Below are 60,948 nucleotides of genomic sequence, written 5' to 3'. Positions count from 1 at the left end.
CTAAATGTAGCCCGCACCTTCATGTTGCATACTCATATGCCCACCTACCTTTGGGGTGATGTTGTTCTTACTGCATGCTATCTCACTAACAGATTGCCCTCGTCTACCACCCAAGAATGCATTTCCATTCAAATATTATATCTAGATCGACCATTATTTTATATACCTCCTAAAGTATTTAGATGCACTTACTTTGCACACATCTTAGGGTCAAACAAAAACAAATTTGTTGCCCAAGCTATCAAATGTGTATTTATTAGATATTCTACCAATCAAAAAGGCTATTAGTGCTTTGATCCTCATAACAAGAAAGAGATTGTTAGTGCAGATGTTACATTCTTTGAGTCCCGTCCTTATTTTTCTACTCTGTGTCCTACTATATCTGAGCTTTCAGTTTCTATTCATCTTCTTATTCCCCCAGTATCACTTGAATCTATTCCTTCTTCTCCACCGTTGTCATGTGACCATTTCCTTGATCCTTCATTAGTCTATACTTGTCATCAAGGTCCCTCTCTAAACCGCCTACTAGAGTCTTCTCATGAGGTAAGTTCCACTAACAAGACTGACTCATGTATAAATGATGACTACTCTACAGATGATCTACCTATCGTCATCTGCAAGGGCCAGCGACAGTGCACGATGCATCTGATCTCTAACTTTGTTTCTATGAATTGTTTGAGTACAAGTTTGATGCAGTTTGATCGAGCTATGTCTCGTCACACTATCTCGTCATGTTACTAAAGGCTATACACAGACTTATGGGGATAACTTCTTTGAGACTTATTCGCTTGTGCCATGGTTAGACACTATTTGCCTGATTATATCTCTCGCTATTAATAAGATTGACCAAAAAATGCATTTTTATATGACAATCTCTCTGAAACTATCTATATGCAATAACCACATGGTTTTGAACGATAGGGAGAGTGTTTCAATGTATGCAAACTAAAAAAAGCTATCCATGGACTTAAACAGAGTCCTCGTACATGATTCCATAAGCTAAGTGAGGTTGTCTCTAAGTGTGGATTAAGATCCCAGCTTGATCACTGGTTATTCATCAAGCGAGGCACATCTGATATAGTGATATTGATTGTATATATTGATGATATTGTTCTCACATGGGAATATGATCAAGAGATAGCTCAGACTAAATAATTCATACAAAAGCACTTTGTCATAAAGGACCTTGGTCAACTCCGCTATTTCCTTAGTATTGAAGTGACTCGTAGTAGTAAATGGGTTGTAACGTCTCAAAGAAAATATGCTCTTGATCTTTTACAGGAAACATGGTTATTGGGGCCAAACCTGCCACACTTCCTATGAATCCTCAAATTCATATTCATGATGATGAATCAGAAACTTTTGACTCTCGATCTTATAGAGATCTCTGATAAGAAAACTTTCACATTTAACCATCACTCGACCTTATATTAGCTTTGTTGTAAATAAGCTAAGTCAATTCATAGAAAAACTTCAAAAAGTTTATTGGGGGGCTGCTTTAATGGTGGTAAATACTTGAAATCAGCCCCGGAAAGGGGTTATGGTTCATAAGAGAAAATGTGTGGACATAAAAGCATATAGTGATGCTGATTATGCAAGATCAGTAGATGACATGATGTCTACTACTGGTTTTTGCGTCTTTGTTAGTGAGAATTTTATTTCTTGGAGGAGCAAGAAACAGAATGTGGTTGCTAGATTTAGGACTGAGTCTGAATATAGAGTTATGACTCAAACTGCATATAAAATGTCTGACTCAAACTGCATACAAAATGTCATTGGTCAGTGTTTCTAGAATTGAGAATTTCTGTGAATCTTCCAATGAATATGTATTGTGATAACACAGCAGCAACCTACATTGCAAATAACCATGTTTTTCATGAGAGAACAAAACACATTGAAGGATTTGGTACAAGAAGGAGTCATTAGCACTATTCATGTCTGTTCTGAAGATCAAACAGCTGATATATTTACTAAGGCTCTTCCCATAAGCAATTTCTTGAGAGGATGTAACAAGCTGAGCATATTGCTATCTATGCTCCAGTTTGAGGGGAAGTGTTAAATACTTTTAGGAGTCAGTTAAAGTCTTTATGAAATATTAAAAAGTTGAAATTTGTTTATTTTATTGTTATCTTATTTTCATTGGACTGAATCTATAATTGGTTACCACCACCCTAATCTCCTTTTAATCTGAGATTAAGGTTATGTGAATAACAATTAGAAAGTTCTCACACACACACACACATATATATATATATATATATATATAGAGAGAGAGAGAGAGAGTGTGTGTCCTTAGTAAGGATCTGCCATGAGTGCCATCTGCATTTAAAACTATTTTATTTTGTCTTTCATAAATAAATCTCTATGAATGGATTAAAAAAACATAAAAGTTTTGATGCACCGGTCAAATCTTCTACGGCTTTGAAAACAAATGGCTTTAACTTTATCCATGCTTTATCCGTGCCAATTGAGAGATTGAACTTTCACAACTAGCTTTTATTTCCACATTTTCAAACATGTTGGATCCATCTGTGTTGTTAGACTTGTGAGAAAAGTACTTTAAATACTCCACAACTGATATTGGTAGCAGAACCTAAACTCTCTCTTTCTCCCTCAACCTAATTAAACTCTCTGTTTCTTCCTCCAAATTTCTTATTCCATGTAGCATCCACCACTAGATAGTTTCCTATGGTTTTATTTTACCTATTTTGCTTCTTAGGTTAATTAAAATTCAAAGTGAGGCCTTCACGAGATAGTTATCATTATGACATTTTTTAGGAAAATTGCAAAAAGTTGCTTTTAGAGAGAGAGAGAGAGAGTGTATATATATATATATATATATATATAGAGAGAGAGAGAGAGAGAGGTACTTGTAAGTGCTAGATACTTAAATGTTAGATGGATAAAAAACAATCTTAGTTCTTAATCATTTGCTTAGTGATTGAGAAAAAAAAAAAAAGAAGAAAATGCATGAACTAATATCAAATGACGAAAATACTCCATCACCTTTTTTTTTTTTTCTATCAACGGCCTATTTGAAAAGGGTTAAGGCCCCAGATTGTTCCTTTTAACATATAAACATATGACACCTAGAAAAGGAAACTAAGCCTATAAGTTTCTCTTATATGAACTCAATTTCTGTCGGACACATTTTTCTCTTATTGTAAGTAGTAGTAAATTCATATATATTAGCTGAGGTGAGTTTCCATCATAAGGCACTTCTTGTTTCTTGTTCACGCAGGAGCGTCTCTGATTCCGATAATCAGAATCTATTCTTACACTCCAAATTTTACTGTTCGGACCTCCCCAACTTCCTCTGGCTAGCAACTACCAAGGGAAATTGAGGCCTTCGTTTAGTTCAGGTTAAATCCCTACATGAATAGGAAAAGTTGATCCTCGTTCACGAACGCCTTATGAGTCCATTGTGATCAGCCTGATAATATTGAGTTCATCGAGATTATGATATATTGAGTTCATTGTGATCGAATGACTATTTGGCTATTTCAACTGCTTTAGATTACTTTTGGAAAGTCCAACAATGTCAATGGACGTACGGCCAAGATTTTAATAAAAAAATCATAAAAAAGGTGATGTTTATAGACAAATTTTACGACTCAAAATTCAGTATGAATGGTAATAAAATTTGATTTGGAAATAATATATATAGAAGCTAGTAGGTGTATGATCCTTATGTGGTGTATGGCCAACAATGAATCATCTTGGTCATCACACTTTTAGAGACTGAGAATAAATCAAGGGAAAAAAGAGGTGATGTTATCTTCATCTACATTAATTAGCAAATTTTTCTTCATGACTGAACCTTGGATAAAGAGGTGATATTATCTTCATCTACATTAATTAGCAAATTTTTCTTCATGACTGAACCTTGGATATTGAAAAGAACAATGGTCACAAAAAGAAAAATAAACACACACACATATATATATATATATATATATATATAGTATGATATGCCGGTTAATATGTCCAGATGATTTTTTTGTTAATTTTTTATTTTTATAAACCATCTTAAAAGTACAAAATAAAAAAATAATCATTCGATTATAAAAAAAACCATTTTTTTATAACACTATGGCCTTCCCACAATGAAGGGTAGAATTCAAAAATTTTGGTAAAAAGGCATCAATAATAAATTTTAAAGAGCATGTAAATGAAAAAAATTGTTTTAAGGTGTCAATGCAGTTGTGGCTTGAATTGGCAATTGCCCACACTCGCGCTCACATGGAAGATTTGGTTTACACTCAAACACCACAATCACGTTGTTAGTTAGATTTGTCGCATAACGTGAGGGAAGGATTTTTCTTTTATATTTTTTTTTGAGTACGAGCGTGTCAGGTTTATGCTGATCTTTTCAAAAAATGTGGTGGCAGTCTCGATAATTTTTGGAAAAGGAGGGCTGGCTGTTAGGCGTAAAGTCGGCGACCTTCACTGTCCTCTGCGGACGACGCCGACTATAAATAGCTGTGTGCTGCTTACTCCGACGACTGAGAATTCTGTTTCTCCGCTGCTCGCTGAGCTCCCTTCCTCCCGTCTCTCTCGCAGATTCTCATTTCCGGTATCCCCCTCGTTGTAGAAACCCTAAAACCAATTCAACTGAAAGATAATAGGTTAAGACAAAAAAAGAAGAGGAACGAATGGCGCTGGTGAGCGCCGATCCTACCCTAACCCTAACCTCGGATTCCCCGTCGGAAGGAGGAGAAACAGAACATCTGCCGCCGTCGCCTTCCGTCCCCGACTCTTCACCCGGATCATTGTCCCCTGATTGCAGCCATGCTGCAGATCGCGTGGCCGATGATGATCCTTCATTGCCCGAGAGGACATCAGAGGAGCCTGCGTCGCTCTCGCGGAACTCGTCGAGCTCGTCGCTTAAGAAGCTCAACGCTGAGGCGCCTGAGTTTGTGCCCCGGGCATCGTCGGGATCACCGTTGTCGTCGAACTGTGGCACCTTCGTCCCGCAGCAGCAGCCGATCCCCCGGATGATCAGAGTGATCCCGCAGGTGCACCCTGTGCAGATCTATCCGATGCAGAATTCCCCGGTGCACCATCCGGGGCATGGTCATCCACAATTTTTTGGATATCCTGCCGCAGGAGCGCATGAAATGGCAGCTCCAGTTGTTGCGGAGTCCAATTCAAGGGATGGATTGACGGAAGAACTCGCTCACAGAATCGTAAAACAGGTTACTTGTAGTGATACTTGCTCTTACCACCCTCCCCCTTTTATTTATTCTTTTTCCCCATTAACGTCGGATATTTTTCTACTTGCCGACTGAAGTTGTTTTTGTTTTTTTAGATTAAGTTGGCGTTATGTTGAAAAATTGTTTCGTTTGGAGAGAGAAAAAAAATGATGACAAAACTTAGAAATGAAAAATTAGAAAAGAGGGCATGAGATGTTACAGCCTCACAAGTGTGTAAGCAAGTTCCTCGTCATGAGTGGTATTCAAATCCTGAAGGCTACTTGTACATGTTATATATATGCAGCAATATGTTCTCTTCAGCGTAAGCACATGATGAATGTACAGTCGGACGAAGGCTTAGGCTCAACAAGAATAAGAAGCTGTTATATGCATTTGTTGTATACTTTGATGCACTCGTTGTGCGTATGTTATTGAGCTTGCGTGCTCACGAATAGGTCACATTACCAGTACTAATGGGGTTACCAACGTGTTGTCGAAACCTTGGCCTGGACAAGCAGTTAGTGTTGTCGAAACCTTGGCCTGGACAAGCTGTTCTACTTGTTTGATTTTCTTTTTTTCTTGTGTATGGATTGTCTGACAGTTTTCTTTCACTTTCTTGCAAATCAAGTTGATTTTGCAAGTTTTGGGCTGTCTTTTCTATTCTCATTTTTGCGAGGATCCTTAGGCAAAATTTTAATCTGATTTTGCAATTTTTTGAGCAATTTTTTTATACACTTGCATTTTGCATCATGACAAGGATGATTAGTCTCACCTGTGTTACACAAACAATTCTAAAGTTACATGCTTGAGTTGCAAAAATGATAAATCACACTCTACCTCCGTATCTTTGATCTCACTAGAGGAGGGAGAGAAGCTATTATCTCAGCCCTTGCGCCTAACTTCTGTAGAAGAATGGTAAAGTAGTTATTTACACTTGAAGGGAAAGCAGTCTAGCTCTGTTTTACATCTGACTTTTTTTTTTTCACAAAACTAATTGCATGGATGTGAAGCTTTTGTCTGAAAGTCTAAGAATCAAGTCGCTTATCATGTTTTTCTAATGTGCAAACCAGACTTTATAAGAATTTGGAAAAGAAAATCAGTTGTGTGAGCCCTTTTTTCTTAACACGACTACCACATCTGCATGGTTAGTTTTGTTCAAACTTCAAAGCATGTGAAATACAATTTATTACTTTTGTCAATAAACTTTTCCATGGATATTATCAATGCCTTAGATGAGTTGAGTTCACAATTTGCACCAACTTTCATGTATATGCTTTAGATTTTAGACAGTTAAGGAAGTTGATGAACTTATGGTAGCAGAGTAAAAAATTGGAGCCACATGTCTCAATAGACCCATTAGTCTCATGATCTCATCACCCTGAGGAGTCTGGCATAGTGGACAGGCCACAAACATGAGATGAGCAATCATAGGTTTGAACACAATGGGTGTCGTAGACTCTGTACCCTCTGTAAGCCAGAGCAGGTCGTTCCTTGTGAAGCAAAAGAGTGCATCTGGTTCATGTGCATTTGGGGAAACAACAATATCTATGTGTAAAACTTAAAAACAGAAGAATGAATCCTTTAATCTGTAGAGGATCTTCCATAGGCTATAGCCTGTCCCCTCTAAGAGTGGAGGATTTATTGCATTTGAGTGTTTGAAATGGCTTCATGTATTTGGGTGCTTGATTTTTCAAGGAGAAAAGTTTGTGGTCTCTTTGAAATTGATGTTTGATTTTCTTCATGTAGTTCTTGCTTGTCTAGGCAGGACCTCTGGACTGTAGAGAGGGAATAATTTTGCTATTTTCATTGCCCAAGGAAAGAAACTGTTTTTTATTTGGTCTCGTTGAGGCTTATGTTCCTCTTCCATGTTCACTGTTACATGTATCTATATGTGCTTTTTACTAGCGTTTTTACATTTTTAATCTGGCCATGCAGTTTTAACTTTTAGGACATGCTTCATTGTTTAGCAATAGGATTTTTTTGCTTTACCAAGCATAATTGTGGTTCAAATATTACAGGTGGAGTATTACTTCAGTGATGCAAATATAGCTACTAATGATCATTTGCTTAGATTCATCAGCAAGGACCCTGAAGGTTATGGTATGGCTTCGACATCTGTAATCATATTCTTCTTCATCTTTTAAGTACTAGCTACTAAGGAATTTATGGAGCTCATTTAACAGGTTACTTTTTCTTGCATATGCTAGGCTTATTGGTACCTTTCTTTTTTTCCACTTTCTGGTCTTTCTTTCATTTTAGACACTATAGTTTGGACCTTGGTGTCATGTTATTCATGTTTCTTACAATTATGCGATTTCTTAGGAATCATGCATCAGAAGATGATGTGATAAGCCTGATTTAGTGTGACGTTCCTATATATGGTAATTCTAGTTGTAATTGCATGATAAAGGGCTTTGTTGAGTGGATCTCCCTGGAAAATCTTGTTAAGAAGTTAAAACTTCCTCCCGTGTTTTGAGTGTTAAAATCGCCAGGAATTTTTTGATGTCTTAATTGGACGATTACAATCAGTTGAACTTCTAGTTGTTCATGCTAGTTAACCTTGCATGGGTAACTAATTGTGGGCTGCTTGCTTATAGAAGCAATGTTATAAAAGGCGTAGCGTATCGCGTATCGGTCGGATCGACCTATACGCCGTATCGTAACGTAGCGTAACGCATCGTAAAATTAATTTTTTAATTTTAAAAAATATTTAAAAATAAGAAAAAATAGACAAAAATTCTCAAAAATCTGAAAAAAATGAACAAAAAATCAGAAATCAAGAAAAAAAAAATGTATTCAAATATAAAAAAGATCATCATACATAAGGAACATTCATGTGTATACTATCAACAACACATTCAAAAATAAGAAATCAAATATTCAAATTAACATAATAAGCATCTATCACAATTTTAAACTTGAAAATTTTATAAAATTTTAGGACTTAGAGTCTTGGAGTTTTAGGACTTAGATTACATCAAAATTTTTTAAGTTCAAACATACAGTTATCATCTTTCATGATTCAACGATGATATCTCCCAAATCGATGAATCATCGGTTAATTTTTATGAAAATACGCAAAATTTCTCCCTCCTATGTCTATTGGAGTCTTTAAATACAAGAAAAGAGAGAGGAAGGAGTGTTTAAACTTTTAAAAAATAAAGAATTTTATGTTTTCTCCCGTATCGTACGATACGGGGGTGTATCGCTCGTATCGTACGATGCAGGTCATATCGTACGATACGGGTACGATACGCACGCGTATCATGTATTGAGCACGTATCGTATAGGTTTCTTCGACCTATACGATATGTATCGTACGATACGTGCGTATCATACGATACAGATAACATTGTATAGAAGTCCTCATTTATTGAGGGTTTTTTTTGCCATAAAAACTTGTATTATACTTGGAAGTTGGAACTATTTATAAGTATTTTTGGTGGATTTGATTGGAGATAGGCTTTCAAAATCTCAATTTGATTTTTTGTTTTTTTGCTGGAGAAGTATAACCCTATGAATGGAAGAGGTCTTTGTTTCCTCCTATGAACTTGTTGAGTTTCATTTGGGTGTAAATTAGAAGTAAATTATTCCACGAATGCTAAGATACTTCTTTGTTGGAGGCAGTATCGGCTTGTGTACTATGCTATCAAAACTATGTTGTCAAGTCCCCCAGGCACTACCTAGGCGCCAAGCAGCACCTAGCGCCTAGGCGGGCCTAGGCAAAAAAGCGACCATTTTTTTTAGTTATGTTAATATGTCAAGTTATTTTTATTAACTATTACTCATATTTGAAATATGGAGAGTAGTAATATAACAAGCATAATCAACTTAAACAATCAAAATTTAATTGTTTACTTCATTGAATATGAAAAATCAATAGAAGAAGTTTGACATTATTCATTAAATGTAATCTAATGCAAAAAACCAAAGAAAAAAAAAAAGACTAGATCTTGTCTCTAGAAGAAGCAATGTAAATCCGCAAGAAGGCTTTAATCCATTTTGTGCTAAATAAAGACATGATCATACTAATGTATAACAAGCTAAGTGACTAACAATATATACATATAACAATACACATATAAGTCAACATAACAATAAGTAAAAATACTTAATCAATACGACATAAAGTACATAATAATATATACTTAATTAAGAAACTTTAATTGAAAGGGAATGTGACTTTTCACTTTCCCATGGACTAGGCGAGCTTAGGCACCAACACATATCCCGTCACCCAAGTGTTGGACATAGGTGACGAGTGTGGACTCACACTTAGTCCATGCCTAAGCGAGGCTTTAACAACATAGTATCAAAGTCAGATCCTTGTGTATGGAGTAAGATAGTGAGGAGTTCTAAAATTTGAGATGAAATAACTCATATGAATTTTGTGGCTGGTTTGAGTCAATAGTTATTAATCTTATGACCATGGTTTGAAATAATTGTCACAAAATTTCAATAAGGCCATGATAATATCACCAAAAAAGGTTGAATGAGCAGACACAAATTTTTGGCAATATTTGAAAACGTCACAAATTAACAATGTTTTCTCAAGATTAAGTAAAGAGCATTTCCTATGATTTTAAAATGATTTTTGGTTTCTTATTGTAGTATTTATTTTGATTTTTTTTGTCAATGTTCTTTAATCATTTTAGTGAAATCATAATTTTGTAATGTTTTATATTACTCTTTTATATAATTCTGAAACAATTACAAAATGCTGCTCAAGGTTAAAGGGATTCACGAATCCCTGCTCAAATTTTCATTTTCAACAAATAATTGTTGAACTTTCACTAAATTCTCCAAGAGCTGCCTCTCACACATTTATAAATAAGTGAATTTACCAAGCTATCCTCTCTCTCTCTCTCTCTCTCTGATGTCTCCACCCAATGGCTTGTTCTTGTGTAAAAGAATCTTATGAAAGGAAAAAGTGGCGAACCCTATAGAAAAACACGACAAAACTTGTTGAAACAGAAAAAGTGGAAAACGTTCATGGGCAGAGGAGAAATGGCCAATGCCTATGTCCAATTTTCTGGCATTCCCTAACAGTTGAAGCACCTAAATGATCCGTGGAATTATCTAAGACAGATTTGATGAAAAAACACATCCAAATTAAGAAGGAAAATGAACTTTACTATGCCTGAACCACCAGAAACGGCGGTTGAATGGGACATGACAAAAAACAAATAACTCTTGTTTTTTAGCAAAAGTGTGGCTAAGCTTTCTCTTATTATCACATAACTTGATTCTCACAAAATGATCTTGATACAATGCTGCAAAGAAAGGAAAAAAATTAGTGAAATCACTGAAAATAGCAAGTATGGGAATCCCCTAAACCTATTCCTGGAGTGATTTAGTGTGTGAAAAAGCAAAAAAACTCGATTTATGGCACTCAAATGGTGGAAAATGCTAAAAAACCTGCTGCGGCTGGTTGCTTGATAGTTTGAGGCGAAGTTTGACTATATTTTCCTATGTGGTGACTGCTACCGTTTGGGTTCAACTTTCATTGTGTTGTGAGGGTTGACGCCTTGACCTGTCCGACTATGGTCACCCTGGACCCTTGCCGGCGACTGTGTATACGTGGAGAGAGAAAATGCGATTTTCAATCTTTTGAAAATATTGAATGTTTTTTAGTGAAAAAGTGGCTCTTTGAGAATGTGGTGAAAAATGAAGTGGTGATTTGTTGAAAGTGGAACATTGAGTGATGATTTGTCAAACACCCAAGAGTGCTCTTTTCTATTTTTCTATAATATTTAAAATTTTCTCCTCTTGATATCATCTTGAAGAAAATAAACTTTCCCGTTAATACTCAACAAAAATATCACCAATAAAATGTTTTAGTACATATTTGTGACAACACAGAAAGATAGATAATAAACATTTGACTATCATATGATTTGAATGTTCAAAAGTTGGTCAGGTCTTATGATTTTTTTTATTAAAAACAAGCCTAGGCCTGTGTCTAGGCTCACCTAGGCCTGTGTCTAGGCTCACCTAGGTCCCTAGGCTTGGCTGCTAAGTCACATGGGTATGGGTACGATATGGATACGAGTATGAGGATAGGGGTATGAACATGGTAACTTTAGAAAATATTGGTATATATATGCAAAATAACACAAAAAATCAAAATGAAAGCAACATTTAAATTATGTTACATCGGTGCTTCTAAATAGCTGCTGCACTCATGTCAACACTGCTGCTACTGGTGCTTCTCCGACACTGCATATCTGGTTCAGTCAATTGAACTGGGCCAAAACTGACCATTTCAAATGTGCTCATAACTAAACTATCTCTAGGACAAATTTTTTTTATCTAAATATAAACAAATAAGGCCACCAAACAGTTAAATAAGTATGTAACCAATTATTTATATACATATATATACATCTCTGCTGCATCCGTACCTAAATGTTTTGACAAATTGTTGCACCAGCACTCACATCTATATGACATAGCATTTAAATAAACAAGTGATATAAATAAAAACATTATATGTTGGTGAACAATATCTCTAAAAAAAGAATGAAAACTGAGTTAGAAAAATTAAATCAAGTCAAATTAAGTGGTTTGGATCAGCTTCGAGCTAAAAAGTACCCAAGCGTGTTCCGGTGCCCACTTTAGCTATAAGTATGGTGACACATGTAAGTGGACCTTACTGAAGTGCCCATGTGACTTAGCTTGGCTGGCTCTTCCTCGGTGACCTCTTATTCCCTCTCCCCCACTTTTGTTCTTTCTTTTCTTGTTCTCTCTTTTCTTCTTCTGTTTTGCCCTTTTTCTTCTGTTGTTTAAGAATTTCCTTCTTAGTTTTTCAGTTTTTCTTCTTCTTCCATTGCAATTTAAAGGCTTTTTACTCCTTTTTTCCGTTTTTTATGCCGTTTTTTATTTCTTTTTTTTATGTTGATTTTTGTATTAGAAGTGTATCTACATATATAGATCTTCATAATACCTTTTTTTTGTTTGTTTATGAGAGAGATAACTGAAGACAGTTTTTTAAAAAGCAACGTTAACATGGAGGCTGTGATTGTGTTGATTAAGAATATTGAGTGATTTAGGTTTCTTGGTTTTAGGAATTAGAATTACTGAATTAGGGATTTAGTAGTTGGTATGTAGGAAGTTAGATGTCTTCATATCTTCTATAACGGTGCAAAATAGTGAGCTTAAGTTTTATACTTGTGCTTTTTATGCTATGTAACTCTTAAGTATTCAACTTTACTAAGATTACTCTGCAATTGTTTAATGATGTATAATGTTATGGAATGTCCATTTTGTTAGTGTTAATTAGTGCTTTCTGGACCACCTCAAACACCTAATCTGCCTAATCTCTCCTAGCTTTTAGGGTAGAACTCATTTCTTGGGTTGCAGCTAATGTTTTAAAAAATGTAGCTTATTATAATAACATTCCACTACATTCATATACTGTTTTGCTAATTTTATGCAATTTTTTAAGTTTTCATAATTGGGAAACAGGGATAACAGAAGTTGAAAGTTGAAACTTTGATAATCTGATGGCTCAAAATGTCAATAGTGGAAATTGGTTCATTCTTGCCTAGATAATTGGATCTGTCTCATTTCAAGTCTGATGCGTTGCTTGAAATAGCTCCTTCCTCCCAACCCTGTTCAATAAGCAGCTCAGTTAGCAATGTAATTCTTCAGAAAGTTTTTACGATGTCTTCTTTAGAAAAAACAGAAAGAAAACCATTGGAAAAAATATCGACTGTGTTATGCTGAACCTGGTCTTTCTATGCTAATAATGCTACCAATTCTTTTTTGCTTGCACGATCTTTCTCGGCCTAATCAAAATGTTCTTCCTTTCACTACTCTTAAAGCATTTTTACTAACAGTCACATGCGTTGTCACGTTTCTCTTATGAAGATAACTAATTGGTGTTGAAGAGGTAACCTTTTCATTCTCCTTTATTTTTCTTGGTGGAGTTACTTTTTTGGTCTTCCAGCCTCCTGTGGCATCATGCTCAGGGAGAAGGATGAACAGATCGAAATTGTTAGAGGAAGTTGGCAATCATTATTATGGAATTGGAATTAATAATGTGACTGTATTGGCATGTTTAGAAGTGAAGAAACATCTGCTGGAAAAAGGGGAAAAATTTGTCAACAACAGTTTTGAAGAGGAAATATTGTTTGAAAAGTAAAATGAAAAATAAAAGAAAAATTCGGGAGAGCTGAATTAGATGGTACAGAGCAAAACATTCCCTCTGTCTGAACGGGAAGGAATATTCTATATAAGTAAAATGAAAAATAAAGGAAAAAATTTGGGAGAGCTGAATTAGATGGTATAGAGTAAAACATTCTCTCTATCTCGGAAGAATATTCTATAAAAAGTGGCTGGTTTTAGAATTGTTTTATGTTTTCTACCTTTTATCCATCGTTTTTATGTGTAATAACATTGTAAAAAACCCTGTTCAATTAATGCTTGTGCCACTGCTAATGGTTCTTCATGTATCGCGATATATAGTGCTGGATAGTTCTTCTATTCCTGCATGTGTTGACTGTTTACATACTTATAGTACTTCGTCTTAATTTGCAGTGCCTATGTCAGTCGTTGCATCTTTTAAGAAAATAAGGGCTCTTATCAGTAGCCAGCCCATACTTGCTGATGCTCTGAGAACATCTTCGATGCTTGTAAGTCTTCCTAGTTAACTTCAACGCCTGCCCCAAATTATATTGAGGAGCTAATATATAAACCAAGGTCTTGTTTACGAGTTGTAGGTGGTGAGTGAGGATGGCAAGAAGGTTAGACGCGTAAATCCGCTATCAGATGCTGATATTGAAGATTTGCAGGTTGCTACTGTTAACATTTTTACCACAGTTTTCCATATAAAACCTGTGTTCTAGAGTTTTCATGTTCATGTCCCAATAAGTTCACATTTTTTGGTTTTTGTTTTTGGTGCAGTCACGTACTGTTGTTGTTGAAAACTTGCCTGAAGATCATTCTCACCCAAATCTGGAGAAGATTTTTTCTATTGCTGGAAGGTAGTAACGAATACATCTCTTTGTTTCCTTTATTTCTTACACAATCCCTTATATAATATTTACAGATTGCGTACAGTTTTCTCGGGAAATAGATAATATTTCTTGTACATCTATATCTGGTTGCTCCTTTGCCGTTTTGGTGACCTTTTAAAATAATGGAGTCCATGGTAGATGCTGGACAAGGCATAACCAGAAGTTCATGATCATGATAGTTCATCATGTTGGTTGGTGTTCTCGACTACAAATTAATTTGAATTTCATTCTAGCTAAAGGAATGAGGAGAAGGAAGGAATCAAACTTATGAAATCATTTAAGCCAGCTATATCCCCTCATACTTTATTTCATCTGGCAGTGTAAAGAGTGTTCGCATTTGTCATCCTCAGCATTCCAACGGTGCATCTGCTTCTGCTCAATCTAGATCCCCTAAAATGGGCACTCTTGTTAGCAATAAGGTTCTCTCTCTCTCTCCCCCACCCCCTCTTTTGTCTTTCCCCTCTCTTTTTTTTTTTTTTTCTCTCTCTGACATAATTTTTTCTAATTGAAGCTGCATGCATTTGTGGAGTTTGAGACAGTTGAGCAAGCAGAGAAAGCAGTACGTTATGCTTATCAGATACTAGTGTTGTTACTTTCTGCCTGGTTATTGTGCATTCATGCTGTGTTTAACCCATGCTGCATATTTTGTGAAGGTTTCCGAGCTAAATGATGAAAGAAATTGGAGAAGTGGCCTCAGGGTCCGGATGCTTCTCAGGCGCACGGTAACATTCCAATTCACATCAAGGATGCCATTCTTTTTCCCCCTAATCAATTGTGTGCTAATTTTTCTTTATTTTTGAGAGTATAGTCAAAAGGGGAAGGATCTAGTCAAATACTGCTGATGTGCATAGTTATATGATAATTCCTGTTCTAAGTCACATGGGTACTTCAGTAAGGTCCACGTACCCATGTCGCCGTACCCGTACCCAAAATGGGTACTTTGACACTTGGGTGCCTATAGATCCAAACTGCTTAATTTTACTTTGATTTAATTTTTTTTACTTTTTTTTATTTTATTCTTTGGATGTGAAAATTCGATTGATGTTCATATTTGACTAGGGGGCTGCTTGGTTGTCCATATGTTTAAAGTTTTTCGTAGGTTTCTTAAACACACTGTTGCAAGAGCCGTTGATATATATTTTCTATGTTATTTATTTTTTTATGTTGATGTATATTCTTTATTTTGATATATATTTTCTAAGTATTTCTTATTGTTTATATATATATATACGGTCGTACCCCCGCACCCAAGTTTTTTGAAAATGGTCAGTACCCGCACCAGTACCCGCACCGGCACCCGTACCTATGTGACATAGTTCCTGTCTCATATGCATCACAAAATGTTGGTTTCAAATGTCCATCTTCCCTTTTTTGCTGTGTGTCATGGGACCACACTATATCCAAGAAAAGTGGCAATACAATTTGCCCATTGGTTTGTATTTCCTCTTCTTCTTCCTTTCGATGGTGGGTTTTTGTTTTTTGCATTTTCTAGAAGGGTCAGGGGAGGTTTGCAGATGCAGATTAATTGAGATATTCTGTTGATTTTAAGATCAGATGAAGTCGTGCACGGTTACCAGGTTTAGAATCTACAGTCACTTGTAATGAGTGTTGTGGCTTATTTACATCCCAGTGATGGTCACCTTTATCTTGTGACTTGTTATTGGCTAGTGCATATACAATAAGGAGTCCATTTGGTCTTTTATGAAGAATAGGTCATATTCATGTCCCATTTTTTACTTTCTTCTTGTGTTCAATATGCTTATGCCATGAGTCAATGGCTCAAGTTGGCAAACCCGTGACTCGGACTCGGTGTCAGCTCACTGACTTGGTCGAGTTTTAAAATAACATGAATCGGGCGAGTCACGACTGAGTCGGGGCCGAATTGGGCTGATTCAGGGCCGAGTAGGGTCGAGTTAGGGCTGAGTCAGGGGCGAGCTGGGCTAATCTTGATTCATGGCCAGGTTTTCTAGCAATCCGAGCTGACTCGGGCGATTCCTGAGCCAACTCGGCAAGTCAGCCAACTATAGACTCAGTCCTCATTCAAATTTGTGTCAGATGTTTTGTTTTCCTTTCCTTCCCTGTGTAGCTTTTTTTTTAAATTCCTTTCCCATTGTCTTTTGCATTTGTTTGATGATACAAGTAGGTTCTTGTCTGTCACCCCTCAAATGCAGGTGAAACCATTGGCTCCCACTCGTGCAAGAAAGGCAGCTCATGATGGTGAATATAACAATACAGAGGAAGATCTCTTAACAGCTGAGCATGATTATGATGATAAGCATCTGGAAGATCAATCCAATTTGCTTGACCACCAAATAGATCAAATGGTAACTCCCATCCTTTGCTTTATGGTTGAAGGCAGTGCTCTGAAAAATAAGTTAATTTTGCAGTGTAGAGGTTGTATTTAATCTGTTTAGTGAATGCATTTAAAGATGAAAAGCAACGTTTAGAGAGAGGAAGCTGTTGTGAGAAGTTTGAAGTTATATGTATGCATGTATGCATGTGTGCAGTCCAATATTCTCTGGCATGAGATAATCAGGTGAAACAAGTCGATGCTGTCCGTGGGTTGGGTCGTTGTTGAACCTTGTTGGAGTTCAGTATGATGATTGAAGTTCTTGGAATTTATTTAACGTTTGAGACAGGTCATTGTTGAGTCCTACTTGAGTTCAATCTAGTGATTGAAGTTCTTGGGAAAACTAAAACATTATATACATTACACTGGACATTTGAAAATTTCTTAATGTAGGTTTTCTGTAGAAGCTAGATGAACTTCTTCCATTTGACACTTAAGTTGCATCATGTTCTGGGAAAAAAAGCCTTTTTTTGGTCCAAATACCGAAAGTAGACCAGATTCTTTTTCAGTAGGTTACTGCACCAAGATCACCATCAGCTCAGCATCCAGGTTTCATGCTGCTAAAACACACCAAATTCAATCCTGTGCATATGACGCTGATATTGTCAAATGAGTTATAAACTTGATGGTCATTAGCTTATTCTTGTAGGCAAGCTGGAATCCTCGAAACGCAAAATGCTTGATAGTATGGGCTAAACATAACCTACTCATTAGTGTTGCATAATCTCGTTTTGCCTATTTGTTCTACATGTTGAAACTTCAATGTACTTATAATATCTAAGGTTATATATTGGGTGCCTCTTAAGAGCTATTTTTTCATGAATTATATGGTCTTGTAATTTTGTTAGCCATTCATTTTAGTCATTAAATGCAGTCTTCTTTTTTCCTTTTCTTTACTTCTGTCCTGTCTAATTTATGATGACGGTTTCTTTTTCTTTTCTAATATTTATTGGCATCAACATGGCCAGAGAGTCGGGTAATAGAATTTATATGCATTTTTGCCTGCACTGTGAGCATCTTTTCATTGTAAGAGCAAAATCCCAATGTCCGAGATTGTTATGGGATTATACTTCCTACCTTCTCTAAGTTTGTGTTTGAGAACCAGTGGAGCATCTGGATGTGTATCTTTGTCAAGAGATGTAGTCTGTTAATAGTTCCCAAAGCATCATCGTGTAGCATGAATTATTTTTTATCACTGTTTCCTTGAAATTGTAAGTAGGTGCTAATTTGAAGGCGTTCCATTTCTGATTTCTTATACAGCTGGCTATGATGTCAGGGTATAAATTAAATAACAAATCTTTTGGTGACTGACACCCAACACTATGCCTACATGGTTGTTGCCTATTCTAACCAATCTCTTGGTTCTCTAAATTTCCTGGAGAAGCTTATGGTTCTGATGAGAACTTGCATTTTATCTTCCCATTTATTTTCGTGTGCGGAATAGGGGGATGAAGTTCATATTGACAAGGAAGGTGGTGGGAAAAGAGGAAAGGGTCGTGGTCGTGGCAAAGGCCGAGGTCGAGGTAATGCTCAGTATCACAACCGTGTGAGTCACCCTGTTGGAACGCCACCTTCAAATGCCAGCCATTTCCAGAATGAGCACCCTGCATCAGCCAAACATCCACCTGGGCCGAGGATGCCAGATGGGACACGAGGTTTTACGATGGGACGAGGAAAGCCAGTGACCGCTGCTACTGAATGATGACACATTCATGCATTTGGTTGCATAAATTTGATCAGTGGACACAAGGCAGGCAGTGCCATTGTGTGTGCCGCGCATATGCATGCATGCATTTTCTTTATTTTCTTTTCTAATAGCCTGGTTTTAGAAGGCTATCTACACACACTAGTCTTGCTTTATTGCGAGTCGGATGCTGTTTATCCTTTTTGAGGTTTGCGCGTTTTGTGAGATTACGAGGGATTTGGTGGGATTCCTTAGGAGGCAGGCAGGAAGAGGATGCACTTCTTATACTTGATGTACAAATTAGACGAAAGTGCATTTTTTTTTTCTTTTCTTTTTCTTAATCATATGTATATCTATGCGAGGAAACTTCAGATTAGCCAAAGGAAAAAGCAGATTGATTGTAGTGGGACAAAGGAGAATCGGCTTGGTTACTTTGCTTCATCGGACTTTTTTTTCCGTAAGAGAAGGTGCTCTTGTTGCGGGATGGCCTTGAGCGGAAAACTTGCTAGTACGTTTTCCTGTGGTGGCGCCTCGGGTGTAATCTTGTCTTCCATATGGGGATTAAATTTCTCCTTTTTTCTAAGCCGGGTCCTTTGTCTTGCTCTATTTGAGGTTTCCTAAATCCTGGCTCATTATTGCAGCAAATTAAGCGGCATTGAGCCATAAAGAAAATTATGTGAATGATCTGCCTCAGCTCGTTGCATGAAACATACTTTCATGCCTAAAATTTGTGGGGGCGTTGAACTCTTTAAAAGTATGTTGAACAAATGCTAAGGTGAGAACATTGCCTTTCCTGGCAGGTAGATTTTCGTGGTTGTTTATAAAACAATCACATGTTTTAGTCTAAACTAATATATATATATATATATATATGTCATATATATATATATATATATGTGATCCCGCACAAGTTGAGCCAATCGTTTGACTTTGCACCGGTGGAGTTTTATCTGCGGTTTATGCAGTGGCCATGGCAATGTTATGCAGTGGCAAGGTTGTTTTATCGAGTTTTTTCAGGTGTCTCGCTGAATTGTACCCTTCGCCCCGTTCATGTATGTGACAAATTTAGTGCCTTAATCAAGTTGTTATTTGGTGAGTTGGAATGCTTTTATTTGGGTGAACAGGAGTAGCACTTTATCCTACAGTTAAGAAGAGAGTCGATGCTTTTATTCAACCCATTGCCTTCTTATGGGATATGACACTTTTGGGATTTTGGGATACTTGAACTTGTATGTTAATGTTGGTCGTTCTTTGTTTGCACTGGAAGGTATTGATGCCCTGGAGATTCAAAATGGGAACTGACTGCCTACTAGTTCTTATCCCGATTATTATGCTAACAGAATCATGCTGCTATCTTATATTGGGTCCATAGAACAAACTATAGAAGTTTTAATAAATTGGGCATTTTCTTAGATCTGTAGTGTAGAAGTTTTGATAAACTGGGCTTTTTTCCCCCTTTAATGGTCATCGGCATGAAAAGACTTCTTTTTGTTATGCTTCTCATTTATAAAGTGTGAATTTCAAGCAAGTAATGGGGATGGTTGTACAAGAGGCAGGAACAAATTCAAACTAATGAAAAACTCAATCACCAAGCAAATAAACTTACGAATTGCTGGTACCAAGTGAGGTATTTCTACGAGACTTCATTAAATGCATATCTGAATTTGAAATGCCATTGCGGAGCTATATTATGTGTAGGTTCAAGCAAGATTTGGTGATGAATGGCAAGATTTGGTGATGAGGGCGAAAACGTTTTTACGCATAAAAAACTACATTTTAAAGGCATGTAACTTGCAACTCGTTATTTGAAGCTTCTGACAAGCTATCCAGTAATTTTTTGTTGGCGGGAACGAAGAGGGCTTCGAAATTCTTTTGCAGCGTTTCACCACCTTATTAGGAGTGCATTTTTTTTTTATTTAGATAATTATGACAAAGTCCAAATAATGCATTTGCATCAGATGGTGGATTGATCCATGCAGATCGACCTTGCGTTTGCATCGAATATTTACATTAGGATGTCCATTTCAATGTTTCAGTTATATCTAGTTCTGATCCAGGTTAATATCTGATGGAAATGGAAACTTGGTACAGAACATTTACGATTTTTTCGGTGGATTTCTTTGGGACTCAGATTGGACACAATATCGTCAGATCTTGTTCAGGTGCAGATTCGGTATTAATAGTATTCGTTGCATATCCCTTCTGCTTATACCCATAGTACTTATGCAGGTGCGCGACGAGTTGCGTATTTCTCTTATAGGTTACAATAACTTTTAAGCACAAGGTATGGCCTATTAGCTCAGTTGGTTAGAGCGTCGTGCTAATAACGCGAAGGTCGCAGGTTCGAGACCTGCATGGGCCACGTTAGTCCTTTCTACTTTTTCCTGTTCTTTTACTTCTCATTTTGTCAAAGGACAGTTGCATTATATTTTCAATCTTTACTTTTTTTCTCCTCTTCTACATTTCATGCTGTCGATTCCTATTCCCTCACATGATGTCGTAAATTCCGAGCTGCCTTATTGGATACGACTGCGAAAGACATCACTATTTTGAAGTCTGAATCCATGTCCTTGTGTAGATATACCCTGGTTTTTTCGTAACACTCTTCTAGATAAACCCTCAGGTCGACAGCCGTTCAAGCCTCTTCAAAAGGTGTTACTTGGTTATTAAGGGTAGGTATCGGGTCGGCCCAGCCCGGTAAGGTCCAGCTTGATCGGGTTCGTCAGCTCCGCTTGGGCTGGCCCGGCCCGTTTAAAAATAAAAAATAAATTTTTAATTATCAAACATTTTTTAATTATAAAATAATTTTTTTAAATATAAAATATATTTGTTAATAATAAATATATATTATTAAAAAAAATTTTAAAAATATTTTTTTAATCCTAAACGAGCCGAATCGGACCGACCCGGTGGTCGTGTCAACAACTTTAGCCTAACATGGAAAGCCCTTTAAAAAAGTCAACAAAATGGTTAGTTTTTTTTTTTTTTTTTTTTTTTTTGGGAACCCCATTAAAACATAGATACACAAGATTAGCCACATGGATGTGATCACACCAACACAGAAAACCATGTTATATTAACTGCATACTGAAGACTTGAGAAGAGCTTCACGGATAAGAGTTTACGCGATTGCTGTTCACGTCGGTTTTGAAAGCTTAAGTATTGGAATTTATCAGTTGCATGCACACTCTCCATTTATAAGCTTGCCCTTAACTGTTCTTATTTATCATTGCATCCTGAGTTACTCCTTCCTCGATATATCGCTTAATTTTCGTTGAATCTTTATGCGTGCTCGCGTGCGAATTAAACCCGATCTTTGGCAATGGCATTGATGTCGTTAGAGTTAGGATATAAATAAAAATTATTTAATATAATAAAGATCAAACGTGTAAAGTTCAAACTAAAATTTTCTGTAAAAGAAGGAACATAATGCTTTAAAAAAGTTAAATTTTGTACAGAAAAGGATGCCATGGTTAATGGTTGTGGAAGTATATATATATATATAGATAGATAGATAGAGAGAGAGAGAGAGAGAGAGAGAGAGAGAGAGAGTCTGAAGGTGAGCAAAGCGAAAGAAAAAATAAATTTTGTTGGAAAGAAGGATGTTGAAGCAACAAAAAGACGAGGCGAAAGTAGGTAGGTTCATTTGCATTGAATTATCCGATTCTTAGGGAGGCAACCGCGAAGAGTGATTCCACATGGCTCTTTTGTGCAAAATTGCTCAAAAAACATGAGATGGACCAACACGATTGATAAGGAAATGAAAGTTGTGGTTCACTTGGCTACGATCAAGTTCAGCTGAGTCAAGCCAACCAAGACGGCATCAACTGATCAAATGCAGAGTCTCAACGTCCTAGACAGTAAAGACAAACTTATTCTTGATCTTTATCTTCGTACTGATCAAGATTTGTGCGTTGAAAACTTTGAGATAACCAGACTGTCTTTATAGAGAACTACAAAGTAAGTCCTTCATGCAGACCAAATCATTTCTATTTTGTATCCTTATGCTTCAGCATCCTTGAGCATTTGATAATTTGAAAGCCTTTTTGGACACTCTCCAATATAGATAGCTCTTTAAAGCTCTCTTAACATTCTGACTAGGAGCATACAACGTAAAAATTAGGAAAGCAATAAATCCCAAAGTTTCTAGATGAAAAAATAGGGTCAAGAGAAACATAAAATAGGACAAAAACAAATATAGAGGTTTTATTTACCTTTGTCTTTACCACAAGCCCAATAGCTCAACACCAATAACCTAAATTTACAATCCTGCTTTTTTCACAAAACGAAAACAAAACACTCTCAAAGAAGGAAAACGACAATCCCGCCCACATTTTTTGTAGGCTCTCCCAACTCAATAACTCCCTTAAAATTCAACCCTTCTTCAGAAACCAAAGTGAAATGGTTGAGATCAACTCAATGGTGCCCCATATGTCGCCTCATTGCAGAGACACAGCATAAAGACGGAGAGGCATAATGATGTATAAAGCATGAAAAAACATATAATTTAGCACTCACCTTTCGATTTCTTCTGCCCTTAACCAGCTCTTTGGCCAGTCGACTTCAACCGTCATCTTGCTAGCTTTTCAACTCAAGGACTTGTCTTTCGGCTCCTGGTTATGCTCTGAAATACCAAATGGTGGAGGGGGGCTCCTTTTGAAGATGAGGGCTAACAAAAAAAGAGAAGGGATACAGCATTTTTGGATGGCGAATCGTGGAACCAGGAATTCAAAGATATTTTGGGAAGCTTGTCAAAAGAAGCTTTTGTATTATAGTATAGTTGAATAAAGAGGAAATACTTTTTGATATGGGACCACTTGGGCAGCCCATGACTACGATTCCCCATTGGATGGGGAGACTACACGTCCATGCCCTATCCAACCATCAGTAACTGCAAAATTTCCTCCCAACCGGAACCATCATTTCTAGTAAAAACAATGAACATGAGAATAACATCTCCAGAAGAAATATTTGTTGGTAAAAGAACATGTTAAATTGACAGAGGAGTGTTTCTTTATTAATGAAGTAAAACTAGGTAAGCTTAACAACAGAAGCAACATCACAAAGCTTACCAACAGAATTGACATGAGATACTTTTGATTATTTCAGTATGTGCTTCTAGAAAGTTTGCTATGAAGCATGCATGCCATATGGTGTGCATGTGTCAGAAAGAGAGACAAAAAAGAGGATGTCAACAAAACAAAACTTTGTTATAATACAGACTTACATTTTTTGTGCATAACCTATACAACTTGGGCCTCCTGACATATTGAAACTACATTATGACTCATCGTTGAGCCCCCATAATAATCTTTTCAATTTTCTCTTCTTCTGCTGACGTCCTAGAGCTGCCTTTTCATAACTCCATGACCTGAAAATCTTTCTCGAATTCAGCCAGCTCTTGTAGTCCTTCCCATGCTTGCAGACAATAAAATCTGCAAGTTCTTCATAATCACTAGGCCTCTTTCCCTTTTCCTCCATGCCCAAAATGGACTCAATGAAGGCTTCCCCATTGCACGCCTTATCACCATCTTCATCTTCCCTGTACTCAGTCATGTGAATATCATTAGTTGCTCTCCATTTAAACCAAGAGACCCGCTGTCCATCTACACTAATAATCTCCGATCTATGTAGTCTCTTTGTGTTTTTTTGTAAAATATATATTTACATGGTGTGTGTTGCGCATGGGAGAGAGAGAGGGGTTCTTGCACACAACTGCACAATCAAGATCCTTTTTGAAGGTGCCCAATATGTAAACATAGAACAGATTGTTATCCCCATATACTTTATAGTTTATACCAACAAGGCAACGACCACTCCAAAGAATGCCTTCAATGGCAAGGAAATTTTGAAATGTCACAAAAACAACAATACCATTAGTTCCTGAAAGACCAAAGTTGATTGCACTTGCTACTGGAGAAGGGAAAGGCGACAAATTTAGCATTGGAGCATGCAAATATAGTCCATGTGAAAGTTTTCTGCCTTTGTGAAAGGAAATCCCTCTTTAACAACCTGACATTGACAGAGTTTATGCGACTATCACATGCTTAGAACAACAACCAAATAATAAAGTGAATACCTCTCAATGAGATCTGTGGTTTCTGGTTCCCCTCTAAATTGCAACTTAGTCTTTCTCACGTTTGATAGAACTAGTTGACTTGACTTCCTTGATGCCCTATCCTGCAAGACAGTTGCACATTCAAATATTCATAAAAAAATATCATAAGTTTAATTTCAAGTTTGAATAGACTTGTCTAACCTACCATTCTCGTGTCATCAGTGCAATTATTATATTTTTGATTCTATCATAAATAATTGCACATATAATTTCAGAAAAAAAAAAATTACTGTCACAAATATCAATCCCTGGTATTTGTTGGCCAGGTTCTTCTCAGAAGTTCTTAAGTTTTTGTTTTTCTTGGACAAATCTAGGAAGTTCAAAAATTAAAAAATCTATAAATAATAACAAAAGAATTTATGAAATTACGATTTTTTCACTTGAATAATGAATTCCTTCTTTACAAAAAATTCATTATTTTTCAACGTATAAAAATTTAGAAGAAACTAAAAATGGAAAGCATACAATTAACTATTAACATACATATAATAAGTTTTTTTCTTAAAGAGAAAATACTGCAACATTTTTGTGGCAAGGCAGTGTCTTGAATATCGTGATGTTTTCCACAAAAGAAACATTTTCTTCTTTTCTGGCAATAATATCAGATATGACCAAAATATCACCAATATTTAGGACCATGATTTAATGAAATCTTCAAGATGCAATCGTTAACCACACCTTAGTCCTCCTGTTTGATACACGTAACTGTCTGCGTCGTCCGAATGTCTCATCCTAGTAGAAAACATACGTAAGTAAGTTACACGTCCTTGAATAAATTCTCTAAGCCTAAAGAAGCTCCCAAATGCATGAGTCCCACACCTCAATTTTTGTCCTCTTTAATGCATGTACTACGCTTGATTTCTGCAATGCCAGATTCTGCCAAAGAGATTTATTTCCTTATATCCAGGAAACATCTGTATCAAACTCTATTTTCGGATATTATTTTGGACTCACCCTGATTCTCATCATATGTGATGCAACTAATAGGCTTGACTCCCTGACTGCCATTCCCTGAAATGCAATTTCATACTCAGTTACCATAAAATATGCTTCCGAGATTCAAGAGAATAAGAGAAGTGAGAGCAAATACGAATAACAAAAGCTGTCATTTTCATTTATCACCTGATGGATTTTGGACTTCAAATAGTTGTGGAGACAGTATGGTGCTGGTTGTTGAAGTATTGAATTCAATGCATCTACATTTCCCTCTTCAAATACCAGTAGATTTATGAACGCCATTAACACAAAAATGCAGCTCTTCCACAAGAATTTTGATCCTGTCTCATAACAGAATAGAAGTAAACTGCAATAATGGACTATCACTAATTTTGTCTCTTTATGTGTTTCAGGATGCTTCGACAAAGCACCAGAGGCAATAATCCCACTTTGTGGCCTCCAGTGTCCAAAAGAACCAAGAATGTCAGCTATGAAGTAATATTCTCTACAATGAGCATAATCATTCAGGGTCTTTAAGCGATAAGCATTGTGACTTCCTCTGATTTGATAAACAATCTGAAGAAGAGAACAGCCCATCAGCTTTAACAAAGCAGCTAAATAACATATTTTGCCAGCAGTTTCTTCTTCAGCTATATTCAAAGAGGTATCTTTTCTTACTGATGTTAGACATTTCAATGTAATGCAGTTTAGTATCTCAGAAATCTCTTTAGTGAACGAAGGATCAAAAAGAGGCTTGATATCGTTGATGTAAGATAGAGTGGCACTCATTAGATCAAAGCTATAAAACTTCTTATCAAAGATTGGACTGCATGACTCTGCAAACTTCAGGCTCTGTAAATCTATTCTCCCACTTGTAACTGGCTGAACAAAAGACTCAAAAGCTGTGGGCATGCCAAATCCAAATGCAGACCGCTCCTTCTCCGATAAATCAAATGAATTATCAGCTTTCAGATAATGATCGATAACCTCTAAGACCGATAAGTGTTTCAAGTAAAGGTCAACCGATACTTCAAAAGCTGAAACATATGAGAGCATATGGATGCCAAGGTCTTCTTTTTTGTGATGCAGATTCAGGCAGATTCCGATAGATTTAGAAACCAACGAAATCACATGTGTTTTGAGAAGGTACGTTGCAGCAGTATTAGCAATAATACCAAGTAATACCATTGCAGAAGACAAGCTTAGTTCCGATGGTTCAAGATTCCCATTACAGGACCAAAATAATGTCTTACTAAACTTAGTAACAGCTGATTCATCGGAAAAGAAGAGAAGAAAATGAGCAGAAACTACTTCAAGCACATTTGCAACATTTCCATATGTATGTTGACTTTTAAATAGCTTCTTAGATGCAGCAGTAATAGAATCAGTGGTCATCAAATACTGCTGGAAGTCTTGATTCATCAAAAGTTCATCCACGAAAACCTGTTCCAGAAATAGGTTATAATCTGTAAACTTAATAATCTCTTATCGATAACCATACATTTTAGCAGGTTATCAATGTATAAAGGAAGGGGAAAAGCAAAAGCTCCATAATCGTAGCCAGATGAAACAAGAATGGGGACCTTAGGCTTTACTAACTAAGACACTACACATGACTCACCTACATAAATTGTCATCATCATAAGGTTTTAACATGCGATGTTCTCTACCATAGATTCCTAAGAAGCTAGTAAATGGAATTTACCTCAAGAATGGGGCATAATACGTCTAACCCAATTGCAGATGCATCGATGAACTCATTACAGACCTCGATCCGAGACTTCAACACCCCGTCAGTAGAAACTGTGTATTCACGTGAAATCGATCTTTTCCAGTACGACACCTCTTGGTCACCGAACAGAAGCATCGACGCCTCCACCTGACAGCACAGTTTCGCGAGCAGAGAATGGAGAACCTGGCATTTCTTCAAAACGAAGCTCTGGTTGAACCCAAGGGGGGTCAGCAGCTTAATGCAGCACCTGAGTAGCGAAATTACGGTAGGGGAAGCGAGAAAAGATGCAATCTTCCGTATCGCCCCCTCCAATTCCTCGAAGAGGAGGTCAGAAAGCGCCGAAACGTCACCAAACGTGACTTTTACCTGGCGATCTCCACAGGGGACGAGGGCTGAGAAGGCGTCGACGATGCAGCACCGGCTGGAAAGAAACCCTAGTGACATCTGCGAGAGGAAAGGAAGAAGCTTCTCGATGACTGCTTCTCGAGCAGAGCGGCAGTGGTCGAGGTCGAGGAACCCATTGGCCGACCGGGCGGAGGAGGAGGATGAAGAGGAGAGCTCCGCCACCATGAGGCTGAGGTCGCAAGTGGCGTCGTCGGCCATCGGTCTGAGGGCCATCGTCCTCTCGTCTCTCCGTCGCTTGAGAGTTGTGAGACGTTGGCGCCAAAAAAGAAAAAAAAAAAAAGGCTTTAAAGGGAATGGGCTTCTGTTTTGGAGCTTGGAGTTGGAGGAGTGTACCTGGACCCGGCATGTGAGAACCGAACCGGTATCCCAAAACCAATTGGTTTCGACCATTTCCTTTTTAACTCAGGAGTTTTTCACAATGACATCTAAAGGTCTGGAATAATAACAAATTACTCGCCTAACCTTACAACTTTTACACCTTTAATGAAAAATAACATTACACTAGGTTATCGCTTTCTTAAGTTGGGGTTAATATGACAAAAAGGCTAAAATACCCTCGATTTCATTAGCCTCCTTAACTTCACTCAATGATATAATGACATGATTAACTATATATATATATATATATCATAAATAGTTAATGAATGGTTTTCTTCTTTATAAAAATTTGATAGAGAATGTAACAGAAATACAATAAACTGTTGTGCATTTAACGCCTGACCAGATTGATACCATCCTATATTACCACATTTTTTTGGGGGCAAAAATTCGTTTTACAACCACGTTTGAGCCCAATTCTTAGTCCAGTTTTTATTTTCTAAGAAAGATTTCCATATTAATAAAGGCTAGTTGAGTCCTAGAGTCTTTTTTTTTTTTTTTTTGTGAAGAAACACTGCCAAAGTGGATGCGTTTCTTAACTTGCAATCTCGATACTAATAAATATTACATTCTTATTTTGTATTTGTTATCAAACTTACTTTATGCATGGGGCTGTACGTGGACAAACGCCTCACAATTCATTCATTCCCTTGACTTGCGTTACATTAAACTACATCATTATGAGTGTCAATGTGTCTGATTTGGAACAGATTGGATATGGGAAACAGTTTACTATCCGATTAAAAAAATTGAATCAGATTCAAATTTATATTTAGATCAAATTTAGTTTTAAATGAATATCTTATATTCAATGCCTTTATATTTTGAAAACAAGCCAGATTCACTTCAAAATTCAGATTCATATTTAGATGTTAACGCAAGAATCAGTTTGAGATATTATTTAGATTGTGGAATTGGATTTTGAATTTGAATTCAAATATAGCTCTTTTTTTTTTGTTCATATTCAAATCCAAATATGTAAATATCTAAAAAAGTGGATGTGGTTAAGAGTATATCAAATTTCGAGTACAATGGTTTCACATCCCGATATGTCATGGGTAATTTTTATATATTTAATATGTAAGTGATTTTGGAATTATATAATTTTACAATCAGATTCTTTGAATAATCTTTTTAGGTTTTGGTTTGCATGATTTTTTTCCCTGAAAATATGATATCATATCTTTTGAACTTATGGTGCAAAATGAGTAAAAGTTCCTGCATTATGTAGTACTTCTGCAAATTAGTCCCGTCTTTTTTCCATGAATTTATTTTCTCTCTCTGTTTAGCTTCATGGGATCTTCCACCCAATTTCAAGAACTTTCTTCCATGTAGGTATTTTTCTGTGGGCATCCAAACGCCCCTCAAAAGAAAATGTTGGCAACATTCCTTTCTGTTTTGAAACTCCTTATCTGAAGCTTGAAATTCTTAAACTCTATTCACAGATCTGCCTACATGGATATAATCGGAAAAAACTAAGAATCAATGGCAAACACGCGTTTCCTTGACGTATAAATCTCAATTTATGATTCAATAAGCGTTAAACAAGTTACTTTTTTTCAGATTATGGAACAAATAAATAAGGATTTATTGTATTATTTGTAACTTTTTACATGAAGTCATATCTATATTTTTAGTATTGCCAAGAATGATTGAAAATATGTGTGTCAACCATTGTCATAAATACTGATCTCGGTTTTTTAACAGCCTGGTTTGTTTCCGGTATTTTTTGACAAAATTGTTTTTTCTTGGAAAAAACTTTAAAAAAGGTAAAAGTGAAACAAATCAGAAACTAGCAAGCAAGCATAGATAAAACTAGATAAAATGATTAAAAGAAAGTTTTAATATGATAAAAAAGAATTTAGTTTAAATTTAAATTTGAATCCAGAATGCTATCAACATTAAAAAGAAAAAAATGAAAAATCAAGAAAGAAAATAACGCGAAAAAAACGATAAATATGTTTGCGTTTTTTTTTTGGGTTCGTTATTATCGTAGTATTTTTCAAAAATAACACAACATTGGTTTCCACTATAAGATTTCAAAGTAAACTGACCCTTGTGGGGAATTGTTTCTACAAGGCCAAGTCAAAGACTGCAAGTTTGTTGGTTCCAGCTTCTTGTTATGGTATTCAATCGTTGTCAGTCTGAAGGCTTTTATTTCAACGATGGCCAAAAAAGTTAAGAACTACATCACAGAATGGTAAGGCAGAGAACCTTTCGTAAAAGGGGAAAAAAAGAAAAAAGAAAAAAGAAAGCCCAGGGTAATGCATTCAATCTGAATTTCAGGTTCCTTGTGCATGCTGGTCCCTTTTACCCTTCATGCACAAAGAACTTTATGTAATTTTTATCCACATTCTAATAATGTTCCTATATCATCTTAGTCCAACTTTCTTTCTTTGCACCATCACACATTGAAGGAAGATGTGCAGGTGGTGGTTGCTAGACTTCTTCCATATGAAGTTTTATAGAGAAGATGAGAATAATTTTGACTGCTCGGTTAAGAAGAAGTAGAAAGAACCTGAAAATAAGGTAGGGGACTAGTCCTAGTGTCGATTAAGATGCTCAAAATAGTTTTAGTCCTTGGCAGTTTAGTTTCTCTTGGTTGACCTATCAATTTATTTCACCTAGACAGCTGGGGATGCGTGTGATTAATCTGATTAATGAGTAAGAAAAAGTTGTTTGGGTTTTCTGTAGTATAGAGAGTGAGGATTTACATGTTTGATTGAGAAGTATTTTAATGAAAAATACATCATTACTCGAAATTCAATTTTTTGGTCATGAAAATTGCCTGCCCATTGGAGAAAGGATCAATCTCGACGTCATTGTACAAAATTTGTGCGGTTACTTCACAAAAATCCAAAGCTTCTTCTTCAAAATCCTAATCGTACAAATGTGATCTCCATGGTCCAGGAACTACGAATTTTGATTGGATCGAACTGGCTTGTGCGTGTATAGGGATATCTAAGAATTGAAGATTCGCCAGTTAAATTCTTTCTTAAGTTTTTACGATTTGTATAATTTATGATTGGTCGTCCACTACCCTTCTCCCCTCCATATCCCCTGCCCTTCTACCATACGTTTCAGGAAGAAGTGTACCAGATAAGAATGATTTATTGAATCTCCCCCTTATCTTAAACCAGATGATCCTTTCTTTCAAGTGAGCAGAGGATCATTTCATCCTGCTACTGGAATGAGAGACGAAGCCTACACTCTTTCCTTCATCCTCTTAAGGTCCCAGACTTTGTTTTTGGTTCTCAGGGTGACGCCCATGCTACGCTTCACAGCCTGCAAAATGGTGTCTCATCCTTTCACAGAAAGTGGACGTCCCAGGGACAGATGATCTGTGAAGAACCCCTCTAGTACCATCCTTAATAATGGTCATGCGGTAGTAATCTAGACCAGAAACTCGAGGCTCCACATGAACCGTTCTCCGGTTGTGGGAATAATGGGACCAAATCTACAGTAGGGCGATCAAAATACACAGCCCTTTTAACTTCAGCAGACTTGTTCAGAAGGCGCGTTCCATTCTATGGTCCCTTCTCGAGAACGGTGTGGCAGGCAGCAATGAGATTTGGAGGTCGATGTTTTGAGTTAAAACCAATTACTTCTTTCTAAGCATAATTCAGAGGGAAAAACGTGGATCAAGAATTGGTGATGATAACGAAGACAGTGTAGGGAAAGAAATGAACAGAAAGCGAAAAGAAATGGACAAAAGCGACCCCATTGTCGTCGAATGACGCGTTGATTTAACTAATTATTTCTCGGTTTTATTTGGAATGTTGGTAAGAGAAAAACAGATGAATTTTGGTAAGAGAAAAACAGATGAATGTCAGTAATCTCGATTTTATCTGAGATATGCATTAACAATGATGAACAGTTTCATTTCCGGTTTTTTTAGGTACAGGAAGCGACATTTTCACAAACATTTTTCACCGACAAGAATGTCAGCAGATGAACACTAATCGTGTGGGTTGATCCTGTTGAATCTCTTCATTTCATCTTACCATAAGAGATCAACAACACCCATATTTTGTCCCGTGATAGAGATTCAATTCATACACAGTGGGCAAAAGAACCGAAAAAGCAGAACAAAACGTTCTGCTCTGCCCCTCCGGGCACACAAAGAGCAAAGAAAGAAAGAGGGTACAGAATAAAGAATCTCCCCATATCACCACCGTCACTGAGAAAGATTGAAAAGGAAAAGAATGTGATCGAGAATCATTCTTCTCCTTGGAACGCCGGAAAACGCCTCTATCCCCCAAATCCACAATACCCACCACATCTAACTGCACAAGATAACTCTGACGATGCCCAACACAGAGCAAGCAACCACAACGAAGAAGAGGGTCACAAAATCCCTCGAGGACCATCTCTTGACCGGTTTGGTCTCCACCCTCAAACTCTTGGCCCTCCTCAACGCGTCTACCTCCTTCAAGAGATCAAACTCCACACCTTTCTTCTTCAACTCCTGCACACACTGCAACAAGAGTTTCCCGTCCTCCTTCTCCCTATTCAGCAGCCTCTCCGTGTGGCTCTCCAAATCCATCTTGTACCTAATTGCCCATATCATCGCCAGGGAGCAGACGAGAGAAAGAAGAGTGGGGATCCAAGACCTGTGGCAAGAACTGGAAGAAGAAGGCAGTGCTATTTTGTCCACGGAGGTGTACAGCAGGATCAGGAATGAGGAATGGAAGATGAAAAAGAAGCAGTAGAGCTGCGTGATCTCCTTGCGGGCGGCATCAATCTGCCACTCCTTGGAAGAGACCCTCTGGGAGATGAGCTCCTCCTCCTTGATCCACTGCTTGAGGAGGAGCCTGTGGGTAGGGCTCTCAGCAATCTGCTGCAGAGGGTGGGAAGGCCTCGATGCTTCTTTTGTGCACTTCGTTCCTTCTGTCGACGAACACATTTTCTGCGTGTCGGCGTGAGAGAGAGAGCAAGTAGCGAGAGACTGGAGCCTGAAATGTTTCCTTTTCAATAGTGACGAATGGATTTTGAAAAAGAGAGCAAAAAAGGAGATGGGGACACGTGGCTATATGTCGTCCGATCATCTTGTGACCGTTGGGGCGTGAATTGGAGCCCTCTATGAATAAAACGCCAAGATCTTGCAGTTTTCGAGAAGAGGGACGCGTGGTTGACGTTGATTTGAAACTATTTTGTGGACCGTTAGGGTGGGGAAAAGGGGGGACAACTAGGGAAAATGATGAAGCAAAATTTAGGGTTTCGGAGTCAAATTTACATCACTTGGCTTAATTCATTTCGACCGTTAGGGTTTTGGATTTTGGTAGTGCTTAGAAATAGAAAATATGCATCATTTGGTCCGGCAAGTTGAAAATGAACTTTTTGTAAAGGATAACAAACCCGTAAATGGGTCCTTAGGCCCCATCCATCTTCATGATGAATGGCCCTCAATAACAACCAAGAACAGATATTTCTGACCGTTCATTTTCGCCGTTGTTGATACAGAATCATCTACAAATTTCAAGGGTCTTTAAAATCTTTTGATGCAATCCATCAACGTTAAAACGAGTATGGATGGCGATGATGGGAGCCGTCCATCAAGACGATGGGTGGTTCGTTAGTCACCCAGATCATACCCCTCCGGAAAAAAAAAAAAGAAAAGAACTTGCAAAAGGACCTAGGCTAGTGGAACTATATGTAGCGGTGGAAGTCGACTTCTCTCACGCACGCTTTAAAGACCAGAGGGAGGTTGCCACCCTCGATGGGGAGGCAATGACCACCCCTTTCCTCTTAACCCCCTTTTTTTTTTGAAAAAAGGGGGCGGAGAGGTCATAGCCTCCCTTTGGTTGGTGGCGGCCATCCCCTCCCCATTAAAAAAAAAAAAAAAAAAAAAGGGGAGGTCGTTGCCTCCCCCGCCTAGCAGCGGCCTCTCGCTGCCTGCCTCTTGTCGATGGATGCTCTACAGGCAACGGGTGGGAGGTGCAGGCAATGGCCTCCCCATGCCTTCTTTTAAAAAAATAAAAAAACAGACGGAGAGGTTGCTGTTGGTAAAAAAAGTAGAGTTATATATATATATATATATATATATATATATATATATATATATATATATATATATATATATATATATATATATATATATATATATATATATATATATATATATATAGAGAGAGAGAGAGAGAGAGAGAGAGAGAGAGGTAACTCTATCTAGAGTCACTTAGTCATTTAATAAGGGTCATTGAGATAAAAAAGAAGAAGCTAATACTAATGACAAAAATACATCATTTTTCTCCTTTTGTTTCTTCTCTTAACCATCAACATCATAGATTAGATGAACTCTTAACTATCTCAAGTATCTTCTTTATGTTCATGAATTAATACGTGAATGATTGGAGTCGAAGGATAGAAAAATTCAAGTTAATAAACTATAGTACAATGAATTCCTTATTTTTCTTTCATAAGGTTTTGTTCATAGATGTGGTTTGTTCGATTGGTTTTTAATTGAATGAATCACACATCAGGTATATGACTATAACGCTTGACTTTTTGCAGCAGGTCGGATCGGGTCCAGATTCAGACCTGAGCTCCACACGTGAAAGGGAGCCCGTCACGCGAGGGAGCTTTTCTCCCTGGCCTTCTTCAGCGTCTTCTTCTTCTTCGACTCTTCCTCTGCTACGACCGCAACAAAGAGGAAGAGGGCAGACGGTGTGGTAGTGGCGGTAGCTGGATCGACGGTGGCGGCAGCGTGCTGGTAAGCTCTCTCGCCCTCTTTGTCTATCTCTCCCCTCCCTGTCCCTCCTGCACATCCTCCCCTCTCTGCAACGTTCTCTATCTCCTCGCATGCTCTCCCTCTTCCTCCCACACATCTTTGCACGCTCTCTCTTTGCTGCACTCCCTTTCTTCATGCTCTCCTTCTCTGCATTTTCTCCCTCCCTCTCCGTCGGCCTCTCCCCTCTGTCCGAACCCTCTCTACCCACTTTTCTCTCCCTTGCCACTCTTCCACTCTCCCGCTCGTGCTATCTCACTCCCTCACCCATGCTCTCACTCTCTCTCTCTCACCCTCAACTGAACATTTATGTGCTCTTTCTCCCTTCCACTAGTCCTTTCTCCCTCAGCCGAACCCCCTTTTTATTTGCTTTGTAGACTGCCTCCTTCTCATGGCAGACCTCGATTCTCATATCCCTTTTGTTGATTCTTATCATACCTATTGCTGTTTGAATGGATTACAGCTAGGAAAGTCTGTCTTCCCCCTCTTACCAGTAAGTAGGTCGTGTGGTTGGCGACGACGACAAACAATCTTGGGCATTGGCACTTGATCGAACACTTGAGGTGGCTGCCAAGATCATTGCAACAGTTTTGCCTCTAAAATTGGGGTGAACAAGGCCTAATCGAGCTTAGATTGTTATGTGTTTTCTGTTGGAACACGTATAATTATTGTTTGAGCATGCTAGAATTTAGAATTGATGATTTGGGATGCATGTTAGTGACTTTGCTTTTGGAGAAAGTTTAGGATTATGTTGGGGAAACACTGATTCATTTCTATAATGATCTTTTAAGCTTGAGGTGTTGATTTTCGAAGCTATTTGGAAACATGGTAGAGATTTTGATGTAGGTGAGAAGATTTAGAATCATTTTAGTGAGCATGTGGCGCATGCTATTGTCAGTGGGCGTATTGCAGTGTTAGTTGGAGAAAAATATGTAAGTTGGGTGTATTATTAGGAAGACGCTTCAACTAAAAAAAGCAATTGAGAATGTGTTAGTGATAGTTTGATCAAAGCTTTGAGTTTAGATGTTTAGTCACAACTTCAAAGAGTTGGGAAGAGACCTTTTTGAGGGCTTTGTAGGTCGACACTACCCGTCGATACCCTCTTGAGATAATGACATACCTCAATATTTTTTTTTATTTGTTTTGATTGTGGATCTAAACCAATAGAGAATTTAGTCATTTACTACTGTGTATGTTTGCAGGTACACCGGGTATGTCCCATAGACCTTGAGTGATCAGACGTGAAACTTGAGGTGTTTTGGGTGTTTTGTAGATGCCCGACAGGTATGGCGACATTCCAAGCAAATCTCTGCCTGAAGCCAACATCTGAATGTGTGTGTTTGGGATCATGGGATCCTACGATTGTGATGTGATTGAATGATTGTTTGTGAGTGAATGTATGTATGCATGCGAATGATTTGTTATGTGATGAGTTTTGTTTGAGAAGTTATTAGAAACTTGTTTTGAAAACTATTACGCATTTGCATGTGAATGTTAGAACTGATAACTGCTTAGGACAGATGAGGTGGGGGTATCGAGTCGAGCATCTCCTCGACCCCAATTGTGCATTAGAAATAATCATAGAATGATAATTGCCTAGGACAGCTATGAGCCAATCACGGATTGAAACTACTCTCCGTGGTTTGGTGAAGTTTTGAAAGATGTGACTGATGTGTGTGTGATTGTAAATGTTGTGATGTGTAGCACATGTCTTGCCATGGGCAATAATGTAATTGATTGAAATTAGATGGTAGTTGTACTCATGTTGTATGACATATAGCCAAGAATGTTAATGATATATGTGGCCCTCGTGTGGAAGCAATTGGAAGTGTGGGTACACTCGTGAAGTGAACCAACCTCATGAGCTAGTCAGTCATTTCGTGAATGTACAATTATAATGATAAGAATGAAAGAATAAGAGATGAGAGACCAGTGAGATGTGGCTATCTGTTTGGGAGTTGTCCCGCCTTCGTCACTGGTCTCGCCTGTTTGGAACGCAGGCGGTGCAAGACTTCAGGGTACTGTTATATGATGTGCTTAGAGCGTTGGGCTCCCGCCTTTTTAACCTGGGTGTTCTAGAGAAGACAGATTATCTCTCCTTGGAATTCACACATCCATAGATGAGTGCTCTACCACTGTAGTAGGAATGAATCCATACTGTTATGGGCCACCACGGGAGTTGTCTCCCGGCTGTAGGCCCGCTCGGGTGTGCACGTGCCTATGTTTGCACCCACAGGAACAGTCAATTCACTGAAGTTAATGAAAAGGAAAAGAATATGAATGGAATGAATATGAATGATGTGCTTGTAAATGAAATGAATGAGAATGATATGTTTATGCATGCCTTGCAAGTTGCATGTGAATTGTAAACGTGTTATAGTGGCCAGTGAGTGGCCTTTACATGTCGTGGTCTATGTGCGGGGCCTTCTTGGCAACTGGTTTGACTATGCCCTGTCATCGTATGATGATGATTTGTTTTTATGATTGTATTATCTCATATTTGAGCCCTACCTAAAAGGGTTAGGGATTTTCCTGGCTTGTTACCATACTGCAAAGACTAAGCTTTCAGTTGTTTCATTTTTCAGTTTTGGCGGATCCAGGGCAGCAGGTTGATCAGATGGCTTCATTCACATCCTACTGGGGAGGTTTTGGGTCTTTTGTAGTACCGGTGCACCGTGTTTTAGGTTATATTGATGTCTTGTTTTTGTTAGGTATCAATCATATGGTTTGAGGTATTTTTGTCATATACATTGATATAATTTTGTATGAACTGAAATTGTTATATAAATGAAAGTTTGCCCCATTGTTTCTAATGGTATGGATCCCTTCTTTTTGAATTGTTGTGTCGCCGCACTTTAATGCTTTATGTTTAGAAAAAAAAAAATTTGTTTGAGGATCAAAAGGTTGGGGTGTGACAATGACAGCTTGAACAATAGTTGAAAATCATATTAGATGGCAATTTTCATAAACACTTGAAACTCAGAAGGTGATGTTGGATGCTAACAAATAAACCATACTAAAGACTTCTCAATCCAATTTGATTTGAGATCGATAATTGTTGTTTGGATGCATTATTTGATTATATGAATGCTACATTTTAATTTGTTATTTGACCTTGATGTTATTGAATGGCAGGTGCAATGCTAGGGACGTCTGCTTACTCAGCCTGTCGATGTAATTGTGGATCTCTTTCACAAATTTGTATAGTAACATATGGTTCAAATGTAAGGAGGCCTTTTTACAGGTGTAAAAGTTATGCAAGTAATGTTGTCTATATTATTGAAATTAGTAATTGTGTTCATAAATTATGTGGACTAGTTGTGGGACTCTCTCATACCAGCATCAAAGTTTTGTCATTTTTTTCGATGGCATCGTAAACTGGATGGTTCACATGTGTTGAAGAAAGACAAATTGCATTTTCTACTTAACAAATTGGAGGATGCACGAAAGGAATTATGTGTACATGATGATAAAGTTAGCATTGCATGAACCCATTATGAAGAATTAACAGAGTGCACAAATGGTGTGTCAACTTTGAATATCGATGTAAATATGCATATGTGAGTAACTCACTGTTGTTCCTCTGTGGAGAAACATAAGTAATCCTTTAATGTAATATTCAGTTGTAATTTAGAGGTGTATATGCAGCACCATGGTCACCATGGTGTTGTCATTTTGATATGTTTACTAGACCCCTTTTATTTACACAGTTTGTAGCCTTAGAATTGCCAACTTGTATGTTATATTTTGATGTCGCGGTTCAAATCTCATCAGATTAGAAGAAAAGTATGTGTTAACATTTTAGTGGTAAAATAAATTGCATATTACAATGTATTGGTGTGGTTTATTTGTAGCGGTTCAAATCTCATTAGTTAAATGAAGAAAAAACTGTGTTAACATTTTAGTGGAAAAAGAAATTGCATGCTGCATTATCATGAGATATCTAACTACCCATTCAGGGGAGATTTAGATCACTTACATGGTATGTGATGGCATTCCACAAACCCTGAATCAGAGTAGGGGTGGAACCAAGAGTTTTTTGTTATAGGCACCAAACTATAGTTTCAAAATTTTAACATTGGCTGAAATGTAATTTTTCAAATTTTTTACATTGGTTAAACTAGATTTTTTTAACTTGTACATGCAAACTTTTAAATTTAAAAAAATTTGAGGTGGGCCAAGGCCTTTGTTGGCCCCTACCTTCGAGTTCCTCCACATGAACAATATCCACTTTTGTTGCTTCTCAGGTGGGAAGGGCCCAAGTTTAGAAAGGTTCACGGTAAGCCTAAGTTTGTCGAATCAAATGTTGTATCACATCACAAGTTGAAGAAAGGTGCTCAGTTGCTTCTTCAGCTGATTGTAAAGGGTGCAGCAATTAGCCAGCTAAAACCCCAATTTCTTAAGAGTGTTTTGGGTTTTAACTTTACATCACATCAACTAAATTAGAAGTCATGGTAAGGTGACTGGAAACTAGTGAACTAATGGGCGTTGGATTGCAAGGTAAGTTTTTTTGACTAAAACCATGCATAAAGTGATTTTTACACAAGCTGTTAAAACTTGTCCATGGCATATTTTGATCTTGAAATTGCTTAAGGGTGAAAATGAATCCTTTCAAGGCATGAGAAGAATAGTAAGATAGGATGCTAAATGAAGACGAAGATCATCAATATTATTGAGCTAGTATGTTGATATGAGAAAATTAGTACTCCAAGTTCCCCTATGAGGTTGGTCGACCATTTCAGTAAGAGAGCGAACTAAGATGTGTGGAACAATTCATGAAAGGATAGTGTTGACTAAACTGATCTACAGCCTTGAGACATGGTTGGGTTTACTTCTTGGACCACGTTATTGTTTGTCTAAGTGCAGGATGACTTGGAAGTGCTGATCAACCATAAAAGACAAAGCTGATCTGTAGCTGCTCCAGATTTGGTTTTCGTATTTTGTTGCTGCCAACCATGTTCTTGTATATCCCATCTTTTCAGGATTTTCTTGTTGTTTAAAAGGAGATCTTATGTGTTCGTCATTGTAAGGTGTGAGAGAGTAAGAGATTAATAAAAATAGTAGGCAGAGCGTGAGGTTCCTTTCTACCATGGATGCAGGCAACGCCGAACCACGTTATGTTCTTGTGTGATTTCTGCCCTTCTTCCCTTTGTCGTGTTCATTAACAAAAAACTCGTGTGGAATATGGGCAAATAATGTCAAAATATGGTTTCAAGATGGTGCATGAGAGGGGATGTTGCAAGGGCCACAAGCAAAAGAAAATACGGCCGTGAAGGAATTGATATTGGATGAACAATGAGAAATCGTGCCTTTTATGTGGACATGTGGACTACGAGAAGCATCTTGCTAAAATGCACCCACAAAATCCTTCTACTAACTTGAAGGCATCAAGCACCCTCCTCCAAATGAATATATGCGAGTGATGCAGTCTCCATCTTATTTTCAATGGTAGCAACCAAGTCCGGCTTCATGTTGTGGATCAAGTTTGCGAGGTAAAGATGCTTGTGGTGGCAATTTGACGCCATGATGTCCCCCTAAGTCATTGCACTTTCTTGCTAAGAGGAGAGAGAGAGAGAATCCCAACTTTCCTTAGAAACTTTATGCGCGCGGCTGATGATACCCCTTCTACCTGCTCATTAATCCAACCAGCTACAGTGAGCCCCCTGGGGAAAGAGAAAGATTCTGCACATGTAAAACTTAAGATTTATTTCGTATATTGTGAAACCTGTGGCTACAAAATTTACATTACATGGTTTCATCTTCTTATGAACATCACCGGCCCTGTCATCACCAGCCCTGTTTTCTCCTATATTCCTTCTTCTCTAACTATGTATTTACGGGGACATTCCCCTTTAACTTTAGTCTTCTGTCTTCAGACATGGTACACCATGCCTACTTCGATCAAGGAGGTGTGGGGTATCCCAAGGGCCACCGCCGGTCCTCGGCAGTTTCGCCTGAGAAACCCGTACACGTGGTTAACAAGAAGCTTCTTGATGGCCGAGGACGATTCCATCGCCTTCACATAAGTGTGGCCCATGATGTAGGCCACCCCTGCTTCCCTGAATTCCAGGAATTCCCTCACCTCGTCCCTCATCCCACACTCCTCCCCTGGTGGCAGGAACCTGACCCTTCGCCTTCTCTCCACCGCAGTAGCGACAGTGTTGGAAGGAGTCCCCACGACGCACAGCCTCCCACCCCACTCCTCATGATCATCTTCATGCTGCAGGAACTCAGCGAGCTTCGATACCAGCCTGTCCTCAAACTCGAAGCTGTCCTTGTGAACGTCCTTGTAGCCATACCGCACAATACACCTGAATATCCAGTACTGCTTCGGGCCGATCCGGCCGATAAGGAAGCGCTCTGCCGGCGGGATCCGCGGCACCTCGACCGACTTGATGCTGACGAAGACGAGGACCTGGTGGAATGCCGGGAAGTTGGTGACGAAGTGGGCGAAAGTTGGGGGGATGCCGGCGACGATGTCGGAGTATATGAAGCATATTCCGGGGACCCTCACCATGCCGAGGCCTGGGCCCATGCTCAGTAGCTGATCCAGGGACACCTTGTTCTGGAGCTCGAACTCTTGCTTCTTGGTGCTGCCGTAGTACCAGGTGCACATGATGGACGTGAAAGCGAGGGAGAGGAGGAGGGGCAGCCATCCTCCCTTGGGCACCTTGATGAGGCAGGCCGAGAGGTAGAGGAGCTCAAGAGAGCCAAAGACGAGTACAAAAGCAAGGGCTTCAAGAACTGTCCTCTTCCACACGATGAGAATCACAAGGGACATTATGCATGTTGTCACAAACATGACGGTGATCACAGCAAGCCCTGTTTCAACAGAGAAGAGGGGAAAAGCTTTAAATTGAGTTTTAGTACTTGTTCTTCTTAAACAGTTAGATATTGATTTTTATTGGAGAATATAGTTAAGTCTGAATTGTAAGGAAAGAGTACTGCAGTTTCACATATCCTTTTGCATAGCCTAACCCTGTGGCTGTGATCTCATAATTGGCCTAGCAGAAAACAGATATTTTTGAGAGAGAGAGAGAGAGAGAGAGAGAGTGGGGGGAAGGGGAGGTGTGCAACATCTGTAAGTCAACAAGAGATGACACCAGAACAATTTTGTGTAGGAGGTTTTTTTTTTTTTATCAAAATTTCAGGGAAGTAAGTGGATTCCTGCCAAGAGTTTCTGAGAGTAAATCTTTAACTTGAAAAAAGAGTGTGAATGAAGATCTTGGCAGGCATATCTTTTCCTAGTGATGGACCGTAATATGTGCAATGGCTTTATACGACGGATTGACAAAAATAATTATTGTCAGTTCATGTTTTTTCTTCAGGAAGCTAAAACTTACTAAGGATTTCATGGAGTTCAGAGTTTTACCGTAGGCATTCCCGATCAGGTCTGTTCTCCTGAACCCGACGACCACAGCCAAGCACAAGCACATGAGTAACCAGTTGATCTCTGGGATGTAAATCTGACCATGGATTTGGTTGGACGTGTGGATCACCTTCACTCGCGGGAAGCACTTGAGAGAGGTGCATTGATTAATCAACGAGAAGGTGGCCGATATTATGGCTTGGCTCGCCACAACGGTAGCCAACGTAGCTACGACAAGTACGGGCCAGAAAACAGCTTCTACAAAAAGGAGGAAAAATGATGTATCATCAATAAGATGCTCCAGACAAAGTGCCCTGAATGGTGCTACATATTTGTGATGGCAAATTGATTCAAGAATTGATACCATGAATGCAAATGAATATACAGAAGCAGATATTAGTTCAAATAAAGTGTAGACTACCATGCAACCAGAAGGGGTTGACTGAGAATGGAAAATTAACATTGGATGCACATCTGATTAGCTTATCCGACATGACATTATCTCTCAGATTTGCATTCTGATGCAAAACTTCTCCAAGTTCCAACCGTCGGGGCTAGCAGAATGGTCGAATTACCGGATCAAACTTATTATCCGATATCCAACTCAACCCGTATTCCTTCCATCCCAATTTGAGGTTGCCCCGTTGGAGATAACAGTCACAAACCAAAATAAATTTGACCAGGTCAGTTTTCTGCCTTAGCCAATTAAACCCAGTCATGCTTCAAAACTGACCCACATAAGAATGCTTCTTGCTACTCAAAAGGGTCATTTAGATGAGTTGGTTGTTTAAACCCTCAAGCTGAAGGGTGTCTAGAGTTCAATCCTCACGGCCAAAGCAGCAACGAAACTTTCCGAACGCAAGTGATGGACACCAACGAGTAGCTGTGCAGTCAAGAAAAGGGCATGGAAACTATATATTCGCCATCGAAGTGACAAAATGATACTTCCAAACAACGTAATCTTTTATCTCCTCATGGGTAGAACACGAACATCCCATTTCCATTTCAAAATTCTGCAGATTATGCTTCTGCCTAGTTGGTAAAACAACCATTAGATGCCTAAATATAATGAAGGTTTGACAGCGCCATGGCATCAAACCGAAGACATTTTGTTTAAAGCAAATTCTGTATGGCTGATCAACTGTTCAAAGCGTATACCAGAACAGGGTAACATAAATTAGAGACCTAATTCTAGAAGGCACTAAATATGGCGTCCAAGTTTGCTAAAATGGGTCTCAAGTATTGTGGAACGCACATGCTAAAAGTCTACAAGGAAGAAACAATGATGATAGAGAGAGTCCTTACCTGGAATGGACCTGAAGAAGCTTGCTTGAAGATCGGCCTTGTGCTTTGACAGATAAGCAGCTTCTCCCATATACGCTAAGACCAGGCAGGGGTAGACAACTCCTACAAATGCTATCTGATAAACGACGACACTTTAGACACAACCATCCCATAAGATAACAAAAAACCAAAATCATGGCTCCATGGAGTCTTCAAAGATCAAACAAGTACAGCAAATCAACCAACATGCAGGTCTCAAGTCCTAATAAACCACTTACTAAGAGAACCAGAATGGTAAGCCTCAAGTTTCAGTGTGCCCCCATATGCCTAAAGGAACAAAGCAATTTTTTCACTCAATCTGATGATATAGATGGACTCTAAAATATTTATCGGCTAAACATCAAGGTTTGGATTTCTTTCTTAAAGGACAGAGCACACATTAGCAATGCCGTGAATCGTTAATTTTTGGTGTGCTTGATATTACTTTGTAAGCATTCGAATAATCAGAACTTGGGTCACGCTGTCTAGTTACTTGTGAGAGTGGATTGGACTGTTACCAGTGAAGTATATACTTCTCCATAGCAAATCACAGAGCTACATCTACAAGTGGTTACTACTAGAGGTGTACAAAGCTACATAAGTTGGAATGCTTACCCTTATTGAAAGCTGGGAAAAATGCCCTAGGTCTGCAAACATGGCCTCAGCACCTGATCAGCAAAGGTTCAAACAATGTATTTGTCATGTACATGCTTTAAGGGCAACTCCGTGATGTGCAAAAAGTAAACCAAACTCATCTTAGCATTAAGAAAGCACGTCCTTAGCTAGATGTAGCCCATTGGGAATAAGAACCAGCAAGAGAACAGTTTGAAACATGCGCCTATATCATTTCCTCCGTCATATGTCAATATTCTTTGAGGCATCCATAAATTTCATGGGCCCAATAGCTACATACTTTCATGTGATTGACGATGCAAAGAATTGAGAGAAGTTACAGCTACAAGGGGATATCATATCGGTTAATGAACACTAGATCGACTGATACGTTTTCGAAAATTTTGGCTATGGAAATTCAAAGAATGACTATCTAAGCTACTTTTCCTAGAGCTCCTAAACCAACCATGTTTTAACACAAAATACACAAGGAAGTTCCTGGAGAAAATATTAAAGAGGGACTGGAGTTAAACTTCCAGCGTGCAAGAACACGCAGAAAGTTTAGGAAATCAGTTGATTGATTTGTAAGGAGAAAACTGCAATAGTAACAATCCGCCAGGTGCAACTTCAGCTCAGAAAGTTCATTCAGTTTCAGTTTATGTGCTTCACTTACTTCAATTATAAAAAGACAAGAGTACCTGTGATGCACATGACGATTCCCCCGAGGGACCTCCATCCATCCCTGCCGGGCTTCTTGAACAGATCCCAAATGTAGTATGGCGACAAGGCGCGGACAATATGCGGGTTCCAGCGGAATATGTTGTACATGCCAACAGAACCGATGCACAACAGCCAGGCAATCAAGATGGGCGCGAACATAAAGCCCACGCGGTGCGTCCCGTAGTGTTGAAGAGCGAACAACCCCACCAGCACAATACACGCCAAGAACACCGTGTGGTCTGCAAAATGAGTGGAGATGTTTCAGGCAAAGCCCAACAGAAGAAACGAAAGAAAATGAAATGTCAATCAAAATGTGGATCATTTATCTAATCAAATGTCTTAGAACAGATTTCACCGCCTCTAACTTTCATGTGTTCCTGTAAATCACCCACCTAAATTATATAGACAGCCCATTGCAACGAAAAATGGCACTACATACTAGAGGTTCACGATGTAAAACGTTTTTCTTCATCAAAAGAAGGTGATATTTAGATATCTTGTCCATTACCACTACTTTGGAAAGCTTGACCTTTATAAACGAAACTTTACACGGAGGAGTTTATTTTTCTCGTAATTCTAAAAATTATGTCTCTGAGTTTTTGACGTGAGATATACCTGCCTTGACAACTATCAAATGAAAACCCACCTTTAATTTATAGCCCCTTAAACGACGTTGAGAGCAACAACAGTAGTACTTTCATTTTCCTGTGACTGGAGGAACCATTTTTCCATCAACGCAAAACAACGAAAAGATTCAAAACTTCATATTCTTCAAAATGACAAATTTAAAGTGTGACATTTACAAAGACGGTTCAGATAATCCCGGGACCCCTTTTGGAAAAAGCGGAGGCTTAAATGGAGGACTTTTTCCAACTTTATTTTTTGGCTCAACTACCACTTCCCCAAAATATGGAGTAACTTATTCCCTCAACGGAAAATTTCCTCCGTGAGTATGACATGTATTTTTTCTCATTATGATCTGGTTGAAAAAAGACACCGTCAAGCCAGTGCTTTTAACACCTGGTGTTTCATTAAGAGAGCAAGTCTGGATATTTCACCACTTTCGAGTCCCGGCACAAGTTGAGTTGAGGAACTAGCTTATTCCATAGTCACAAATAATATGTCAGAAAGTTTGAAAAAAAAAATATCATAAATTTTTAAAAAGTTTAAAAAATAAAAAATAAATGAAATAAGGGAGAAACTAATAACACAAACATCAAAAGACAAGTAAATTTGCAACAAATAAAAAATAAAAAAAAACGGTTTGACATTAAAAAAAATGAAAAAATGAAAAAACGTGAAAAAATGCATTAAAAACAGGTCAAAAACACGTTTTCTTTGTTTTCAATGTCTTTTTGTAAAAGAACACATTGTTTTAAAGTTTTAAACAGCCATTTAATTTATCGCATTTTTATTTTTGGTGTTTAAAAAAGAAAACGAGTTTTTTATGTGACTATGAAACTCTATTCCAACCGCACGAAGCTTGAAAAGCCACTTAAATTTCAGGACAGAAGCCATGCATGATCCACTACAAAAGCTTGAGAGGCTTCCAAGCAGCAGAAGACGGCCAACACCATCACTAGAGCACCTGGTGCGGTCAAGGACCACAAAGACCATGTGGGACAAATGCAGGGTCACCATTGCTCCAGCATCAACACAATTATGTGTCCCATCCCTACCATTCGTTGATATCACACTAAAAATAATTTCAGAAGAAACGTGCTTGTTACTTACTCTCGTGGAGATTAGGCACCTTCACCTTCACACCGGAGATTGCAGCAAGGACTGAAACGGAAAACACCAGCATGAAAAAGCAGCTTAAACTTGAAACACAGTGGAGGTCGTTTTTCATGATATGAATGGTATATAAGAACGAAATAAGTTGGAAGGCAGAAAGAACCAGTGTCTTAGAAACTCTCCTTGCCGGCCATGCATATTGTACCGGCCCTTGTTGCCAATATGAGCCATGGCCGACATAGGTTTATACATTTTTCATAATTTTTATGGCCTTAAATTAATTTAAATTATTTTTTTAAATTCAGAAAGTGAGACAATAAATGGAAATGGGCAGATACCTGACAATATCTATCTGTTAAAAATGCTTATGCAGCACAGGTACCGTCATATACAGCATTGGGAAGATGAACATCATCTAATGCAGAAAACCGATGCTTTTTTCTAAAATGGTGGTACCACAGAAAAATCAAGAATCTTGTCTTATATAACTGCTCAAAAGAGTGCTTTCATGTAATTATTCGGTCATCTGGTGATAGAGGAATAGTCTTGAAGTATGAAGGGAAGAACATGAAGTCATATGTAGCAGATCTAGCGTGAAGGAAACCCAAAGAGCATGTTCTCGCATGACAGTAGAATGACGAAACAAGGAGAAAAATCCCAGTTTGGATAGAACATGGCAGACAATGAGGCAGTTGAAATTGAATGAAACGAAACTGAATCCGTATGCACATAATCGTTTGCAGCAAAAATGGACATACGGAGGCCGAGGGAATGTCCGAACATGCGTAAAGGGATACATATAAGGCATTGATTGTTAGGAGGAGAATTTTTTTTCTTTTTCTGATGAATCAGGAAGGACAACTTTACTGACCAAATTAATTTATAATTGGATATTTGTACGAGGAAAATTGAGCCATTATGTGACGGTTTTGCCTAAGAAATGGCTCACCGTGGACACAGGGTTAACAGCTCAAGGTGTTTTTCCCTCTGGTTCATCTTCAGTTTTCCTCACTGCCTTCTCCCCTTCTGCTATTTTTCTCCCTTACGAAGATGATACATTATTCCCTGTGTTTTTCGTTTCGTCTTAAATAGGATACAAATCGTTGAGAAAACAAGTTGTTCCAAGTCAGGCATATATTTGGGTTAATGTATGTCAAAATCTGATTGTTCGTTTGTTGAAACATACATTAAAATTAGATGATAGATGTTTTAACTGATCTAATTGAGAAACAATTTTTTTGCCAACGTCATTCAGCCGATTCACTGAATCACTGGTTTTCTGATTCAGGAATCGATTTTAATAACATTAGTGGGACATGAGAAAAAAAGTACCACGCCCTGTGACCGGCGTTGTGTTCCATTCAAAGTCACATGGGTACTTCTCTGTACCCGTGTTACTGTACGGGCACGACAAAGCATACATTTGAATATACTTGGGTACTTCCTTGATCCAAACTACTCACTTTTACTTGATTTACCTGATCTATTCAGTTTGCATTCTGCTGTTACCAGTTATTGGTTATTAATATATACTGCACTTATTATCTTACTTTTTCATTTAAATACTGCTTTTACTTTTAATTTTGTGGTATTTTGCATATAGACATACATGTATTTTGTCATATCCACGTACCCCTAGCTACAGGAACTCGTACCCACACCCATGTGACTAGATTCTATCTCATTAGTATTTAAATCTTGCTCAGACTAAATATTGGCTGATGGATGTCAATATTGGATTTGTCTCCATGTAATTTGTGTCATGGCTAGTATAATGCGTCTTCAACTCACTCAACTTGGCTAATGCTGAAAAGACTTGCTACTCCCACTCATGCACAAACAGAGAGAGAGAGAGAGAGAGAGAGAGAGAGAGAGAGAGAGAGAGAGAATCGTACCAGACATTGTTGGCGTAAGGACTCCATCACCGATGACCATGCTGGTGCCCAGCATCACGACCAGAAGCAGAACTACTCGAGAAGTCCGGCTCTTCTCCAAGAACTCTTTCAGCAAAGCACTGGTCTTGGTGTCCTTTCCCGAACCCTCGCTGCTGTAAGCCGATAGATGCTCGGCCGCTTCCTGGGGAGTGTTCAGAAGGCTGAGCCTTGAGTGGCGGCTGAGAAGAGAGTACAGAGCAAACGTACCGCCTGTCACATGAGTCACCAATCTCTTAACTCAGTACAGGGTCTGCTACAACGGACTAACTCACTGAGTCTGCTTTTTATGTTTTACTGTAAGAGAACAAATCAAAGGCTGTGGACATCGTTGCTTATCGGCCCATTCTCTCGTTGGAGAAACGAAGAGAAAAGAGAGGCCCGAATGTTGTGCCCATAATTAAAGTAGAAGGCCAATACCCAGCAAAAGCAATGCTAAATTTACCTTCACCATTGTCATCTGCTCGGAGAACAAGAATGATGTACTTGAGGAGAGGGATGAGTGTCAATGTCCAAAAAATGAGGGAAAGAACTCCGAATATCTCTTCATCGTCCTCATGAAGGCGCAATCTTCCAGAAAATGTGCTCTTGTAGACGTAGAGAGGAGAGGTGCTGAGGTCTCCATAAACCACACCAAAGCTCTGGTAAGCCAATATGAGCGTACTCCTGTATTTTTTCTGTTATATACATACCAAAGGATGAAAAACTCAGTAACTCAGACCAATATTTCCTTCGCAGAACCATAATACTTTAAAATGAAATGAGTATTAATCATCCAAGCATTCTTCATAACAAATTCCACATCGGAATAGTGAGAGAGCAGTAAGACCAAACTGTTGATTTTTGTTTCCATCTGTTGATTTTTGTTTTTCCTGAAGTGATTGATCATTATGGTGAGGAGAAAAAGCCTCCAAAAGGTTAATATCGAAACAAACAACTTTTTTATTTATTGCTGCCATCACCAACAACATATAATGACAAAAAATTGAAGGCGATAGGAGAGTGTTGGTCGACCTGCCTGAATGGGTCAGTCGGGTATTATAAGCACAAATAATAGGCTTCATCCGCGACGAACCAAGGTCGACCTTTGAAAAATAAAAAAGAAGAGGAAGAAACAAACACAGCAGAGGAAGAAAAAGCCAGCAAGTGGCACTCACTTCACCTGGCAATTCAATGTTAGGAGTGCATGTATCGCTGCCGAAGAACACATCATTACACTTTTTTTTGTTTTTAATAAGAAGGAAATACATAGACGGGATCATTTGATACCAATCAAGAACATTAAGTTTTTAAGTATCCTATGTACATGGATGAAGTTCCGGTGACTTGAACAACATTCGCATTCACCAAGTGGACTTCGAAAAATCATTGAGGCCTTTTGATCAAATCAGCCGGCAACTATGAGTTAGACAGAGATAGGATTTGGGAGACTAAGATGTGTAGGCGACTAATTCGCCTTTGAGGACAAAAGAAACAGCTGCCTTAGTGCGCAGGTCGCCAAAATAAGAATGTGAATACTTCCATATGGATTTGGGATGTATGTGAATGGGCTCGTTTATGGCCCCAATTGATGGGCCTCACTGGAACACAACGTTCTAAGACTTTAGCTGGCATGGGCCCAAGGTCAATAGCTGTAGTGTATAAATCAATAAAGTGGCTTGGTCCACTAAGTCTAAATGTTCCCATAATCTATGAGCCTATCTCAGCACTATTTGCTGGTCCTAGGCCAAGCTCGGCCCTCATCTTGGGACGTACACTTAAGAGGTTGTTTGGAAACGGTAACGGCATGTTACTGTTCTCTGTATCTGTCTCAAAAAGTGGGAGAGATTCATGTAACACTTTTAAAATGTCCAATGAATCTAACCAATTTTTGGTTTACATACATGAGACAGTTCTTATTCCCAAAGAGCCTCTAATGGATCACTCCAATATAGAAGACTTGACCAAGAGAAAATTACCTCGATCGAAACACATTGAAATTGTGTTGAATAACAATGAAGAACAGACTAAAGTATGATAAGCAGGCCCACGTTTTGCCATATTGTGCAGCCACAAGTAATCGCGTCCACCTAGCTAAGGGATTGGACTAGAATCTTCAAGTAAAACGAGATCAAGAGGCAATAGGATTTAAGTAATTGAACCAAGAGTCTTGGCCGTATTTTCTTTTCCACTACAAAAATGATGTGCAGTTGGTGGGATGAGACACCACCTGCACATAGCTATATTGTGTCATGGGCTGGAAAAGTAACCAAGCATATAACTCTCAATCAAGGGTTTAGGAGCCACGATCATCTAAAATAAACCGAGACTTCTCGGTCTCCGCTCATCTTGCCTACCATAAAATAAAAAGTAGCATGGTTGGTCTTGATCACCATATAAGATGACAAAATGAAAATATGTTTAGGACCAAAAGCAACATGTTACAATTGCACCACTTTATAAGTTGAAAGCGGTCAGTTATCACGAAAAAGACTACTTTTCTCTCATTTTTATGAAGATGATTACCTACTCACTTCCTTTGTGTTTCAAGCTTTCAAAAGCGAAGAAACTTTCCTTTTTTCTAATGATGCCAAAGGAACATGTATAATTCAAAATAAGCATGACATCCTTTCCGTGTTTCATTTGCCTAGTGCCTCTTGGTGATGGTGAGTTTTTAGGCGCTTCTTCTGAATATAGTATGTTTTTGGAAGGTAGCCATTGAACACCAAACCAAACATTAGAAGTTAAAGTTTCAAGGGAGCAATTAAAAGAGAAAAGAAAGAAGAGAAGAAGGAACCTTTTTCATCATCAATAAATAATAAATAAAGGACTAACTCCCACCACCAAAAAAAAAAAAAAAAGCCATATCAGCTATTTATGAATTGCCAGCTAGCATTTCAGTTAATTAAAAAGTAAGATTCTGAATAATTATTTAAAGCAACGAAAAAAACACCTGCTCGGTCGCACAAGGTGAGCTGTTACAAGAAAAACAAAGGGATTATATAGCAAAAGGAGATCTTTGAGCACCACAGGAAGAGCGTTCTGAAAAATTAGCATGTTAAATAGTAAACCCAAACGTTGCACATCTTGCAAATACCCTATATGTTAAGCGTCTTTCTGCAAATCCCTTGAGAAGTCAGAATTCAGTAGATAAACAAAGTTCCAAATACAAAACAAAGTAAAAAAGGAAGAGGCCTAAAGTCAAGTGGTGAACTCAAATGCAAGGTAGAAGTGGGCATAAGCGTGAACAGTGCCGAGTATTCAAGAGACGTCGTGAAAGCACAAACGTGCCAGAAAATTAATGGTCATCTAAAATCTTGACTTTCTTTTCACACAAAGAAGGATGAAAAAGAAAAGCACAGAAAGGGTAGATTAAGATTTCCAAGTACCCCACGATTATGCCAAATCTGGGTCGTCCGTGGTCGAAGGGTCAGCCGCAGCCGGGTGGCCAACATGAAGAACTGACGTAAAGAGCTAAAGTGCTCAAAATAAGAAAAAGAAGCGGAGCATATTTGCCTATTTGGGCGCACTCATGCCAAGTCACACGAAGTGCAGTGGCTAGATCAAAGTCGGCTTAGCATATTTGCCTATTTTGGGTCATTAAATTCGGCTTAGCATATTTGCCTATTTGGGCTATTTAACGGGGATAAAAATTTTGGCTAGTGGGGCACCAGTTCAATAAATTTAATGTTTTAAGTGGTGAATATATATATATAGGTGAATATATATATATATATAAGCAACTAAATATATGAAATTATTAACATAAAAATAAGTAAATTTTGTGAAGCTGGACCACCAAAAGGTTCCGCCACTGATTTGGGCGCACTCATGCCAAGTCACACGAAATGCAGTGGCTAGATAGATCAAAGTCCACTCTTACATGGGCCTTCTAGACACCTACGTATACGTAAGCAGGTTGTGACCACCTTTCATACCTTTCACATGCCGAAACGGTACGGCAATCCATCTGGACACGAAATTTTGTTTTTTTTTTTTTGCATATTTTTGTTGAATTTTGAAATTTCACATTTTTAGGCATTTTTCACATTCTTTGTGGAATTTGGCGCGTGCACACACACACACACACTTTATATAATACTCTCCTCAGACCTCTTACCCTTGCTACTTTGGCATAAGTATATACGAGTCTATTGTTTTATTGGACACGCTAACTTGAGGGGTGGTCTGATATGTATTCGTATCGTATGCCCAGGTGAAGTAAACCTAGCTAATGATTTACAGCTCAAAACTAGTTTGCAACAATCGAAACCCCAAGTAAGATATCGTCTACTTGACTTTTTAACGAATAAGATCGAGTGTTATAAATTTCTTTGATCATGACAACGATTGGAAAAGTTTAACAAAATAAAAATGCAATAATGTCCCTAGAAGCAAACTAGAGCATGTGGTGCGGGTAGGACCAAGGAAAAGCCTCCGAATATGCCTATGTTCTCACCAAAGACCAGCATCTCTTATGGCACAAGCGGTAAGCATTGCCTTCCCATGACATAAACATTACGTCCTTATGACATTGATAACAAAAATGAGGACGAATCCACGCAGCTTAAAGAGCTCTTAAATTATCAGAAAATTGTCCAAAACGCACATAAAATCCATAGTAAACCGGACGTCCTAGCAATATGGTGTATGGATATCCAACCACCATGCTTTTAATAGCTTGTTTGGTAAATGGAACAGTTTGAAATTGTTTCGTGCTTCAAAAATCCTTAGGGACTGATCCCACCAGTGCTTCAGAGCAAGGAGAAAGGTGCATTATTACGTACGTGAGCTTTGAGACCCGAGATGATTTAAAATAATTGAAACTATCAGGTCCATGAATTTAATTTAAAGTCAGATTTTATCAGGTGAACGAAGGATCTCAATTATTTTTATATATATAATCGTAAAATCCAGTGTTTGTTTACATTATTTACATTATGGATCGTACATAAAAAGAAACCTATCAGCTCGTATTTGAAACCTGATACTATCAAACACCCCCTAATTGACATCACAGACAAACAAATTAAATGAGAAAGCATAAAAGTTAGAGCGAATTTGGCCATCTTGTATCTTGCATGTGAAAAGAAGGCAAGAAGCCCTAAACATGGAAGTCAGAGTCTAGGTGCAGTGTTGTAAATATGCACATCTGTCAGCAAGGATTGTGACGTACGGATGCGTCTTTTTAAATTTTGAATTGAGAAAACACTGAAAATAATTCAAAAATTATAATACAAAAATAAACAAAATCATAGTCGCCTTATGTCCTCTCTGTCTCTTGCCAATAGGAACCGATATTAATGCCCTATCTTTTTTCTATTTTTTTTTAATAATAATGTCAACCGAGTAGGAAAATATTTTATTCTACTAGAGCTAAAACTCTCACACTTCCCCAGCTTCGAGAACCTACTTTTATTTTTAACAATAAGGTTGTGTTTGTTTCAGTGAATCTCAGATCAACAGTGATATGAGATCTTATGGATTCAAGATCCAACCCTTTTACTTAACATATATTTAAAAGTCATACTACTAAAATCTTCCAAAACACTTCTTAAGCAACTTCAGATTTAAGATACAATCAGTCGATATTAAAATATTAAGAAGACAGAAGGATGGGATGACTTGACCGTCGCAAAAAGGCCAATTTTTATATCACCTCAGCGCGTCACGTTCACCACGCGGGCGGCTACGGCTAAAAGAAACGGGCGTCCGGTCCATTTTCTGACCAAGGGGGTCCGGGGTACGACAATCTTTTATTTATTTCTGTTGTTATTTCCTTTCTCTTCCTCCTCTGGACAAAAGGAGCAATGAACATGGCTGGCACCGTTGGATGATTCCATGACTCAGCATCTTCCAACAGGCTTAGAGACTACTAAAGATGTCTTCCTCTTCAATTACATAATCGTCTTGGCATTTATATTGTTTGTTATGACTTAACAATGATATCAGCATTTCATTTTTTATGTTTTAATGGAATGTTACAGTTTGGTCTAAATCTTTGACTGGCCTCGATACTTCTACAGGTCGCAGTTGAAAGATTAAAGAGCTAAGCACTTACGTCTTAATTGAACAGTAAAACTTTGCAAACTTGAAGACTTGAATGAGATGACAGTTATGCCCTATGCCACTGATATTTCCCTTTCTTATATGAATGGAAGTTTGTGCTTGGATGATAAGAAATGAAACCTAACAGTTTGGCTCTTTACTCTGAGAACAAGCTTACGAACAGCATGCCGTCAGCCTGATTTCTTAGCTTTCGACTAAAACATTCGAAGAAGAAAACCATTTCAGTGTCCATTTCCCGGTCTGTGATAGTGGAGAAAGGTGCCCTTCCTTAAAAGCTTAAAATAGGAAAAGAACAAACAAGAAAAAAACAGAAAGAAAGAAAGATTAGGCCGATTTCTTGGCCACTTACCAGTCAAAAGAAAAGTGGTAAGACAAAAAAAAAAAAATGAAGTGTTGTTGGTCGAAGAAAAACTTGGGAATCCAGCTTTCAGCCACTTACTGATTTTCTAAAAATGTTTTACGACCATCTATGGAGACTTAATGTTCATCACGCAACAAGAAAACCAAGTTTTATGGGTTACTTTTATATGAGACTTTCTTTTAAATTATTCAAAAAATAAAGAAAGCTCCAAAATTCATTAATGGAATCCTTATTACATGGAAAGCCACAGGAGCCAACGGGTTCCCGTAATGGATGACCACAGGCCAACTTCTTATTTTATTTCCTACTAATTTTTCAATTGATAAGCACGAAAAGCGTGACGGCGTTTGATAAGCTCTCGGTCCCGAACAAGGGTTGTTGGTTGCCGTATACTTTTCGTGCCTGACACTCAACCGCTAAAAAGCTCGGCAGAACGGAATTTCCCGTCCGGAGAATGTGATGTGGTGGAGTCGCCCACAAGACAAAACCCCAAAACCCTCTTTTAGCGATTCATTCAAAAACGCTGCTTGCCTCCAATTATTTTTTTTATTTGTTTGGGTGGCATGAAAAGGCGGGTTTTTAGAAAAGCTGGTTTTCTGAAAACGCTATTTTTAGAGGTTAAAAACTAGCCTCCTTACTTTATCCAAATACAAAAACGTTCTTTTTCAAAACCCATTAAGAAAAATCATTTTGACGAAACCAGGTTTTCTAAAGAAGAATTAGTCGTCCAAACCCTACCAAAGTTTCAGATTTGCTTCTCCGTGAAAGGGACTTAAGGAGGAAGTTTCAAAGCATCTGGTTCCACACATCGAGATTGAGTCGAGGAAAGGACAAGGAAGGTTGCAGGAAGAACACAAAAATAGAGGAGGACCAGCGGACTGAAGGGAATCGTGACAAAATGTTACTTGGCACTCGACCGAAATCCGAAATTTGGAAAATACCGGAATCCCATGAAGAGATAATATCTAAAAATGACATGATGGCTATTCTTGATCGCAACATCAAGAAAATAAATTTCAAAGAACTCTGAAAATGATGACAGAACAATTTGAAAAAGGAAAAGAGATCTAGACTTCCTGTCCATATGAAAAGGCTTTATTTATTAACAAAAGATAGACAAGTTAGCAAAACCCAAGAAACAGTCTTTCTTCAAGGAAAAAAGAAGTTGCTTACGGAGCCATTTTAAGTGTAAACTGCAAAAGGAAAAAAAAAACTGATAAAGTGGGTTGACTTTAAACTTTCAAAATTAAAAAGGTTTTGTCATGAAACTAGTTATAGGAACATCCCTCTTTTGAAATGAAAAGAAAAACAACAGATAGGGTTTCTTGGTGAGCAAGAAAAAGAGTACTCGGGTTCCACGCGCGTACAGAAGAAGAGGAGCGGAGGCATAGTAAGCATGCATTATTTGAGTTGGTAACCTCTTTTGAAAAAAATCAGTCCCATTGAGAGAAATGTGCTGGAGTGCCCTTTAATATACGGACGGACAAAAATTCAGGTGTTCTTTATGCAGAAATGTGAGGGAGAAATGAGAAGAAGAAGAAAAGTAATAGCATCCCATCGCGCACTGCAAGGGCAAATCGTGAATCCAAACAAGTGCGCCCCTGTTCTTTTTTCCTGTCTAATTATCTAATGATGTCGTAGGAGAGAAAAAGAGAAGGAAATAAAGGCGTACCAGAAAGTTGAACGGGCCGGTGCATCTTTGGGGAGATCCGGACTCCATATCCATCTTTGTCCGAAGGCTTGCGCTCACCGGAACTAGAGGACGCGGTCGCCGGAAACTGATGCAGTTCCTTCTTCCGAGGATCAATCTCAAAGTTCGACTCTGAAGACCGCAACTATTGAGTGGTCGATCTCGCCGGGATGCAATCACCGAATCGCCGCATTCCGGTCGGTGATTCTCATCGGTTGATCAATATCGTACTTGCCCCTGTTTCTTCCAAAGGGAATTTTTGACAGGATGAGTGCCGGAATTCGTTAATAAGAAGCTGAAATCCGTTATTTTCTCGCGATAGATACTTCTAGAGGAGCTAGGGCTTCTGAAAGCGGAAGAAATGAAGAAGAGAGAGGAAGATTCCGGGCAGGACTAACAGAGCTTTCGGTTTCAGTAGATGAACCGCTTTTTGCAGTGAAACTTCGACCGAAATCCTGAGGACGACAACGGGAGGTCAAGGTTTTGATCGAGGGAAATGCTTTCACGATAAGGATATACTTCGTTAAATTCGGCTTCGGAGCACCAGAGTATTGTGAGAATTTGAGTGAACTTGTATCGAAAGGGACGCTGAAGTGCCGGAAGCTTGCACAAGGATTGGCCGGTTGGGTCAACAAACTATACAACAAGGTAGTTAAGGAATTTAATAAACTCCGGCACAGGAAATAGATAAGACATAGGAAAAGCAAAAGAGCAGGAAGGATGCAGAACTCATTTATGAAAAATCTGCCGGGCACAAGTAAAATCTAGAATTCCTGTGGGACGAGGAACCACTCACCGGTTAGCATTACGCGAAGCACGATTTTAATATTATAAACCGGTGGCGGAATGGAAGATTCGCCGGAATTTGCTCGGAAACGCTGCACAAAAGCTTCTCGATCAACTCCACTCCCCGGTGTGGATATCGAGACAGGAAGTATAAATGCTCCAGAAAGACAACGGCGATTTGACTAACCACCGGAATTTGATCGGAAGAAGTAATCCTGCTACGGCTGCTCCTCGAGCAAGTGTTCCACGTTGCTGGAACTCTTTTATCACGGGAAATCTTTTGGCCTGAGGAACTGTGGGAAAGTTGAAGAGTTTAGAGGAGGCAAACTAATGCAGAAAAGCCGGAATCTGATTGGAAAAAACTTCGGGGAACGGACTAACAGTTGAGCAAGCAACCAAGCAGCCCTTAGCTCCCGCCGGAAAATCCAGAGGTGGCCTGCACTAGATGGACCTCACGCAGTCTTCCTTCAGATGATTGTGCTATCCATTCTTTGAAGCTCTCAACCTTGCCGGAGAACGTTAAGCCGGTCGGATTTCCGACCGCCAAATCGATGTGTGTGAGAGAGAGAAAGAAACAGGACGAGAGAGAGATTGAGGCGTTCTGCCGTTTGTAGACGGCGTTGAGGGCACTTATGCGGTGGAAGAATAGGTGGTCGATGACGTGGCAACCGTGAAGTTTCAATCCAACATTCGGCGAGAATATTTTTCGCGCGAATTTGAGAGCGTGCATTATGCATATGGCGAAGATACCTTGCTTTTCTTGATATAAATATTTAAAATTCTGCATAAAAGAAGAATAACTAATCAGTTTCTCTTTTCCTGCAAGCTCAAAGACAAACGGTTAATGTCCACGTCGCAGTTTCCTAACTCACTCCAGTTCAAATAGATGGATTAAACACATATATGTATATATATACTAATTTTTCCATTTTCAGTTGTTGTTATGAAAAAAACTATAGCATATAAATCAAATTTTATAAGCATTTTCCTATTAATGGAGTTACCTATTTGAGCTTATAAACTTGGTAGGCCTTGAATTTTCATGTTTTTTTTCTTTACATTTTTGACATTTGGCATTCCTATATATAATATAATTTGATCAAAGATGCATAAGAACACGAAGCCGCATATAATGTAGTAGCTGATCTTAAGATAATCTCCAAAATTGGCTCCTCACAATCTCCATCCACAGAAAAAAGATACAAGGAGACCAGCTTAAAGTTATAAGGGTGGCATGGCCTTAGGGGTATTATGCGACTATTATACAGATCTGGATTTGGATCTGAATCGGGCATGTCCTGTACAACTATATCGATAGACTACATGCAGCTTCACAATTGGGCAGAATGGATCTAATTACCTGAACTTTAGACTGCATTTATTTGATTTCCTGATCAGAACATGGATTAATAGGAAAGTCGAGCAGGCACTTTTCCTCTATCAGCCCTTTGCATCCCAAGGTGAGGGATCCAAGTCTGGCAATATCATGTGGATCTAATCCAACAAGATTTGGTATTCTGCCCGTTTGTATTCTTTCGAAGATGCGTATATGGCTCCAAGCTCTCCATCGAGCTCGCCAGATTGGGGTTCTATCTAAAATCATTTCTGTTACACGTCAAAATCTATAGTATCTTGAGTCCACTAGATCCGAAATCCACCAATCCGAACCAAGTCATCGGATTTTTTTCTGCCAAATATGAAGAATGTCATTTTCTAGACTAAGCAGAGCGAAAAAGAGAGCCCATTTATAACAAAATTTGGGGACAAGAAGGAGAAAAAGAGAGACGGTGTTGGATATGGATCTCAGGATGCATTGTGTGTTTGAGTATCCAAATATCGAGCAAGATATAGCATTCAGAGCTATGAAGATCTCCGTATAAAGTCTTGATCCATATAATATGACTTGTTGGGTTAGTAAAGGGAGTATTTATCCTACTGCTTAACAAGAGGACTGAACTTTCACCCCCTTTCCCTCCTCGCCCATGGAATAGACTTGCGTTCAGTGCCTTGGGATTGGTGTTCCTTCTATGCTTCAACTTGTATATCACTTTATTGCACCAACCCTTGTGAGGATGATCCATATAATATGATTGGGCTATCTCAAAATGGATGAAAGCTATCTACTTTTTGAAATGAAGGCGCAAAATTGTTGGAGATAAATTGGATTTTGTTTTCACTTGTCGCATGGATTTGGATGTGGGCAAACCATAAAAAGACCGAACTGGTCTTTGAAGGCTTTAAAAGTTTTCTGTTTGTCTTTATTGAAAATTCACAACATCACCGTTTTTGAAGGTTCTTGTATGGGTTTAGTTGGAGGGTCCACAGTGCCCTTGGATTAGGACTGCACAACAAGCCGAACCAACTTGGGCTAAACTTGAACTCACTCGAAAAAACTCGGCTCTTGCTCGACTCGTTTATAAACGAGTCGAGTTTGAGCTTACAAAGATACTCAAAATGATAAACGAGTCGAGTTTGAGTTTCAGGAACTCGATTTGACTTGCAAACTAGTACTCTATATAATATTGTCAAAACCGATTCACCCGTTTGACTTTTAGGGTAAAAACAAATTTTCACAAGTTACATGAGATAAATGCTTACATGAGTTAACGCTTAAATGAGTCAAACATCTTAATAGTTATACGAGTTAACACCAAACGACTTAACACTTAAACGAGTTAAATGAGTTAAACAAGTTGAGTTCAAGCACAATTTTGTGTAGTCGAGTCAAGCTTGACCTTTCTATAAGGAGCTCGACTCGAGTTTGTGCCGAGCTCAAGTATTTTGAACCGACTCGAGCTTGAGCTTGCTATAAGGAGCTCGACTCAAGTTCGAGCAGAGCCCGAGCTCGAGTTTTTTGAGCCGAGTTGCTTGACTCAGCCTGTGTGCAGCTCTACGTCGGATACAGCCTTTACCGCATTGGATTGCATCAAATTCTACGAAAATTGAATTTGAATTCAGGCTTCAGTTTGGACCTTATATTTTAATGTTGAATTAGGCCGGATCCTAGTTGCATAGCATGCATTGACATAAAATCTCGCTGGATTTCTTTGTTGGACCTTAAAACTCAGATTTGGATTTGGTTGTGAAACTGGAAATCTTCCAAATTCAAATGCAACTAATAATGAATCTGCATACCATTTTTCTTATTAAACATATTCTAAAAGGTCATTTGGCAACAAGACATTTTTTGAGTGTTTCATGAATCTACTGTAGTACTAAAACATGTGTTTCATTAATGTTCCCCAATATTTATGTCAATTCATGAAACAATCACGAAGTGTTCCTACTGCCAAGCAACTTTAAAATGTGAAAAAAAAAAGTGTCAAGGCCAATCATCTGATTAAAAATTTAGAAAATCAGTCCGATGTTTATAGTTACACTGAAAATGGGCATCTTGTTGATGCTGGCTGGGTGTTGGAGCCCCGAACACAGGAGTGTGTGCTTGGATCTCAAAAAAGACTAAAATGCCTCTTAATGACGAAAGAAGAGAACTCCTATCTAAATATGGAAACAGAAAGATAAATTCTCCAATGGTAGAGTTAGAAATCTCTGACTAAGGAGCACTCTAAGTTAAATTTTAAACTTGAAGGGGCACTCTGTAAAATATTAAAAATCAATGATTTTTACATATGTAAATAAGGTAAAATTTGTGTGACTGGTTGCCTACACCAGCTATAATATAGCTCCGCCACTGCCTCCCTTTCAAACCATTGAATGACATGCTTTAACAGCAACGTAACCGCAAGTTGGGAGAAAAACATACTCACGCCCAAGAATGAAGTGAATCAAAGCGAACGTGCTTCAGCTAAAAATCAGCCTACGTCCA

At 38.4% G+C, this 60,948-nt stretch overlaps 4 protein-coding genes, 1 long non-coding RNA gene and 1 other non-coding gene across 12 annotated transcripts; 3 read left to right on the top strand and 3 right to left on the bottom strand.

The window, feature by feature from the left end:
* Positions 1-4,499: 4,499 nt before the first annotated feature.
* LOC116267518 (la-related protein 6B-like) lies at positions 4,500-18,688 on the top strand. Of its 2 annotated transcripts, none has more exons than XM_031649278.2 (10): positions 4,500-5,198; positions 7,214-7,295; positions 13,737-13,831; positions 13,919-13,990; positions 14,103-14,182; positions 14,535-14,634; positions 14,727-14,774; positions 14,869-14,937; positions 16,387-16,539; positions 17,842-17,928. In XM_031649278.2, the coding sequence occupies exons 1-10, from the start codon at positions 4,656-4,658 to the stop codon at positions 17,851-17,853; spliced, it is 1,254 nt and encodes a 417-aa protein (XP_031505138.1). In that variant the 5' UTR covers positions 4,500-4,655; the 3' UTR covers positions 17,854-17,928. The 2 variants fall into 2 exon arrangements, with proteins under 2 accessions (XP_031505138.1, XP_031505137.1); XM_031649277.2 differs by lacking the exon at positions 17,842-17,928 and adding an exon at positions 18,010-18,688 and having other exon boundaries at positions 4,502-5,198.
* Positions 18,689-20,537: 1,849 nt separating this feature from the next.
* Positions 20,538-20,611, top strand: TRNAI-AAU (transfer RNA isoleucine (anticodon AAU)). The gene has a single exon. It is a non-coding gene; the product is annotated as a tRNA-Ile (tRNA).
* Positions 20,612-23,234: 2,623 nt separating this feature from the next.
* LOC116267517 (uncharacterized) lies at positions 23,235-27,686 on the bottom strand. Its single transcript, XM_031649276.2, has 7 exons — positions 27,009-27,686; positions 25,490-26,746; positions 25,322-25,378; positions 25,187-25,243; positions 25,046-25,099; positions 24,329-24,429; positions 23,235-23,791 (listed from the first exon to the last, which is right to left on the bottom strand). The coding sequence occupies exons 1-7, from the start codon at positions 27,651-27,653 to the stop codon at positions 23,530-23,532; spliced, it is 2,433 nt and encodes an 810-aa protein (XP_031505136.1). The 5' UTR covers positions 27,654-27,686; the 3' UTR covers positions 23,235-23,529.
* Positions 27,687-31,674: 3,988 nt separating this feature from the next.
* On the bottom strand, positions 31,675-32,792 carry LOC116267708 (uncharacterized). Its single transcript, XM_031649576.2, has one exon. It carries the CDS (start codon positions 32,722-32,724, stop codon positions 32,101-32,103), a length of 624 nt encoding a protein of 207 aa, XP_031505436.1. The 5' UTR covers positions 32,725-32,792; the 3' UTR covers positions 31,675-32,100.
* A 1,634-nt stretch (positions 32,793-34,426) lies between these two features.
* Positions 34,427-37,706, top strand: LOC126409249 (uncharacterized). The gene is made up of 3 exons (XR_007572113.1): positions 34,427-34,530; positions 35,748-35,829; positions 37,131-37,706. It is a non-coding gene; the product is annotated as an uncharacterized LOC126409249 (long non-coding RNA).
* Positions 37,707-40,234: 2,528 nt separating this feature from the next.
* On the bottom strand, positions 40,235-57,843 carry LOC116267548 (probable potassium transporter 13). Of its 6 annotated transcripts, none has more exons than XM_031649339.2 (11): positions 57,310-57,843; positions 57,133-57,214; positions 56,319-56,573; positions 48,683-48,914; positions 48,202-48,450; positions 46,304-46,354; positions 44,548-44,808; positions 43,853-43,905; positions 43,220-43,334; positions 41,918-42,172; positions 40,235-41,367 (listed from the first exon to the last, which is right to left on the bottom strand). In XM_031649339.2, the coding sequence occupies exons 3-11, from the start codon at positions 56,370-56,372 to the stop codon at positions 40,418-40,420; spliced, it is 2,220 nt and encodes a 739-aa protein (XP_031505199.1). In that variant the 5' UTR covers positions 56,373-56,573; positions 57,133-57,214; positions 57,310-57,843; the 3' UTR covers positions 40,235-40,417. The 6 variants fall into 6 exon arrangements, with proteins under 6 accessions (XP_031505199.1, XP_031505198.1, XP_031505194.1 ...); XM_031649338.2 differs by having other exon boundaries at positions 56,319-57,214; positions 57,310-57,415; positions 57,504-57,843; XM_031649334.2 differs by having other exon boundaries at positions 56,319-56,972; positions 57,133-57,843.
* Positions 57,844-60,948: the final 3,105 nt, after the last annotated feature.

This window comes from Nymphaea colorata, chromosome 14, assembly GCF_008831285.2.
Source record: "Nymphaea colorata isolate Beijing-Zhang1983 chromosome 14, ASM883128v2, whole genome shotgun sequence".
Classification (NCBI taxonomy): domain Eukaryota; kingdom Viridiplantae; phylum Streptophyta; class Magnoliopsida; order Nymphaeales; family Nymphaeaceae; genus Nymphaea; species Nymphaea colorata.
The sequence above is the reverse complement of the archived record's forward strand: the minus strand, read 5'-3'. Positions and strand labels throughout refer to the sequence as shown.

Bases quoted from the DNA above. Each gene is read 5' to 3' on its own strand.
- LOC116267518 (XM_031649277.2), top strand. From the start codon at position 4,656: ATGGCGCTGGTGAGCGCCGATCCTACCCTAACCCTAACCTCGGATTCC. The intron at 7,296-13,736 runs GTATGGCTTCGA...CTTAATTTGCAG, and splicing joins CAAGGACCCTGAAGGTTATG to TGCCTATGTCAGTCGTTGCA. The intron at 14,775-14,868 runs GTACGTTATGCT...TATTTTGTGAAG, and splicing joins TTGAGCAAGCAGAGAAAGCA to GTTTCCGAGCTAAATGATGA.
- LOC116267548 (XM_031649334.2), bottom strand. From the start codon at position 56,372: ATGGATATGGAGTCCGGATCTCCCCAAAGATGCACCGGCCCGTTCAAC. The intron at 48,915-56,318 runs GTACGCCTTTAT...TGTATATAACAG, and splicing joins CCGGCCCGTTCAACTTTCTG to AAAAAATACAGGAGTACGCT. The intron at 48,451-48,682 runs GTAAATTTAGCA...CTCATGTGACAG, and splicing joins AGCAGATGACAATGGTGAAG to GCGGTACGTTTGCTCTGTAC.
- LOC116267708 (XM_031649576.2), bottom strand. From the start codon at position 32,724: ATGTGTTCGTCGACAGAAGGAACGAAGTGCACAAAAGAAGCATCGAGG.
- LOC116267517 (XM_031649276.2), bottom strand. From the start codon at position 27,653: ATGGCCCTCAGACCGATGGCCGACGACGCCACTTGCGACCTCAGCCTC. The intron at 25,379-25,489 runs GTGATAAATGAA...ATTGCATTTCAG, and splicing joins TGAAGTCCAAAATCCATCAG to GGAATGGCAGTCAGGGAGTC. The intron at 24,430-25,045 runs GTGTGGTTAACG...ACTGTCTTGCAG, and splicing joins TATCAAACAGGAGGACTAAG to GATAGGGCATCAAGGAAGTC.